Source organism: Cinclus cinclus, chromosome Z (assembly GCF_963662255.1).
Source record: "Cinclus cinclus chromosome Z, bCinCin1.1, whole genome shotgun sequence".
In the NCBI taxonomy this organism is placed as follows: domain Eukaryota; kingdom Metazoa; phylum Chordata; class Aves; order Passeriformes; family Cinclidae; genus Cinclus; species Cinclus cinclus.
Window position 1 is genome coordinate 37998462 of NC_085084.1, and position 55590 is coordinate 38054051.

Sequence of the window (55590 nt, forward strand, 5' to 3'; positions counted from 1 at the left end):
TTGTTGACAGCCTGAGAAAAGAATTGGAAAAGTCGGTTTGCTCCGTGCATCACATTTGAAGCAGGTAAGCCCCGGGAACGCTCTCTTGCATTTTTGGCCTCTTAAGGTGTGGCATTGGCCTAGCACCGGTCCCTTCTAGTACGGGGCCCGGGCCAGGCACAGGGCCAAGCTCCAGAGGCTGCCGGGGCCCGTCTTTAAGCAGGGGCCCCAGTGGTCAAGAGGAGGAGAGGCCCATTGCTGGGATCCTCGCCTTTTCCCGGTGCGGCCGTGGCTCGGCGGGGCCCTGCCCTGCCCCGGCTCGGGGCAGCCCTGGGGTGGCCGAGCCCGCCCGGCCGCCCTCACGGCCTGGGGGGAGGCAGCTGGGCCCCGTTTGGGAGAGCCCCCCACGGCTTTGTGTGCTGGGCAAGGCAGAGGGAGAACCCCCGGCCTGCAGCTGGAGCCGGGTGCAGTGAGAGCCGGAAGAAAGCCATGGAGCCAGAGCCTTGGCACCCATTTCTCCTCTGGCTGGGCTTTGCAGTTTTCGTCCTGCCCCTCCAGCGTGGCCTGGGCGGCCTGAGCTCCTGACACAGCTGCCGCATGGCCGGGCCCATCTCCTGCAACTTCTGTGGGAGATTTTAAGTTTTTTTCCAATGCTCAGATAAGACTTACCGCCTTTCATCTTCCCGTGGGTGAGAGGAAGAAGAACAGAAAAGATACACCAAAGTCAATGAAGTCAAAGCTAAGTTTCTAAATGGAAGGAGAATGAAGAGACTCCATGAAGGTGGGCTGAAATATCTTTTTTGTAAGTTATAGGGGTGGACTGTGCTTCACAAACATTTTCTTTAAACCATGGAAAAAAAGAGAGACCTGGGGTGGTGGGGGGGTGGAGCAAGGTGTAAAGGGTTTGAAGAATCCTTTGCCCTGAGGAAAAGAGGGGGATCTCTGTTCCTGGGAATAATATATAAACAGAGAGAGAAGTGAGCTAAAGAGAACTTTTGCCTTGGAGTAGCTCATCCTTACAAGTAATACCCCATGACTTTTTACCATGGCCCGCAACTCAGTTGTGAAAAGACTGTGAAGTGGGAGGAGTTTCCTGACAGCAGATCCCGGGCAGCTGTGAATCCTGAGCAAGTGGAGTCAAAAGAGAACTGGCAATTTCCTCTCTTAGTAAAAGATCCTTATAGCTAAAGAAAAAGAAACTCCTCTCCCTAAAGTGAACTGGAAAAGATAATTTACGGAAGAAATTGACGGAAGTGTCTCTGCATGTTGTTAAGCTGTAACAAAGGGGGAAAGAAGAGCTGGTCTGAAAATCTGCTCTGAATTTATTATTCTTATTCTTTGTGTAGTTAATAAAGTCTTTTTCTTTATTCCCTTTGTAAGCGTTTGGCCTGCTTTACTTTTACTCCTAATTCTAGTTCACCACAAAAGGTAACGATATTAAAATTGGCAAACCTTAAACTATTACATTATTGGTACATTGGCCCTGAAACAAACAAACAAACAAACGAAACCATTACACCTTGGGAAATGGGAAATGAGCTCTTTGCTCATTCGCTTGTGGGAAATGCAAAGCCCAGAGAGCTCTCCGGGCCTTGTGCATCCAGGCTCAGAGGTAGAGATGGATACAATGTTTATTTAACCTGAGACTTTAGGGAAGGCCTTTAGAATTACAAGCTAAAAAGTGAAGCAGACAGGAAAGAGGAATACAGGTTTGCACTTGAAATGGAAATATGTTTTAAGCAAAGAGAAAGATGTGTTATGTAAGCCAGGCAATACGTTAAGTAAGGTAGCAAAAGGTTTTCAAACGTAGCAATAGAACTTGTTCTAAAGTTAGTGAAAAGATGAAGATGCAGCAATGTGAATTTAGAAATGCTGTATGATTGGTTGAAAAATGATGCATTGTGGCAAGGCTGCAGAAAGTAAGGAATTAATGATTGCTATGAAAAGACACTCACAAGTTTTGCAGAAGTATGTGACTAGTGAAAAAACGAACATAAGGCATCGGAATGAAGAAGGGAAAGGCTTCTGATACTATGGCACTGGATGTAACACCTTTAATGCCTCACCTTTCTATGAGATTGATGCCATAAGGCAAGAAAGCACTTTTTATCCAGTCTCTCAGTTGCCCCATTTCTCCTAATATTATTTTTCCGATACGGTGGGAACACGAGTTCTGCTACGGGAACTGAGGCCAAGATGAGGGATGAAAAGTTCTGCAGTTTGGATCTGTGTGAGCCAAGGGCTGTGTCAGCTGGGCACCCCGCACTAGGGAAGGAGCTGCCCAGACAGAGCTCCCTGGGGTCATGCTGCACACGAGGCTGGCAGGAGACACAGCCAGGGCAGGGGACCCAAAGTGGCCAAAGAGATATTCCTGACCATCCCACATGCTGCTCAGTATTTCAAGCTGGGTACCAGCAGGAGGAAGGATGTTTGGAGTGATGGCATTTGTCTTCTCAAGTCACTGTGAGGCTTGAGGGGTCCCTGATGTCCTGGAGATGTGAAACACCTGCCTCCCCTTGGGAAATGGGGAATGAGTTCAAAGGGGTTTCTTGGCCTATGCATGAGGCTTCTGCATTCCCTATGCAGCTCAATTGTTTTCTGCACCTGGCAATTTTCCAGCTTCTACCCTTCCAATTCTCTGCACAGGCCAGCCTGCTGGTGACCGGGCATCGAGTGAGAATGGCTGTGTGTGGCACTTGCTTGCTGCCTGGGCTTAAACCACAACATGGCAAATAGAGCAAAAGAGGTTGGAATGCAAGAGGAGGAGGGAGAAGGAAGCATCCACGTTTTGGAATGGCGGTGGTTTTTCTGTTTTCCTCAGCCTGCCTTCCCGTAGCTGCTCCAGCACGTGATCTATTTGGTCTCTGCCTCAAAACTTCAGTTTCTCTGGGACCAGCCCACTTGGGCGCACTGCTTTACTCCTTCCAGCACTTTGGGACTCGGCCCACAGCGATGATGCTGGTACCTTCTATTCTCTTTCTTTCTTTCTTTCTTTTTCTTTCTTTCTCTCTTTCTTTCTTTCTCTCTTTCTTTCTTTTCTTTCTTTTCCTTCCTTCCTTCCTTCCTTTCTTTCTTTCTTTTCCTTCCTTTCTTCCTTCCTTCCCATCTGCAGCAGGCAGCTCCCTCTGAGGCACACGTTTGCCCAGGGAAGCTCCCTGAGGTGCACCTCAGATGGCCGAGTCTCCTTGGAAATGCCACAGCAGTGCAGCAGGAGGATGATGTGATTTTAGTGCATGTGTTGCTTAGCTTTCCATGTTTTCATCAATGTACCTTTTTAGGCCTGTGTCCCACCTTGTTCTGCAGCAAACAAGTGAGGAAGAAGGGCTCTGAAAGGCCTTCCTGAGGTTTTGTCCCACAGCTGGCACTGAAGGGGGGATTTCCATTGATGCTGCCTTTTAGAGCCCCACCTGCATCAAGCCTCATGATTTAACACAGGACAATGAGTGGCCAAAGGTGCTGTTCTCTTTTTTGGTTTCTCCTCACATCATCATGGTCCCTCCTCCATGTTCAGCTTCTCAGCGTGGGCTACAAGGGCTTCCTGTGTTCTTGGTGTTACTCCCAGATGCCTTGAGCAACAGCTTATGGACTAGGCGGGCTTTTTGTGTTGCTTTGTAGCAGAGGAGAACTTTGCAGGTGCCTTTTGGCCTTAGCTGAAGTGAGAAGGTGTGCTTCTCGGTGTGACTTCACAAGGCAGCCTAGAGCAGCTGCTATTGTGATGTCAGCGGCCGCATCCCAGCGCTGTCAAGGCAAAGTTGCTGTGCCCAGGCACGGGAGGCCTCAGTGGGCAGAGCAGCTCTTTGGCATGCTCCCTGCAGGTGCAACCTGCTGATCGACGAGGTCTCTGACAGCCAGCTGCACCCTGAGAGCTCTCGCAGGATTTTTGTTTGTCCCCACAAGTGCTGTCTGGTGCCGACTTGAGCAGCATAGCTCCCGCCATGGAGAGAGTGTGTGCTGCAGTTTGCACGGCTTTTACCGTGGCTTATTCTGGCTACTTTTTCACCCACCTGGCACGTAAGTAGGCGCTTCTATTCGGTGCAGCAGATGGAAGGCCAAAGGCCATGAAGAGGCCTTTTGTTGGGTAAAGCTGCTGTCAGCAGCTGCAGCTGACAAGGGGGTGTCTCTAGCCAGCGGGGCGTGGGCTGCATTTGTAATGTAGCCTGCTGGGCTTCTTCTCCCCACACGGCATGGCCTGTGGCAGTGGAGTCTGGAATCTCCTGCGTTTGCTGGCTCAAGAATGACAACTTCTAAGAGGGGAAGACAGGGAGAGCTTAGAAGGAGCGCTTGGAAAAACTGCGCTGCTCTCCAGGACTGAGGGGAAGCCTCTTCTTGTTTGCATTCCCCCATCCCAGCACATGTGTGTGGGACTTGACAGTTCCTGTGTGCTGAAAGAGCCCTTCCCTCTGTGAGGAAATCACAGAATCAGCTTGGGAAAGGCCCTTGAAATAGACATTTCAGACAAGTTCCTGTATGCTGCTGGGCACAGGAGGTGCTGCTGTGCTGCGTCACATTAGAACTGCCACCATGGCTAAAGGGCTTGGGCTGAAGTGTTACGGGGCAAAGGTTTTCAGCAAGCTCGTAGCAACTGACGCATGCATCTCTTCAGAAAACTGAAATACAGGAAGGAGACGAGCTGTAGCTCCTGCTGGGTGGGGCAGGGCAGAAACAATGACTGTTTCAGAACTTGGACTTCATGGGCCTCAGGTTTCTGGGGGTTGAGTGGCCAAAGAGGACAAAAGACAGACACGAGGCAATCCTTTGTGCTGTTGTCTTGCTTGCTGTGTGACACGAGGCTTGCTGCTGGAGGCATGGAGTGAAAGCAATATGCTCTGGTGTGGGTTGACTTTTTGGTGAGTTTTCCCAGAGCGGGCAGTTTTCTCACAGCATGGGGTTCTTTTTCCTTTGTGTGTTGCAGGTCACATCGCCCGTGCCTGGAGAGAATCCAGCCCTTGGGTGAGTGGGAAAGGAGCCTTTGGCGTTGGTAGCATTGGACAGCTGTGGAGCAAGCTGTGAGCTGGGCCTGCTGCAGTCCAGTGCCAGCCTGCTTGGATGAATGAAAGTACAGTGCGGGCTCTCTGCAGCAGCAGCAGCAGCAGCAGCAGCAGCAGCAATGTGTGGAGGATGTGTGTCTGTTTTGCCCAGTTCCATTTCAGAGCTTTTAAGCAGTGGAAAGTGGGGTTGCTCGTTGCTTGAATGCATGATGGAATTTCTCCTGTGCAAGAGAGCGCAGTCTGCTCTGATTGGTGCAATTAGCTGGAGGCTGAGCAACTTAGAATCCAGATGATTCCTCCTTAGTGCATCTGGGTTCTAGAGCTGAATATCAAGAAGGTTGCCTGTCCCTCCCATTGCTGTCTGTCTGCAGAGCCCAAAAGCAACCTCAGAGCCTCCTGCGGCTGCGCATCTTCCTGAAGAAGAGGCCAAAGGGGAGGAAGATGCCCACCAAGCTGCAGCTGCTGCTACTGTGGGGCCTGAGCATCCAGCATCAGTAAGTGGCAGCTGGGAGTGGCCCTGTGGCTGGAGCAAAGGAGAGCTGGAAGTTTTTGATCAGACAGCACCTCCCCTGTGTAGTTGAAGATGCTGAGGGCTGGAATCTTTCTGGCACTTGCAGAGTGTTTCACCCCTGGGAAAGGGGTGTGGAACTTGGACATTTAGGCATCCCTTCCCCACCACTCTGATAGGGGCTGTGAATTCCTCTTAGCAGGAGACAAGAGGTAGCATTAGGGTGTCTTGGGATGCTGCTGGGGTACAAGTGAGGCCCTTGGTGGCCAGTGGCTGTGCAGGCTCCCTATCTCTGGTGAGGAGAGCCGTGCAAAGATGCACTTGACAGCCTTGCAGGATATGGAGGAGCCACTGTCCCCTGGAGGGACCTGGCCCTGCTCATCAGCAGCTGTGGGGAGCTCAAGGAGCAGCTAAGCTGCAGCAGGGGCCTGTAGCTGAATATCTGTCAGGTTCTGAATGACAGGTTCTTTCCTGTCCCTCCCGCTGCTGTCTGTGCCCAGAGCCCAAGGGCAGCACCAGCCCCTGCTCTTGCTGAACGTGGAGTCAAGGAAGAGGCTGAAGAGGAGGAAGGTGCTAATGAACCTGTCCCTGCTGTCAGCCCACGGCCTGAGCAGCCAACATCAGTAAGCGCCTGCTTTGGTCAGCGGTGTCTTTGGGGTCATGTTGTGCATCGGGTAAAAGCAGCCTTTGGAATTTGCGCCTTGTGTGAGAGAAGGGGGCAGCAAAAGCCGAGAGGTGAAGAGCCCAGGATGTGGCCAGCAGCATCTTCCAAGGGGCTTGCATTTGAAATGGGATTGGAGGGGCATCTGTGGCAGGCGTGTTTCTGACCCAAATTTGTTTCTTGTCCCAGAGCTCCACTTCCTCTGGCCTGGCGCCGGCACGAGCTGCAGCTGCCGGCTCTGAAGAAGCCTCCTGTCCCCAAGCTGGAAAGTCAAGCGCGAGCAGCTCGTGCACCTGGAGCACAAGTAGTTCCTCGGGCAGCATGGAGCAGCTGCTTAGAGAGAGGACAGAGGACGAGTGCCTGGCCCTGCTGAGTATGTCCTTTGTGATGCCTGTGTGCTGGAGCAGTGCCCTGTGTGATCGTGTGTCAGCGTGAGCTGTCCCACCTGCAGTTCCTGCTGGGCTGAGTGTCGGCTGCTGCGGCCTCCACACAGGAGCTGTTGTTGTGCTTGGAGGTGCTGAAGGAACAGCGGGCTCTTGCTGCTGCCTCTGAGGGCAGCCTGGCGTGCTTTGGCTTTGCCTGAGCTTGCCTCAGTACAAAAGGCAAAAGAGAGATGGTTTGTGGCTGAGCAGGAGGCCGGGACCTTGTGAATGAGGCGACTTCAGGGAGCTCCTGTGGGGCCCAGCTCCTGTGGGGCACAGCCAAGGTCATCTTCAGATCATAGCCTCTCCTGAAGGCTGAGGAACCTCACTGTTAAGGCCCATGGCAATAGGTTGCAACATCAGCTGCTGCTGCTGCTCTTGCAAGCCAGAAAGGCATTGTTTAGGTAAAGTGCTGCTTCAAGGCGGAGATCATGCCTCTGCTGGAAGCACTGGGCACTATTCTTCCGCTTCTGGAGCGGGCAGCTGTTGATACAAATTGATTGCAGAAGCCAAGGTGCCTTTGCTGCTTGCAAGGATGCCAGCAATTGTTGAATGGCACAGAGTGTTCATGGCCAAGAACAGAAAGGTTTGGGTTTTATAGACCGCACTCACTTGTCTTGGTCGTGGCCTTCTGATCTCTGTGTCCTTGGACTGTTTCTCCACGTGCTTAGATTTTAGTTTAGGCTTCTAGTTTAGTGCAGACCGTATGTGCTGCAGAGCTGCTTGTCCTGCTGCTGTTGTTTTGGTGGTGCTGCTGGTGGTGCTGGTGCGGCAATGGTGTTGTTGTTTGTCCAGTGAGGGAGTTGAAAGGGCCCAGTGTGCCAGAGAGTGGGGCTGCCTTGGTGATCTGCTGCAGGCTGGCATCTCAGTTTTGAAGTGAGCATCTTTCCTTTGGGTTTTTACAGGGACGCTGGTGAGCGAAGGAGATCCGGAGGCTAAATATACAGAACTGGAAATTATTGGCAAAGGGTGAGTGCAGCCACAGGTGCTTCTTCAAAGGGAGGGGCTGTGTACTTTGCTGCTGTCACCTGTCGCCGGAGTGATGTCAGGCAAGCTGCAAAGCTGTGCAGACGCTGCGCTGAGACGCTGCTATGTCTCAGTTTTGGTCAGCATTGATAGCTGTGGTCTGAAGGCATGGCAAAGACACCTGGATGCTGGAATGGTCCTTTCTGCAGCAAGGAGCAGCACCTGGCACATCTCCTGTCCCTCAAGTGTCTTTCCCCCTCTTGCCGCTTTTCTTGGGACAAATCATTTCTCTGTGTCCCAAAAGGATACAGGATCCGTGGCAATGAAAGGAGGAAAAGCTTCATTGCCTCCAAGGTCAAGGTAGCAGCTGCGGGCTGTCAGGGAACAGCTCTCAGGAAGCTTTGTTCCAGCGTTTTGCTGAAAACAAGGTTCAGTGGTCAGGATGACCACCTAGCTAGTCTAGAAGCCAAAAGCAGACACAAAAGAAGCAGCTCTCTTTTGTAGCTGAGGTGGCAAAAGCCAAAGCTTCAGGCCCGTGTCCAATGCCAATGCACTCTAGAGGAAAAGGCATCGAGTGCCTGAGGGGAGAGCCCTCGTGGATCCCGTGGGGTTGCGGCCTTTCCTGCAAAGAAAGCACCAAGCTATTCCCTACTGAAAGCCAGCTCTGCGGACTGTCAGTGGGATTGATTTGCAACATTTCCTCTGGGAGGAGCCAAATGTAGAAGAAGTCCCCTGAAAAGTAGAGTGCTTCCTGTGTCTGCTGCACCCAAGAGAAGCAGCTGCCCATGGCTCTGGAGCCAGAAGGCAGCTGTCTGAGGATCTTCTGCTTTGAGCACTTCTCCATTTGTGTGTGCAGCAGTGGAGACCTGTGCCTGCTCTGCCTGTTGCTGCAGCTGTGGCTGGAGACTACTTTCCTTGTCAGCTGCAGAAAGGATGTGTGTTGAGAGGTTTTCTTCTGATGTCTGTGACATGGCTTCAGGCTTCTCAGAAGGCCTGTGTGGAGGTGCCTGAGTGTGGCACATCCACTGCAAGGAGAAGTGTGAGCAGGCCCAACGGCCATGTGTGTGTGTGTGTGTGTGTGTGTGTGTCTGGAAAAATCACAGACACGCACGGACACAGAAAGAGAAAGGGGGAAAGGAGCCAGAGCAGAATGTGTCGCGGTGCATTTGCTGTTTGTCCCTGGCCTCTTTTTCCTCCTTGGGCCACAGTGTCTGGCTTCTGCAGGGACTAAAGGACTTCTCCTTTCTCTGCTGCTGTTTTGTTTCTAGGGGTTTTGGCACTGTGTGCACGGCAGTGGAGACTGCCACAGGAGAAGAGGTAAGTGTCAAGCGGTGCTGCAGCTTGTGCAGCTCTCGAGTGCCCTCCCCTGTGCTGTGAGCTGTGCCTGAGCTTTGGGTCGCCACTAGAGCTTTGCTGCAAAGGCAACTGAAGTGCAGAGCAGGGTCTGCCTGCCAAGCCCAGTGGGGACAGACTGTGTCCTTCTGAGCTGCTGCAAGCAATGCAAGGAGGCCAAGGGCTGTCTTTCTGAGGAGGACACGCTAGCTGGTTCTTAGTGGCAAGGCGGTGTCTTAGAGAATGGCGGTGCCCTTTGGGGCTTTGGCTCGCGGTTCCCGAGTTCTCCTTTCGTGCTGTCAGCAAATCCATGGGAATTTTGATGGTAGTTCCTTAGGCACGTGCAGTACTGCCCTTGGGAACTGTGCTTAGAGAGAGAGGTCTGCAAGGAGTCTCTCGAGGGCCTAAGCCCTGCTCAGAGCCTGGTGTGTATCGCTAGAGGATCAAGGCATGAGCTATTTCTTTTTAGAATCAGTCAGGAATTGCAAATGTCACTGGTGTGCTAAAAAGCATTTTAGCAGAACAAATGGAAAATTGCTGAAGTGAGGATGTGCTAGCCTTGTTTTTTTTTGATGTGTCCTTAATGATGTTCTCATCATGACAACAATTTTTCCATAAAATCTGTCGGTTTTTATTTCTCTGGGGGGTGTGGGGTGGGCTGGGGGGGACGGTCAGGATGTTTGTAGGGCGGCATTTTATCTGTCATATCTGTAAGGGTTTGCCCTGTTGTTGTGCAGTGAAGAATGCCGGTGGCCACCGGAGTAATGATCAAGCCCCCTAGAAATGGCCAAGGTTTTCCAGGAGTTTTGCTCCATTTTTCCTAGGCCTAAGTTGTTTCCTGCTTGCAAGTGGTGCGTGAATTCAAAATGGGGATGATAAAGTGAGGCCCTGGGGGAAGAATGTGGGTGCAGCAAGGGCGGTTAGAGCTTTGAGCTGGAGAGTTGAGACTGTGTTTCTGCCAGGTTTGCAAGGCAAAGGGTTTCTGGCTGTGTGTCCTGGGAGTGGCGACCAAGGAAGCAGTGTAAAGGGCTCTTGCAAGCTCAGCTTCCGGTTCCTCTGATGTCCAGTCCCAAGGCATTTTGGCACAGCGCAGCTGTATCATCCCAAAATCACAGTGTCCCTGTTGGCCTTGTGTTCCTGTGCCATCGACTTCTTTGATCCATGGTTTGCATGTCGTTTTAGGTGGCCATAAAGAAAATCAGTCTGTTGCAAGTGAAGAGCAACGAACTGTGCGTGAATGAAATCCAGGTCATGCGGGACAATAAGAACGCCAATGTGGTGAACTATGTAGACAGGTGAGTGGTTCTGCTCTTCTGCCGTGAAGGGTCACTGACGTGCTGCAAGCCAGAGGTTCAAGCACTCCTTTGGTTGCTGGCAGAGGGTGGAGCTGTTAATTCCTTCCCCTTTCTGGGCTGATCCACAGCATCTTGGAGGAGTTTGCATGGGGGCTGCATTTATCTTTTGCGGCATATCTAGTTTGAAGTGCGCTTTCAAAGACCAGGTCTCGGCCCAATTTTACTGCGTCAGCAGCCTCCAAGTTCCTGCCCTCCGTGCCCATTGTCCTGTTGGGTTTGCTGTTTGATTTTTCCCCCAAGGTTCTTGAGTTCTGACAAAGCACTGGAGATGGTATTTCCCATGGCCTGTTGCACAGCTGTGCATACCAAGGAGTCTTTTCTACTGCACAGAGTTCAAGCCCTGTAGAGCCTTGTGAATGCCTATTCCCTTCGTCCTGTCTTCCTCGGAGAGAGACACGGACAAAAGGGTCCATCAGGTCACGCAAGCGCACGCGTTCACCTGCAGGTGGTTGTTTCCTCCTTTCAGCTACCTGCTGCACGAGGAACTCTGGCTCGTGATGGAATACATGGACGGAGGGTCTTTGCACGATGTCATTAGGGAGATCCAAATGGCAGAAGGAGAGATAGCAGCTGTCTCCCGCGAGGTATGGGATTGCGTTGGTGCTTGCCATGGCTTGGGTGGAATGGGTGGGAAGGGGAGGATTGATTTCATCTTCCGAGCTTCCTTTCTGCCTATCTCTTGTGACTGGCAGAGCGGGGGCAAGTGCATCTGGAGGGCCTGCCAAGGTGCGGGCCCTTCTTCTAGTGCGTTTGTTTGCGTTGGCCTCTGCAAACACTTGCCTGCTGGCTGTGTGTGCTGCATTCCTTCCCTGTAAGAGCAGCCGTGCTGCTGGCACAGTGTCAACCGAGTGGCAAAGACAAAGAGACACTCACAGGACTCTGCCAGAGCTCAGCCTCCAAGGAGAGCTTTGCACCCAAAGGGGCATTTGCAAAGGCATTTGCTGTCATCTGGCTGGAGAGAGCACAGGCACTGCAGCGGTGCTCCTTCAGTCTGTGTTTGCAGGGCACTGGCCAGAAAAAGCATTGCCCTTTCTCTTTCAAAGCGAATACACCCTCTCTTAGAAAGGCACTGCTGTCGTCATGTTGAAGCAGCAAGCTCTTGTCCTCCCCTCAGCCTTGCCTGCCATGGCTCGGCGTCCCCCAGCAAGTCAGTCTTGCAGATGTGCCACTGCACTGCATGAGGGACGAAGTCAGATCTCCTGTTTGTTTTTCCTCCCTCAGTGCCTGCAAGGCCTGGATTTCCTTCACTGCAAGCAAGTGGTCCACCGAGACATCAAAAGCCACAACATTCTCCTGGGCTTGGATGGATCTGTCAAGCTGGGTGGGTGTTGTTAAGGGCAGGCCCAGCCGTGGTGGGCTGTGGGCTGGGGGTGCATTTGAGTGACTTCCAGTTGCCCAAGAGTGGTGCCCGTGGCAGTGCAGGCTGCCCTGCTGCAAGCGCAGAGCACAGCCACAAGGTACAGGGCGGTGTGGCTGGGAAGAAGGTGTCAGGAGGGGCTTTGGGCTGTGTGTGCCCTCACGCAAGCAAGGCAGTTTCAGTCTGGAGCTTCAGGGAACTAAAAGCCACTGTGTGAAACGGGGGGCTTTTGCTAAGTGGCCCATCTGCTATTTCCTCAGCTGCAGCTGTTAGGAATGCCAGCATGCCATTCCCGTTTGCATTCCCTTTGGATTCCACACTGCCTTCTTGGGCACTGGGAGAGTGGGGACTTCTTCTCTTTGCTTTCCTACTTCACGCTGGCTTGATCCGAGTGTGTTTTTTCTCCTCAGCTGATTTTGGCCTCGCTGCTCAGCTCACGGCTGAGCAGAGCAAACGCAGATCGGCTGTCGGGACTACTTACTGGATGGCGCCTGAAATTTTCACCAGGAAGCCCTACGGCCCCAAAGTGGACATCTGGTCCTTTGGCATCGTGGGGATGGAGATGGTGGAAGGAGCTCCTCCTTACCTGATGGAAACCTCCCGCACGGTGCGCTGCAACTTCTCTCAGATGCTCCTGTCCCTCTAAGAAAATCTGCCCCCGTTCTTCTGCCTGCCAAGCTTGGTAACACCTGAAGACCATAGCTCCCGGCCTGCATAGTCTCTTGTGCTTCTTGCCCTGTATTATTCCCCTTGCCCTTGAATTAGGAACAGCCCAAAGTACGCTGATGCCATTTGCTTGCTGGCAGCTTTGCCTAAGGGAGCAGTGAGCAGCGCCAAGCTGCATGTTACGGAAGAATCCTTGGGAAGAGTAGAGTTAGACCAAAGTCCCTCTTCCAAAGCGGCGGTAGAGCTGGTGTCAGTCCTCGGAGAAGCCGAGTGTGCTTTTGCTGATGGATTTGCTCCTGATTCCCAATCAGCCCATGAAATCAGGGCTGAAGGCAGGAGCCTTTGCACATTGGACTGGCTGTGGTTGCCTCTGGCTTTGGGTTCAGTTGGTTGGGGTGGGAAAGGCATGTCGCAGCCTCTGGCGGGGAGGAAAGGGCCACTTGTGAGAGTGCAGCTTGGCCAGCGGGGTGTGGGTGAGCAGTTTTGGGTGCGAAGGAGACAGGTGGAGTGTGGCGTTGCCTTCTTCTCTAGGCTCGACAGCTGATCAGCACCGGGGGCACCCCGAAGCTGCAGAAGCCCAGGCAGCAGTCGGCTTGGTTGCGAGACTTTCTGCACTGCTGCCTGGAGACAGACGAGGACAGGCGCTGGTCTGCCCAGGAACTTCTGCAGGTAAAAGGCAGAGCAGCTACAGGCTGTGCCAGCTACCCACTGCCAGGGGCTCCTCCTCTGCTCAAGTCCAAGGCGTCAGGTGGGCCCCGCTCCTAAGAATCTCCATTCTGGGGGCTTTCCAAAGGAAAAACAAGGAGAATCCCAGCCTGCCATGGCTTGGAAGGAGCCTTGCAATGACAATTAGACTAAATCTCCTTAAGCTGCAGACCTCTGGCTTCATGCATTTGTGGAATTGGAAGCCATGTTTGCCTGTGGCAGGAAAGTCCTGGACAGGGAGACAGAGGTGCACAGACTGCCCTCGTTTCTCTGTGTCTCTGGTAGCCAGAGAAAGGCTGCTTCAGCCTGTGAGGAAAGCAGAAGTTCATTTGTTCTTTTTCTCTTTGGGCAGCATCCGTTTGTAACTTCAGCCAAGCCGACCTCCAGCCTGACGCCTCTGATCATGGCAGCGCAGCAGCTTATGGCTGACAGAAGATTCTAGCCGTGCAAGAGGCCGTTGTTGTTTGTTGTTCTTTTGAGTTTGTAGGTTGGAAGGAGTAGTTTGTAGTTTGTAGTTTGTAGACAGTTTAGGCTGATAGTCAAAATAAATACTGTAAAACCATCACTGTGTTGGAAGCTTCCCTTCCTTCTGTGAATAAGCTGTAAATTTGAGTCTGAATGGTCAGGTGTTTCTAAAGCATGGGAAGATAGAGGGATGGGGTTTGGGAGTCAGTTTGGAAGTGGGCGGAGGTCTTCCTCCAGAACAAACCTCCTTGTGGAGATACAGGCTTTTAGCTGTGAATAGAGGAGCAGAAGAGGGCAAAACAGAGCAGAGCAGGGGTGTCACTGCTGGGGACGCTGCTGTGGCTGTGGTTGTGTGGCAGCTGCTGGGAAAGTTTGGGAGTGTCTGTGCTGCCCTGGGCAGAAAGGAAGGCAGCCAGGCTTCTCCACAGGCTCAGGCGCAGGTGAGTGTCCAGCAGGAACGTGCGTTCTCCTACGGGAACTGAGGCCAAGATGAGGGATGAAAAGTTCTGCAGTTTGGATCTGTGTGAGCCAAGGGCTGTGTCAGCTGGGCACCCCGCACTAGGGAAGGAGCTGCCCAGACAGAGCTCCCTGGGGTCATGCTGCACACGAGGCTGGCAGGAGACACAGCCAGGGCAGGGGACCCAAAGTGGCCAAAGAGATATTCCTGACCATCCCACATGCTGCTCAGTATTTCAAGCTGGGTGCCTGCAGGAGGAAGGATGTTTGGAGTGATGGCATTTGTCTTCTCAAGTCACTGTGAGGCTTGAGGGGTCCCTGATGTCCTGGAGATGTGAAACACCTGCCTCCCCTTGGGAAATGGGGAATGAGTTCAAAGGGGTTTCTTGGCCTATGCATGAGGCTTCTGCATTCCCTATGCAGCTCAATTGTTTTCTGCACCTGGCAATTTTCCAGCTTCTACCCTTCCAATTCTCTGCACAGGCCAGCCTGCTGGTGACCGGGCATTGAGTGAGAATGGCTGTGTGTGGCACTTGCTTGCTGCCTGGGCTTAAACCACAACATGGCAAATAGAGCAAAAGAGGTTGGAATGCAAGAGGAGGAGGGAGAAGGAAGCACCCACGTTTTGGAATGGCGGTGGTTTTTCTGTTTTCCTCAGCCTGCCTTCCCGTAGCTGCTCCAGCACGTGATCTATTTGGTCTCTGCCTCAAAACTTCAGTTTTTCTGGGACCAGCCCACTTGGGCGCACTGCTTTACTCCTTCCAGCACTTTGGGACTCGGCCCACAGCGATGATGCTGGTACCTTCTATTCTCTTTCTTTCTTTCTTTCTTTTTCTTTCTTTCTTTCTTTCTTTCTTTCTCTCTTTCTTTCTTTCTTTCTTTCTTTCTTTCTTTCTTTCTTTCTTTCTTTCTTTCTTTCTTTCTTTCTTTCCTTCTTTCTTTCTTTCTTTCTTTCTTTCTTTCTTTCTTTCTTTCTTTCTTTCTTTCTTTCTTTCTTTCTTTCTTTCTTTCTTTCTTTCTTCCTTCCTCCCTTTCTTTCTTTCTTTCTTTCTTTTCCTTCCTTCCTTTCTTTCTTTCTTTTTTTCCTTCCTTTCTTCCTTCCTTCCCATCTGCAGCAGGCAGCTCCCTCTGAGGCACACGTTTGCCCAGGGAAGCTCCCTGAGGTGCACCTCAGATGGGCGAGCCTCCTTGGAAATGCCACAGCAGTGCAGCAGGAGGATGATGTGATTTTAGTGGATGTGTTGCTTAGCTTTCCATGTTTTCATCAATGTACCTTTTTAGGCCTTGTCCCACCTTGTTCTGCAGCAAACAAGTGAGGAAGAAGGGCTCTGAAAGGCCTTCCTGAGGTTTTGTCCCACAGCTGGCATTGAAGGGGGGATTTCCATTGATGCTGCCTTTTAGAGCCCCACCTGCATCAAGCCTCATGATTTAACACAGGACAATGAGTGGCCAAAGGTGCTGTTCTCTTTTTTGGTTTCTCCTCACATCATCATGGTCCCTCCTCCGTGTTCAGCTTCTCAGCGTGGGCTACAAGGGCTTCCTGTGTTCTTGGTGTTACTCCCAGATGCCTTGAGCAACAGCTTATGGACTAGGCGGGCTTTTTGTGTTGCTTTGTAGCAGAGGAGAACTTTGCAGGTGCCTTTTGGCCTTAGCTGAAGTGAGAAGGTGTGCTTCTCGGTGTGACTTCACAAGGCAGCCTAGAGCAGCTGCTATTGTGATGTCAGCGGCCGCATCCCAGCGCTGTCAAGGCAAAGTTGCTGTGCCCAGGCACGGGAGGCCTCAGTGGGCAGAGCAGCTCTTTGGCATGCTCCCTGCAGGTGCAACCTGCTGATCGACGAGGTCTCTGACAGCCAGCTGCACCCTGAGAGCTCTCGCAGGATTTTTGTTTGTCCCCACAAGTGCTGTCTGGTGCCGACTTGAGCAGCATAGCTCCCGCCATGGAGAGAGTGTGTGCTGCAGTTTGCACAGCTTTTACCGTGGCTTATTCTGGCTACTTTTTCACCCACCTGGCACGTAAGTAGGCGCTTCTATTCGGTGCAGCAGATGGAAGGCCAAAGGCCATGAAGAGGCCTTTTGTTGGGTAAAGCTGCTGTCAGCAGCTGCAGCTGACAAGGGGGTGTCTCTAGCCAGCGGGGCGTGGGCTGCATTTGTAATGTAGCCTGCTGGGCTTCTTCTCCCCACACGGCATGGCCTGTGGCAGTGGAGTCTGGAATCTCCTGCGTTTGCTGGCTCAAGAATGACAACTTCTAAGAGGGGAAGACAGGGAGAGCTTAGAAGGAGCGCTTGGAAAAACTGCGCTGCTCTCCAGGACTCAGGAGAAGCCTCTTCTTGTCTGCATTCCCCCATCCCAGCACAGGTGTGTGGGACTTGACAGTTCCTGTGTGCTGAAAGAGCCCTTCCCTCTGTGAGGAAATCACAGAATCAGCTTGGGAAAGGCCCTTGAAATAGACATTTCAGACAAGTTCCTGTATGCTGCTGGGCACAGGAGGTGTTGCTGTGCGGCGTCACATTAGAACTGCCACCATGGCTAAAGAGCTTGGACTGAAGCGTTTCGGGACAAAAGTTTTCAGCAAGCTCGTGGCAACTGACGCGTGCATCTCTTCAGAAAACTGAAATACAGGAAGGAGACGAGCTGTAGCTCCTGCTGGGTGGGGCAGGGCAGAAACAATGACTGTTTCAGAACTTGGACTTCATGGGCCTCAGGTTTCTGGGGCTTGAGTGGCCAAAGAGGACAAAAGACAGACACGAGGCAATCCTTTGTGCTGTTGTCTTGCTTGCTGTGTGACACGAGGCTTGCTGCTGGAGGCATGGAGTGAAAGCAATATGCTCTGTCTTTGGGTTGACTTTTTGGTGGGTTTTCCCAGAGCGGGCAGTTTTCTCACAGCATGGGGCTCTTTTTCCTTTGTGTGTTGCAGGTCACATCGCCCGTGCCTGGAGAGAATCCAGCCCTTGGGTGAGTGGGAAAGGAGCCTTTGGCGTTGGTAGCATTGGACAGCTGTGGAGCAAGCTGTGAGCTGGGCCTGCTGCAGTCCAGTGCCAGCCTGCTTGGATGAATGAAAGTACAGTGCGGGCTCTCTGCAGCAGCAGCAGCAGGAGCAGCAGCAGCAGCAGCAATGTGTGGAGGATGTGTGTCTGTTTTGCCCAGTTCCATTTCAGAGCTTTTAAGCAGTGGAAAGTGGGGTTGCTCGTTGCTTGAATCCATGATGGAATTTCTCCTGTGCAAGAGAGCGCAGTCTGCTCTGATTGGTCCAATTAGCTGGAGGCTGAGCAACTTAGAATCCAGATGATTCCTCCTTAGTGCATCTGGGTTCTAGAGCTGAATATCAAGAAGGTTGCCTGTCCCTCCCGTTGCTGTCTGTCTGCAGAGCCCAAAAGCAACCTCAGAGCCTCCTGCGGCTGCGCATCTTCCTGAAGAAGAGGCCAAAGGGGAGGAAGATGCCCACCAAGCTGCAGCTGCTGCTACTGTGGGGCCTGAGCATCCAGCATCAGTAAGTGGCAGCTGGGAGTGGCCCTGTGGCTGGAGCAAAGGAGAGCTGGAAGTTTTTGATCAGACAGCACCTCCCCTGCGTAGTTGAAGATGCTGAGTCAGGCTGGAATCTTTCTGGCACTTGCAGAGTGTTTCACCCCTGGGAAAGGGGTGTGGAACTTGGACATTTAGGCATCCGTTCCCCACCACTCTGATAGGGGCTGTGAATTCCTCTTAGCAAGAGACAAGAGGTAGCATTAGGGTGTCTTGGGATGCTGCTGGGGTACAAGTGAGGCCCTTGGTGGCCAGTGGCTGTGCAGGCTCCCTATCTCTGGTGAGGAGAGCCATGCAAAGATGCACTTGACAGCCTTGCAGGATATGGAGGAGCCACTGTCCCCTGGAGGGACCTGGCCCTGCTCATCAGCAGCTGTGGGGAGCTCAAGGAGCAGCTAAGCTGCAGCAGGGGCCTGTAGCTGAATATCTGTCAGGTTCTGAATGACAGGTTCTTTCCTGTCCCTCCCGCTGCTGTCTGTGCCCAGAGCCCAAGGGCAGCACCAGCCCCTGCTCTTGCTGAAATTGGAGTCAAGGAAGAGGCTGAAGAGGAGGAAGGTGCTAATGAACCTGTCCCTGCTGTCAGCCCACGGCCTGAGCAGCCAACATCAGTAAGCGCCTGCTTTGGTCAGCGGTGTCTTTGGGGTCATGTTGTGCATCGGGTAAAAGCAGCCTTTGGAATTTGCGCCTTGTGTGAGAGAAGGGGGCAGCAAAAGCCGAGAGGTGAAGAGCCCAGGATGTGGCCAGCAGCATCTTCCAAGGAACTTGCATTTGAAATGGGATTGGAGGGGCATCTGTGGCAGGCGTGTTTGTGACCCAAATTTGTTTCTTGTCCCAGAGCTCCACTTCCTCTGGCCTGGCGCCGGCACGAGCTGCAGCTGCCGGCTCTGAAGAAGCCTCCTGTCCCCAAGCTGGAAAGTCAAGCGCGAGCAGCTCGTGCACCTGGAGCACAAGTAGTTCCTCGGGCAGCATGGAGCAGCTGCTTAGAGAGAGGACAGAGGACGAGTGCCTGGCCCTGCTGAGTATGTCCTTTGTGATGCCTGTGTGCTGGAGCAGTGCCCTGTGTGATCGTGTGTCAGCGTGAGCTGTCCCACCTGCAGTTCCTGCTGGGCTGAGTGTCGGCTGCTGCGGCCTCCACACAGGAGCTGTTGTTGTGCTTGGAGGTGCTGAAGGAACAGCGGGCTCTTGCTGCTGCCTCTGAGGGCAGCCTGGCGTGCTTTGGCTTTGCCTGAGCTTGCCTCAGTACAAAAGGCAAAAGAGAGATGGTTTGTGGCTGAGCAGGAGGCCGGGACCTTGTGAATGAGGCGACTTCAGGGAGCTCCTGTGGGGCCCAGCTCCTGTGGGGCGCAGCCAAGGTCATCTTCAGATCATAGCCTCTCCTGAAGGCTGAGGAACCTCATTGTTAAGGCCCATGGCAATAGGTTGCAACATCAGCTGCTGCTGCTGCTCTTGCAAGCCAGAAAGGCATTGTTTAGGTAAAGTGCTGCTTCAAGGCAGAGATCATGCCTCTGCTGGAAGCACTGGGCACTATTCTTCCGCTTCTGGAGCGGGCAGCTGTTGATACAAATTGATTGCAGAAGCCAAGGTGCCTTTGCTGCTTGCAAGGATGCCAGCTTTTGTTGAATGGCACAGAGTGTTCATGGCCAAGAACAGAAAGGTTTGGGTTTTATAGACCACACTCACTTGTCTTGGTCGTGGCCTTCTGATCTCTGTGTCCTTGGACTGTTTCTCCACGTGCTTAGATTTTAGTTTAGGCTTCTAGTTTAGTGCAGACCGTATGTGCTGCAGAGCTGCTTGTCCTGCTGCTGTTGTTTTGGTGGTGCTGCTGGTGGTGCTGGTGCGGCAATGGTGTTGTTGTTTGTCCAGTGAGGGAGTTGAAAGGGCCCAGTGTGCCAGAGAGTGGGGCTGCCTTGGTGATCTGCTGCAGGCTGGCATCTCAGTTTTGAAGTGAGCATCTTTCCTTTGGGTTTTTACAGGGATGCTGGTGAGCGAAGGAGATCCGGAGGCTAAATATACAGAACTGGAAATTATTGGCAAAGGGTGAGTGCAGCCACAGGTGCTTCTTCAAAGGGAGGGGCTGTGTACTTTGCTGCTGTCACCTGTCGCCGGAGTGATGTCAGGCAAGCTGCAAAGCTGTGCAGACGCTGCGCTGAGACGCTGCTATGTCTCAGTTTTGGTCAGCATTGATAGCTGTGGTCTGAAGGCATGGCAAAGACACCTGGATGCTGGAATGGTCCTTTCTGCAGCAAGGAGCAGCACCTGGCACATCTCCTGTCCCTCAAGTGTCTTTCCCCCTCTTGCCGCTTTTCTTGGGACAAATCATTTCTCTGTGTCCCAAAAGGATACAGGATCCGTGGCAATGAAAGGAGGAAAAACTTCATTGCCTCCAAGGTCAAGGTAGCAGCTGCGGGCTGTCAGGGAACAGCTCTCAGGAAGCTTTGTTCCAGCGTTTTGCTGAAAACAAGGTTCAGTGGTCAGGATGACCACCTAGCTAGTCTAGAGCCCAAAAGCAGACACAAAAGAAGCAGCTCTCTTTTGTAGCTGAGGTGGCAAAAGCCAAAGCTTCAGGCCAGTGTCCAATGCCAATGCACTCTAGAGGAAAAGGCATCGAGTGCCTGAGGGGAGAGCCCTCGTGGATCCCGTGGGGTTGCGGCCTTTCCTGCAAAGAAAGCACCAAGCTATTCCCTACTGAAAGCCAGCTCTGCTGACTGTCAGTGGGATTGATTTGCAACATTTCCTCTGGGAGGAGCCAAATGTAGAAGAAGTCCCCTGAAAAGTAGAGTGCTTCCTGTGTCTGCTGCACCCAAGAGAAGCAGCTGCCCATGGCTCTGGAGCCAGAAGGCAGCTGTCTGAGGATCTTCTGCTTTGAGCACTTCTCCATTTGTGTGTGCAGCAGTGGAGACCTGTGCCTGCTCTGCCTGTGGCTGCAGCTGTGGCTGGAGACTACTTTCCTTGTCAGCTGCAGAAAGGATGTGTGTTGAGAGGTTTTCTTCTGATGTCTGTGACATGGCTTCAGGCTTCTCAGAAGGCCTGTGTGGAGGTGCCTGAGTGTGGCACATCCACTGCAAGGAGAAGTGTGAGCAGGCCCAACGGCCGTGTGTGTGTGTGTGTGTGTGTGTGTGTGTGTGTCTGGAAAAATCACAGACACGCACGGACACAGAAAGAGAAAGGGGGAAAGGAGCCAGAGCAGAATGTGTCGCGGTGCATTTGCTGTTTGTCCCTGGCCTCTTTTTCCTCCTTGGGCCACAGTGTCTGGCTTCTGCAGGGACTAAAGGACTTCTCCTTTCTCTGCTGCTGTTTTGTTTCTAGGGGTTTCGGCACTGTGTGCACAGCAGTGGAGACTGCCACAGGAGAAGAGGTAAGTGTCAAGCGGTGCTGCAGCTTGTGCAGCTCTCGAGTGCCCTCCCCTGTGCTGTGAGCTGTGCCTGAGCTTTGGGTCGCCAGTAGAGCTTTGCTGCAAAGGCAACTGAAGTGCAGAGCAGGGTCTGCCTGCCAAGCCCAGTGGGGACAGACTGTGTCCTTCTGAGCTGCCGCAAGCAATGCAAGGAGGCCAAGGGCTGTCTTTCTGAGGAGGACACGCTAGCTGGTTCTTAGTGGCAAGGCGGTGTCTTAGAGAATGGCGGTGCCCTTTGGGGCTTTGGCTTGCGGTTCCCGAGTTCTCCTTTCGCGCTGTCAGCAAATCCATGGGAATTTTGATGGTAGTTCCTTAGGCACGTGCAGTGCTGCCCTTGGGAACTGTGCTTAGAGAGAGAGGTCTGCAAGGAGTCTCTCGAGGGCCTAAGCCCTGCTCAGAGCCTGGTGTGTATCGCTAGAGGATCAAGGCATGAGCTATTTCTTTTTAGAATCAGTCAGGAATTGCAAATGTCACTGGTGTGCTAAAAAGCATTTTAGCAGAACAAATGGAAAATTGCTGAAGTGAGGATGTGCTAGCCTTGTTTTTTTTTGATGTGTCCTTAATGATGTTCTCATCATGACAACAATTTTTCCATAAAATCTGTCGGTTTTTATTTCTCTGGGGGGTGTGGGGTGGGCTGGGGGGGACGGTCAGGATGTTTGTAGGGCGGCATTTTATCTGTCATATCTGTAAGGGTTTGCCCTGTTGTTGTGCAGTGAAGAATGCCGGTGGCCACCGGAGTAATGATCAAGCCCCCTAGAAATGGCCAAGCTTTCCCAGGAGTTTTGCTCCATTTTTCCTAGGCCTAAGTTGTTTCCTGCTTGCAAGTGGTGCGTGAATTCAAAATGGGGATGATAAAGTGAGGCCCTGGGGGAAGAATGTGGGTGCAGCGAGGGCGGTTAGAGCTTTGAGCTGGAGAGTTGAGACTGTGTTTCTGCCAGGTTTGCAAGGCAAAGGGTTTCTGGCTGTGTGTCCTGGGAGTGGCGACCAAGGAAGCAGTGTAAAGGGCTCTTGCAAGCTCAGCTTCCGGTTCCTCTGATGTCCAGTCCCAAGGCATTTTGGCACAGCGCAGCTGTATCATCCCAAAATCACAGTGTCCCTGTTGGCCTTGTGTTCCTGTGCCATCGACTTCTTTGATCCATGGTTTGCATGTCGTTTTAGGTGGCCATAAAGAAAATCAGTCTGTTGCAAGTGAAGAGCAACGAACTGTGCGTGAATGAAATCCAGGTCATGCGGGACAATAAGAACGCCAATGTGGTGAACTATGTAGACAGGTGAGTGGTTCTGCTCTTCTGCCGTGAAGGGTCACTGACGTGCTGCAAGCCAGAGGTTCAAGCACTCCTTTGGTTGCTGGCAGAGGGTGGAGCTGTTAATTCCTTCCCCTTTCTGGGCTGATCCACAGCATCTTGGAGGAGTTTGCATGGGGGCTGCATTTATCTTTTGCGGCATATCTAGTTTGAAGTGCGCTTTCAAAGACCAGGTCTCGGCCCAATTTTACTGAGTCAGCAGCCTCCAAGTTCCTGCCCTCCGTGCCCATTGTCCTGTTGGGTTTGGTGTTTGATTTTTCCCCCAAGGTTCTTGAGTTCTGACAAAGCACTGGAGATGGTATTTCCCATGGCCTGTTGCACAGCTGTGCATACCGAGCAGCCTTTTCTACTGCACAGAGTTCAAGCCCTGTAGAGCCTTGTGAATGCCTATTCCCTTCGTCCTGTCTTCCTCGGAGAGAGACACGGACAAAAGGGTCCATCAGGTCACGCAAGCGCACGCATTCACCTGCAGGTGGTTGTTTCCTCCTTTCAGCTACCTGCTGCACGAGGAACTCTGGCTCGTGATGGAATACTTGGACGGAGGGTCTTTGCACGATGTCATTAGGGAGATCCAAATGGCAGAAGGAGAGATAGCAGCTGTCTCCCGCGAGGTAAGGGATTGCGTTGGTGCTTGCAATGGCTTGGGTGGAATGGGTGGGAAGGGGAGGATTGATTTCATCTTCCGAGCTTCCTTTCTGCCTATCTCTTGTGACTGGCAGAGCAGGGGCAAGTGCATCTGGAGGGCCTGCCAAGGTGCGGGCCCTTCTTCTAGTGCGTTTGTTTGCGTTGGCCTCTGCAAACACTTGCCTGCTGGCTGTGTGTGCTGCATTCCTTCCCTGTAAGAGCAGCCGTGCTGGTGGCACAGTGTCAACCGAGTGGCAAAGACAAAGAGACACTCACAGGACTCTGCCAGAGCTCAGCCTCCAAGGAGAGCTTTGCACCCAAAGGGGCATTTGCAAAGGCATTTGCTGTCATCTGGCTGGAGAGAGCACAGGCACTGCAGCGGTGCTCCTTCAGTCTGTGTTTGCAGGGCACTGGCCAGAAAAAGCATTGCCCTTTCTCTTTCAAAGCGAATACACCCTCTCTTAGAAAGGCACTGCTGTCGTCATGTTGCAGCAGCAAGCTCTTGCCCTCCCCTCAGCCTTGCCTGCCATGGCTCGGCGTCCCCCAGCAAGTCAGTCTTGCAGATGTGCCACTGCACTGCATGAGGGACGAAGTCAGATCTCCTGTTTGTTTTTCCTCCCTCAGTGCCTGCAAGGCCTGGATTTCCTTCACTGCAAGCAAGTGATCCACCGAGACATCAAAAGCCACAACATTCTCCTGGGCTTGGATGGATCTGTCAAGCTGGGTGGGTGTTGTTAAGGGCAGGCCCAGCCGTGGTGGGCTGTGGGCTGGGGGTGCATTTGAGTGACTTCCAGTTGCCCAAGAGTGGTGCCCGTGGCAGTGCAGGCTGCCCTGCTGCAAGCGCAGAGCACAGCCACAAGGTGCAGGGCGGTGTGGCTGGGAAGAAGGTGTCAGGAGGGGCTTTGGGCTGTGTGTGCCCTCACGCAAGCAAGGCAGTTTCAGTCTGGAGCTTCAGGGAACTAAAAGCCACTGTGTGAAACGGGGGGCTTTTGCTAAGTGGCCCATCTGCTATTTCCTCAGCTGCAGCTGTTAGGAATGCCAGCATGCCATTCCCGTTTGCATTCCCTTTGGATTCCACACTGCCTTCTTGGGCACTGGGAGAGTGGGGACTTCTTCTCTTTGCTTTCCTACTTCACGCTGGCTTGATCCGAGTGTGTTTTTTCTCCCCAGCTGATTTTGGCCTCGCTGCTCAGCTCACGGCTGAGCAGAGCAAACGCAGATCGGCTGTCGGGACAACTTACTGGATGGCGCCTGAAATTTTCACCAGGAAGCCCTACGGCCCCAAAGTGGACATCTGGTCCTTTGGCATCGTGGGGATGGAGATGGTGGAAGGAGCTCCTCCTTACCTGATGGAAACCTCCCGCACGGTGCGCTGCAACTTCTCTCAGATGCTCCTGTCCCTCTAAGAAAATCTGCCCCCGTTCTTCTGCCTGCCAAGCTTGGTAACACCTGAAGACCATAGCTCCCGGCCTGCATAGTCTCTTGTGCTCCTTGCCCTGTATTATTCCCCTTGCCCTTGAATTCGGAACGGCCCAAAGTACGCTGATGCCATTTGCTTGCTGGCAGCTTTGCCTAAGGGAGCAGTGAGCAGCGCCAAGCTGCATGTTACGGAAGAATCCTTGGGAAGAGTAGAGTTAGACCAAAGTCCCTCTTCCAAAGCGGCGGTAGAGCTGGTGTCAGTCCTCGGAGAAGCCGAGTGTGCTTTTGCTGATGGATTTGCTCCTGATTCCCAATCAGCCCATGAAATCAGGGCTGAAGGCAGGAGCCTTTGCACATTGGACTGGCTGTGGTTGCCTCTGGCTTTGGGTTCAGTTGGTTGGGGTGGGAAAGGCATGTCGCAGCCTCTGGCGGGGAAGAAAGGGCCACTTGTGAGAGTGCAGCTTGGCCAGCGGGGTGTGGGTGAGCAGTTTTGGGTGCGAAGGAGACAGGTGGAGTGTGGCGTTGCCTTCTTCTCTAGGCTCGACAGCTGATCAGCACCGGGGGCACCCCGAAGCTGCAGAAGCCCAGGCAGCAGTCGGCTTGGTTGCGAGACTTTCTGCACTGCTGCCTGGAGACAGACGAGGACAGGCGCTGGTCTGCCCAGGAACTTCTGCAGGTAAAAGGCAGAGCAGCTACAGGCTGTGCCAGCTACCCACTGCCAGGGGCTCCTCCTCTGCTCAAGTCCAAGGCGTCAGGTGGGCCCCGCTCCTAAGAATCTCCATTCTGGGGGCTTTCCAAAGGAAAAACAAGGAGAATCCCGGCCTGCCATGGCTTGGAAGGAGCCTTGCAATGACAATTAGACTAAATCTCCTTAAGCTGCAGACCTCTGGCTTCATGCATTTGTGGAACTGGAAGCCATGTTTGCCTGTGGCAGGAAAGTCCTGGACAGGGAGACAGAGGTGCACAGACTGCCCTCGTTTCTCTGTGTCTCTGGTAGCCAGAGAAAGGCTGCTTCAGCCTGTGAGGAAAGCAGAAGTCCATTTGTTCTTTTTCTCTTTGGGCAGCATCCGTTTATAACTTCAGCCAAGCCGACCTCCAGCCTGACGCCTCTGATCATGGCAGCGCAGCAGTTTATGGCTGACAGAAGATTCTAGCCGTGCAAGAGGCCGTTGTTGTTTGTTGTTCTTTTGAGTTTGTAGGTTGGAAGGAGTAGTTTGTAGTTTGTAGTTTGTAGATAGTTTAGGCTGATAGTCAAAATAAATACTGTAAAACCATCACTGTGTTGGAAGCTTCCCTTTCTTCTGTGAATAAGCTGTAAATTTGGGTCTGAATGGTCAGGTGTTTCTAAAGCATGGGAAGATAGAGGGATGGGGTTTGGGAGTCAGTTTGGAAGTGGGCGGAGGTCTTCCTCCAGAACAAACCTCCTTGTGGAGATACAGGCTTTTAGCTGTGAATAGAGGAGCAGAAGAGGGCAAAACAGAGCAGAGCAGGGGTGTCACTGCTGGGGACGCCGCTGTGGCCGTGGTTGTGTGGCAGCTGCGGGGAAAGTTTGGGAGTGTCTGTGCTGCCCTGGGCAGAGAGGAAGGCAGCCAGGCTTCTCCACAGGCTCAGGCGCAGGTGAGTGTCCAGCAGGAACACTCAGCTCTCCTACGGGAACTGAGGCCAAGATGAGCGATGAAAAGTTCTGCAGTTTGGATCTGTGTGAGCCAAGGGCTGTGTCAGCTGGGCACCCCGCACTAGGGAAGGAGCTGCCCAGACAGAGCTCCCTGGGGTCATGCTGCACACGAGGCTGGCAGGAGACACAGCCAGGGCAGGGGACCCAAAGTGGCCAAAGAGATATTCCTTATCATCCCACATGCTGCTCAGTATTTCAAGCTGGATGCCTGCAGGAGGAAGGATGTTTGGATTGATGGCATTTGTCTTCTCAAGTCACTGTGAGGCTTGAGGGGTCCCTGATGTCCTGGAGATGTGAAACACCTGCCTCCCCTTGTGTGCTGGTTTTACCCTGGCGGGCGGGCCCACTAGCAAGTTTTTCCCCATGAGAACTTCCTCTGTGGATTGATGGGACCAATTGGAGGCTGGTTTAGTTGTTGACAGCCTGAGAAAAGAATTGGAAAAGTCGGTTTGCTCCGTGCATCACATTTGAAGCAGGTAAGCCCCGGGAACGCTCTCTTGCATTTTTGGCCTCTTAAGGTGTGGCATTGGCCTAGCACCGGTCCCTTCTAGTATGGGGCCCGGGCCAGGCACAGGGCCAAGCTCCAGAGGCTGCCGGGGCCCGTCTTTAAGCAGGGGCCCCAGTGGTCAAGAGGAGGAGAGGCCCATTGCTGGGATCCTCGCCTTTTCCCGGTGCGGCCGTGGCTCGGCGGGGCCCTGCCCTGCCCCGGCTCGGGGCAGCCCTGGGGTGGCCGAGCCCGCCCGGCCGCCCTCACGGCCTGGGGGGAGGCAGCTGGGCCCCGTTTGGGAGAGCCCCCCACGGCTTTGTGTGCTGGGCAAGGCAGAGGGAGAACCCCCGGCCTGCAGCTGGAGCCGGGTGCAGTGAGAGCCGGAAGAAAGCCATGGAGCCAGAGCCTTGGCACCCATTTCTCCTCTGGCTGGACTTTGCAGTTTTCGTCCTGCCCCTCCAGCGTGGCCTGGGCGGCCTGAGCTCCTGACACAGCTGCCGCATGGCCGGGCCCATCTCCTGCAACTTCTGTGGGAGATTTTAAGTTTTTTTCCAATGCTCAGATAAGACTTACCGCCTTTCATCTTCCCGTGGGTGAGAGGAAGAAGAACAGAAAAGATACACCAAAGTCAATGAAGTCAAAGCTAAGTTTCTAAATGGAAGGAGAATGAAGAGACTCCATGAAGGTGGGCTGAAATATCTTTTTTGTAAGTTATAGGGGTGGACTGTGCTTCACAAACATTTTCTTTAAACCATGGAAAAAAAGAGAGACCTGGGGTGGTGGGGGGGTGGAGCAAGGTGTAAAGGGTTTGAAGAATCCTTTGCCCTGAGGAAAAGAGGGGGATCTCTCTTCCTGGGAATAATATATAAACAGAGAGAGAAGTGAGCTAAAGAGAACTTTTGCCTTGGAGTAGCTCATCCTTACAAGTAATACCCCATGACTTTTTACCATGGCCCGCAACTCAGTTGTGAAAAGACTGTGAAGTGGGAGGAGTTTCCTGACAGCAGATCCCGGGCAGCTGTGAATCCTGAGCAAGTGGAGTCAAAAGAGAACTGGCAATTTCCTCTCTTAGTAAAAGATCCTTATAGCTAAAGAAAAAGAAACTCCTCTCCCTAAAGTGAACTGGAAAAGATAATTTACGGAAGAAATTGACGGAAGTGTCTCTGCATGTTGTTAAGCTGTAACAAAGGGGGAAAGAAGAGCTGGTCTGAAAATCTGCTCTGAATTTATTATTCTTATTCTTTGTGTAGTTAATAAAGTCTTTTTCTTTATTCCCTTTGTAAGCGTTTGGCCTGCTTTACTTTTACTCCTAATTCTAGTTCACCACAAAAGGTAACGATATTAAAATTGGCAAACCTTAAACTATTACATTATTGGTACATTGGCCCTGAAACAAACAAACAAACAAACGAAACCATTACACCTTGGGAAATGGGAAATGAGCTCTTTGCTCATTCGCTTGTGGGAAATGCAAAGGCCAGAGAGCTCTCCGGGCCTTGTGCATCCAGGCTCAGAGGTAGAGATGGATACAATGTTTATTTAACCTGAGACTTTAGGGAAGGCCTTTAGAATTACAAGCTAAAAAGTGAAGCAGACAGGAAAGAGGAATACAGGTTTGCACTTGAAATGGAAATATGTTTTAAGCAAAGAGAAAGATGTGTTATGTAAGCCAGGCAATACGTTAAGTAAGGTAGCAAAAGGTTTTCAAACGTAGCAATAGAACTTGTTCTAAAGTTAGTGAAAAGATGAAGATGCAGCAATGTGAATTTAGAAATGCTGTATGATTGGTTGAAAAATGATGCATTGTGGCAAGGCTGCAGAAAGTAAGGAATTAATGATTGCTATGAAAAGACACTCACAAGTTTTGCAGAAGTATGTGACTAGTGAAAAAACGAACATAAGGCATCGGAATGAAGAAGGGAAAGGCTTCTGATACTATGGCACTGGATGTAACACCTTTAATGCCTCACCTTTCTATGAGATTGATGCCATAAGGCAAGAAAGCACTTTTTATCCAGTCTCTCAGTTGCCCCATTTCTCCTAATATTATTTTTCCGATACGGTGGGAACACGAGTTCTGCTACGGGAACTGAGGCCAAGATGAGGGATGAAAAGTTCTGCAGTTTGGATCTGTGTGAGCCAAGGGCTGTGTCAGCTGGGCACCCCGCACTAGGGAAGGAGCTGCCCAGACAGAGCTCCCTGGGGTCATGCTGCACACGAGGCTGGCAGGAGACACAGCCAGGGCAGGGGACCCAAAGTGGCCAAAGAGATATTCCTGACCATCCCACATGCTGCTCAGTATTTCAAGCTGGGTACCAGCAGGAGGAAGGATGTTTGGAGTGATGGCATTTGTCTTCTCAAGTCACTGTGAGGCTTGAGGGGTCCCTGATGTCCTGGAGATGTGAAACACCTGCCTCCCCTTGGGAAATGGGGAATGAGTTCAAAGGGGTTTCTTGGCCTATGCATGAGGCTTCTGCATTCCCTATGCAGCTCAATTGTTTTCTGCACCTGGCAATTTTCCAGCTTCTACCCTTCCAATTCTCTGCACAGGCCAGCCTGCTGGTGACCGGGCATCGAGTGAGAATGGCTGTGTGTGGCACTTGCTTGCTGCCTGGGCTTAAACCACAACATGGCAAAGAGAGCAAAAGAGGTTGGAATGCAAGAGGAGGAGGGAGAAGGAAGCATCCACGTTTTGGAATGGCGGTGGTTTTTCTGTTTTCCTCAGCCTGCCTTCCCGTAGCTGCTCCAGCACGTGATCTATTTGGTCTCTGCCTCAAAACTTCAGTTTCTCTGGGACCAGCCCACTTGGGCGCACTGCTTTACTCCTTCCAGCACTTTGGGACTCGGCCCACAGCGATGATGCTGGTACCTTCTATTCTCTTTCTTTCTTTCTTTTTTTTTCTTTCTTTCTCTCTTTCTTTCTTTCTCTCTTTCTTTCTTTTCTTTCTTTTCCTTCCTTCCTTCCTTCCTTTCTTTCTTTCTTTTCCTTCCTTTCTTCCTTCCTTCCCATCTGCAGCAGGCAGCTCCCTCTGAGGCACACGTTTGCCCAGGGAAGCTCCCTGAGGTGCACCTCAGATGGCCGAGTCTCCTTGGAAATGCCACAGCAGTGCAGCAGGAGGATGATGTGATTTTAGTGCATGTGTTGCTTAGCTTTCCATGTTTTCATCAATGTACCTTTTTAGGCCTTGTCCCACCTTGTTCTGCAGCAAACAAGTGAGGAAGAAGGGCTCTGAAAGGCCTTCCTGAGGTTTTGTCCCACAGCTGGCATTGAAGGGGGGATTTCCATTGATGCTGCCTTTTAGAGCCCCACCTGCATCAAGCCTCATGATTTAACACAGGACAATGAGTGGCCAAAGGTGCTGTTCTCTTTTTTGGTTTCTCCTCACATCATCATGGTCCCTCCTCCGTGTTCAGCTTCTCAGCGTGGGCTACAAGGGCTTCCTGTGTTCTTGGTGTTACTCCCAGATGCCTTGAGCAACAGCTTATGGACTAGGCAGCCTTTTTGTGTTGCTTTGTAGCAGAGGAGAACTTTGCAGGTGCCTTTTGGCCTTAGCTGAAGTGAGAAGGTGTGCTTCTCGGCGTGACTTCACAAGGCAGCCTAGAGCAGCTGCTATTGTGATGTCAGCGGCCGCATCCCAGCGCTGTCAAGGCAAAGTTGCTGTGCCCAGGCACGGGAGGCCTCAGTGGGCAGAGCAGCTCTTTGGCATGCTCCCTGCAGGTGCAACCTGCTGATCGACGAGGTCTCTGACAGCCAGCTGCACCCTGAGAGCTCTCGCAGGATTTTTGTTTGTCCCCACAAGTGCTGTCTGGTGCCGACTTGAGCAGCATAGCTCCCGCCATGGAGAGAGTGTGTGCTGCAGTTTGCACAGCTTTTACCGTGGCTTATTCTGGCTACTTTTTCACCCACCTGGCACGTAAGTAGGCGCTTCTATTCGGTGCAGCAGATGGAAGGCCAAAGGCCATGAAGAGGCCTTTTGTTGGGTAAAGCTGCTGTCAGCAGCTGCAGCTGACAAGGGGGTGTCTCTAGCCAGCGGGGCGTGGGCTGCATTTGTAATGTAGCCTGCTGGGCTTCTTCTCCCCACACGGCATGGCCTGTGGCAGTGGAGTCTGGAATCTCCTGCGTTTGCTGGCTCAAGAATGACAACTTCTAAGAGGGGAAGACAGGGAGAGCTTAGAAGGAGCGCTTGGAAAAACTGCGCTGCTCTCCAGGACTCAGGAGAAGCCTCTTCTTGTCTGCATTCCCCCATCCCAGCACAGGTGTGTGGGACTTGACAGTTCCTGTGTGCTGAAAGAGCCCTTCCCTCTGTGAGGAAATCACAGAATCAGCTTGGGAAAGGCCCTTGAAATAGACATTTCAGACAAGTTCCTGTATGCTGCTGGGCACAGGAGGTGTTGCTGTGCGGCGTCACATTAGAACTGCCACCATGGCTAAAGAGCTTGGACTGAAGCGTTTCGGGACAAAAGTTTTCAGCAAGCTCGTGGCAACTGACGCGTGCATCTCTTCAGAAAACTGAAATACAGGAAGGAGACGAGCTGTAGCTCCTGCTGGGTGGGGCAGGGCAGAAACAATGACTGTTTCAGAACTTGGACTTCATGGGCCTCAGGTTTCTGGGGGTTGAGTGGCCAAAGAGGACAAAAGACAGACACGAGGCAATCCTTTGTGCTGTTGTCTTGCTTGCTGTGTGACACGAGGCTTGCTGCTGGAGGCATGGAGTGAAAGCAATATGCTCTGTCTTTGGGTTGACTTTTTGGTGGGTTTTCCCAGAGCGGGCAGTTTTCTCACAGCATGGGGCTCTTTTTCCTTTGTGTGTTGCAGGTCACATCGCCCGTGCCTGGAGAGAATCCAGCCCTTGGGTGAGTGGGAAAGGAGCCTTTGGCGTTGGTAGCATTGGACAGCTGTGGAGCAAGCTGTGAGCTGGGCCTGCTGCAGTCCAGTGCCAGCCTGCTTGGATGAATGAAAGTACAGTGCGGGCTCTCTGCAGCAGCAGCAGCAGCAGCAGCAGCAGCAATGTGTGGAGGATGTGTGTCTGTTTTGCCCAGTTCCATTTCAGAGCTTTTAAGCAGTGGAAAGTGGGGTTGCTCGTTGCTTGAATCCATGATGGAATTTCTCCTGTGCAAGAGAGCGCAGTCTGCTCTGATTGGTCCAATTAGCTGGAGGCTGAGCAACTTAGAATCCAGATGATTCCTCCTTAGTGCATCTGGGTTCTAGAGCTGAATATCAAGAAGGTTGCCTGTCCCTCCCATTGCTGTCTGTCTGCAGAGCCCAAAAGCAACCTCAGAGCCTCCTGAGGCTGCGCATCTTCCTGAAGAAGAGGCCAAAGGGGAGGAAGATGCCCACCAAGCTGCAGCTGCTGCTACTGTGGGGCCTGAGCATCCAGCATCAGTAAGTGGCAGCTGGGAGTGGCCCTGTGGCTGGAGCAAAGGAGAGCTGGAAGTTTTTGATCAGACAGCACCTCCCCTGCGTAGTTGAAGATGCTGAGTCAGGCTGGAATCTTTCTGGCACTTGCAGAGTGTTTCACCCCTGGGAAAGGGGTGTGGAACTTGGACATTTAGGCATCCGTTCCCCACCACTCTGATAGGGGCTGTGAATTCCTCTTAGCAAGAGACAAGAGGTAGCATTAGGGTGTCTTGGGATGCTGCTGGGGTACAAGTGAGGCCCTTGGTGGCCAGTGGCTGTGCAGGCTCCCTATCTCTGGTGAGGAGAGCCGTGCAAAGATGCACTTGACAGCCTTGCAGGATATGGAGGAGCCACTGTCCCCTGGAGGGACCTGGCCCTGCTCATCAGCAGCTGTGGGGAGCTCAAGGAGCAGCTAAGCTGCAGCAGGGGCCTGTAGCTGAATATCTGTCAGGTTCTGAATGACAGGTTCTTTCCTGTCCCTCCCGCTGCTGTCTGTGCCCAGAGCCCAAGGGCAGCACCAGCCCCTGCTCTTGCTGAAATTGGAGTCAAGGAAGAGGCTGAAGAGGAGGAAGGTGCTAATGAACCTGTCCCTGCTGTCAGCCCACGGCCTGAGCAGCCAACATCAGTAAGCGCCTGCTTTGGTCAGCGGTGTCTTTGGGGTCATGTTGTGCATCGGGTAAAAGCAGCCTTTGGAATTTGCGCCTTGTGTGAGAGAAGGGGGCAGCAAAAGCCGAGAGGTGAAGAGCCCAGGATGTGGCCAGCAGCATCTTCCAAGGAACTTGCATTTGAAATGGGATTGGAGGGGCATCTGTGGCAGGCGTGTTTCTGACCCAAATTTGTTTCTTGTCCCAGAGCTCCACTTCCTCTGGCCTGGCGCCGGCACGAGCTGCAGCTGCCGGCTCTGAAGAAGCCTCCTGTCCCCAAGCTGGAAAGTCAAGCGCGAGCAGCTCGTGCACCTGGAGCACAAGTAGTTCCTCGGGCAGCATGGAGCAGCTGCTTAGAGAGAGGACAGAGGACGAGTGCCTGGCCCTGCTGAGTATGTCCTTTGTGATGCCTGTGTGCTGGAGCAGTGCCCTGTGTGATCGTGTGTCAGCGTGAGCTGTCCCACCTGCAGTTCCTGCTGGGCTGAGTGTCGGCTGCTGCGGCCTCCACACAGGAGCTGTTGTTGTGCTTGGAGGTGCTGAAGGAACAGCGGGCTCTTGCTGCTGCCTCTGAGGGCAGCCTGGCGTGCTTTGGCTTTGCCTGAGCTTGCCTCAGTACAAAAGGCAAAAGAGAGATGGTTTGTGGCTGAGCAGGAGGCCGGGACCTTGTGAATGAGGCGGCTTCAGGGAGCTCCTGTGGGGCCCAGCTCCTGTGGGGCGCAGCCAAGGTCATCTTCAGATCATAGCCTCTCCTGAAGGCTGAGGAACCTCATTGTTAAGGCCCATGGCAATAGGTTGCAACATCAGCTGCTGCTGCTGCTCTTGCAAGCCAGAAAGGCATTGTTTAGGTAAAGTGCTGCTTCAAGGCGGAGATCATGCCTCTGCTGGAAGCACTGGGCACTATTCTTCCGCTTCTGGAGCGGGCAGCTGTTGATACAAATTGATTGCAGAAGCCAAGGTGCCTTTGCTGCTTGCAAGGATGCCAGCTTTTGTTGAATGGCACAGAGTGTTCATGGCCAAGAACAGAAAGGTTTGGGTTTTATAGACCACACTCACTTGTCTTGGTCGTGGCCTTCTGATCTCTGTGTCCTTGGACTGTTTCTCCACGTGCTTAGATTTTAGTTTAGGCTTCTAGTTTAGTGCAGACCGTATGTGCTGCAGAGCTGCTTGTCCTGCTGCTGTTGTTTTGGTGGTGCTGCTGGTGGTGCTGGTGCGGCAATGGTGTTGTTGTTTGTCCAGTGAGGGAGTTGAAAGGGCCCAGTGTGCCAGAGTGTGGGGCTGCCTTGGTGATCTGCTGCAGGCTGGCATCTCAGTTTTGAAGTGAGCATCTTTCCTTTGGGTTTTTACAGGGATGCTGGTGAGCGAAGGAGATCCGGAGGCTAAATATACAGAACTGGAAATTATTGGCAAAGGGTGAGTGCAGCCACAGGTGCTTCTTCAAAGGGAGGGGCTGTGTACTTTGCTGCTGTCACCTGTCGCCGGAGTGATGTCAGGCAAGCTGCAAAGCTGTGCAGACGCTGCGCTGAGACGCTGCTATGTCTCAGTTTTGGTCAGCATTGATAGCTGTGGTCTGAAGGCATGGCAAAGACACCTGGATGCTGGAATGGTCCTTTCTGCAGCAAGGAGCAGCACCTGGCACATCTCCTGTCCCTCAAGTGTCTTTCCCCCTCTTGCCGCTTTTCTTGGGACAAATCATTTCTCTGTGTCCCAAAAGGATACAGGATCCGTGGCAATGAAAGGAGGAAAAACTTCATTGCCTCCAAGGTCAAGGTAGCAGCTGCGGGCTGTCAGGGAACAGCTCTCAGGAAGCTTTGTTCCAGCGTTTTGCTGAAAACAAGGTTCAGTGGTCAGGATGACCACCTAGCTAGTCTAGAGCCCAAAAGCAGACACAAAAGAAGCAGCTCTCTTTTGTAGCTGAGGTGGCAAAAGCCAAAGCTTCAGGCCAGTGTCCAATGCCAATGCACTCTAGAGGAAAAGGCATCGAGTGCCTGAGGGGAGAGCCCTCGTGGATCCCGTGGGGTTGCGGCCTTTCCTGCAAAGAAAGCACCAAGCTATTCCCTACTGAAAGCCAGCTCTGCTGACTGTCAGTGGGATTGATTTGCAACATTTCCTCTGGGAGGAGCCAAATGTAGAAGAAGTCCCCTGAAAAGTAGAGTGCTTCCTGTGTCTGCTGCACCCAAGAGAAGCAGCTGCCCATGGCTCTGGAGCCAGAAGGCAGCTGTCTGAGGATCTTCTGCTTTGAGCACTTCTCCATTTGTGTGTGCAGCAGTGGAGACCTGTGCCTGCTCTGCCTGTGGCTGCAGCTGTGGCTGGAGACTACTTTCCTTGTCAGCTGCAGAAAGGATGTGTGTTGAGAGGTTTTCTTCTGATGTCTGTGACATGGCTTCAGGCTTCTCAGAAGGCCTGTGTGGAGGTGCCTGAGTGTGGCACATCCACTGCAAGGAGAAGTGTGAGCAGGCCCAACGGCCGTGTGTGTGTGTGTGTGTGTGTGTGTGTGTGTGTGTCTGGAAAAATCACAGACACGCACGGACACAGAAAGAGAAAGGGGGAAAGGAGCCAGAGCAGAATGTGTCGCGGTGCATTTGCTGTTTGTCCCTGGCCTCTTTTTCCTCCTTGGGCCACAGTGTCTGGCTTCTGCAGGGACTAAAGGACTTCTCCTTTCTCTGCTGCTGTTTTGTTTCTAGGGGTTTCGGCACTGTGTGCACGGCAGTGGAGACTGCCACAGGAGAAGAGGTAAGTGTCAAGCGGTGCTGCAGCTTGTGCAGCTCTCGAGTGCCCTCCCCTGTGCTGTGAGCTGTGCCTGAGCTTTGGGTCGCCACTAGAGCTTTGCTGCAAAGGCAACTGAAGTGCAGAGCAGGGTCTGCCTGCCAAGCCCAGTGGGGACAGACTGTGTCCTTCTGAGCTGCCGCAAGCAATGCAAGGAGGCCAAGGGCTGTCTTTCTGAGGAGGACACGCTAGCTGGTTCTTAGTGGCAAGGCGGTGTCTTAGAGAATGGCGGTGCCCTTTGGGGCTTTGGCTTGCGGTTCCCGAGTTCTCCTTTCGCGCTGTCAGCAAATCCATGGGAATTTTGATGGTAGTTCCTTAGGCACGTGCAGTGCTGCCCTTGGGAACTGTGCTTAGAGAGAGAGGTCTGCAAGGAGTCTCTCGAGGGCCTAAGCCCTGCTCAGAGCCTGGTGTGTATCGCTAGAGGATCAAGGCATGAGCTATTTCTTTTTAGAATCAGTCAGGAATTGCAAATGTCACTGGTGTGCTAAAAAGCATTTTAGCAGAACAAATGGAAAATTGCTGAAGTGAGGATGTGCTAGCCTTGTTTTTTTTTGATGTGTCCTTAATGATGTTCTCATCATGACAACAATTTTTCCATAAAATCTGTCGGTTTTTATTTCTCTGGGGGGTGTGGGGTGGGCTGGGGGGGACGGTCAGGATGTTTGTAGGGCGGCATTTTATCTGTCATATCTGTAAGGGTTTGCCCTGTTGTTGTGCAGTGAAGAATGCCGGTGGCCACCGGAGTAATGATCAAGCCCCCTAGAAATGGCCAAGCTTTCCCAGGAGTTTTGCTCCATTTTTCCTAGGCCTAAGTTGTTTCCTGCTTGCAAGTGGTGCGTGAATTCAAAATGGGGATGATAAAGTGAGGCCCTGGGGGAAGAATGTGGGTGCAGCGAGGGCGGTTAGAGCTTTGAGCTGGAGAGTTGAGACTGTGTTTCTGCCAGGTTTGCAAGGCAAAGGGTTTCTGGCTGTGTGTCCTGGGAGTGGCGACCAAGGAAGCAGTGTAAAGGGCTCTTGCAAGCTCAGCTTCCGGTTCCTCTGATGTCCAGTCCCAAGGCATTTTGGCACAGCGCAGCTGTATCATCCCAAAATCACAGTGTCCCTGTTGGCCTTGTGTTCCTGTGCCATCGACTTCTTTGATCCATGGTTTGCATGTCGTTTTAGGTGGCCATAAAGAAAATCAGTCTGTTGCAAGTGAAGAGCAACGAACTGTGCGTGAATGAAATCCAGGTCATGCGGGACAATAAGAACGCCAATGTGGTGAACTATGTAGACAGGTGAGTGGTTCTGCTCTTCTGCCGTGAAGGGTCACTGACGTGCTGCAAGCCAGAGGTTCAAGCACTCCTTTGGTTGCTGGCAGAGGGTGGAGCTGTTAATTCCTTCCCCTTTCTGGGCTGATCCACAGCATCTTGGAGGAGTTTGCATGGGGGCTGCATTTATCTTTTGCGGCATATCTAGTTTGAAGTGCGCTTTCAAAGACCAGGTCTCGGCCCAATTTTACTGAGTCAGCAGCCTCCAAGTTCCTGCCCTCCGTGCCCATTGTCCTGTTGGGTTTGGTGTTTGATTTTTCCCCCAAGGTTCTTGAGTTCTGACAAAGCACTGGAGATGGTATTTCCCATGGCCTGTTGCACAGCTGTGCATACCGAGCAGCCTTTTCTACTGCACAGAGTTCAAGCCCTGTAGAGCCTTGTGAATGCCTATTCCCTTCGTCCTGTCTTCCTCGGAGAGAGACACGGACAAAAGGGTCCATCAGGTCACGCAAGCGCACGCATTCACCTGCAGGTGGTTGTTTCCTCCTTTCAGCTACCTGCTGCACGAGGAACTCTGGCTCGTGATGGAATACTTGGACGGAGGGTCTTTGCACGATGTCATTAGGGAGATCCAAATGGCAGAAGGAGAGATAGCAGCTGTCTCCCGCGAGGTAAGGGATTGCGTTGGTGCTTGCAATGGCTTGGGTGGAATGGGTGGGAAGGGGAGGATTGATTTCATCTTCCGAGCTTCCTTTCTGCCTATCTCTTGTGACTGGCAGAGCGGGGGCAAGTGCATCTGGAGGGCCTGCCAAGGTGCGGGCCCTTCTTCTAGTGCGTTTGTTTGCGTTGGCCTCTGCAAACACTTGCCTGCTGCCTGTGTGTGCTGCATTCCTTCCCTGTAAGAGCAGCCGTGCTGCTGGCACAGTGTCAACCGAGTGGCAAAGACAAAGAGACACTCACAGGACTCTGCCAGAGCTCAGCCTCCAAGGAGAGCTTTGCACCCAAAGGGGCATTTGCAAAGGCATTTGCTGTCATCTGGCTGGAGAGAGCACAGGCACTGCAGCGGTGCTCCTTCAGTCTGTGTTTGCAGGGCACTGGCCAGAAAAAGCATTGCCCTTTCTCTTTCAAAGCGAATACACCCTCTCTTAGAAAGGCACTGCTGTCGTCATGTTGCAGCAGCAAGCTCTTGCCCTCCCCTCAGCCTTGCCTGCCATGGCTCGGCGTCCCCCAGCAAGTCAGTCTTGCAGATGTGCCACTGCACTGCATGAGGGACGAAGTCAGATCTCCTGTTTGTTTTTCCTCCCTCAGTGCCTGCAAGGCCTGGATTTCCTTCACTGCAAGCAAGTGATCCACCGAGACATCAAAAGCCACAACATTCTCCTGGGCTTGGATGGATCTGTCAAGCTGGGTGGGTGTTGTTAAGGGCAGGCCCAGCCGTGGTGGGCTGTGGGCTGGGGGTGCATTTGAGTGACTTCCAGTTGCCCAAGAGTGGTGCCCGTGGCAGTGCAGGCTGCCCTGCTGCAAGCGCAGAGCACAGCCACAAGGTGCAGGGCGGTGTGGCTGGGAAGAAGGTGTCAGGAGGGGCTTTGGGCTGTGTGTGCCCTCACGCAATCAAGGCAGTTTCAGTCTGGAGCTTCAGGGAACTAAAAGCCACTGTGTGAAACGGGGGGCTTTTGCTAAGTGGCCCATCTGCTATTTCCTCAGCTGCAGCTGTTAGGAATGCCAGCATGCCATTCCCGTTTGCATTCCCTTTGGATTCCACACTGCCTTCTTGGGCACTGGGAGAGTGGGGACTTCTTCTCTTTGCTTTCCTACTTCACGCTGGCTTGATCCGAGTGTGTTTTTTCTCCCCAGCTGATTTTGGCCTCGCTGCTCAGCTCACGGCTGAGCAGAGCAAACGCAGATCGGCTGTCGGGACAACTTACTGGATGGCGCCTGAAATTTTCACCAGGAAGCCCTACGGCCCCAAAGTGGACATCTGGTCCTTTGGCATCGTGGGGATGGAGATGGTGGAAGGAGCTCCTCCTTACCTGATGGAAACCTCCCGCACGGTGCGCTGCAACTTCTCTCAGATGCTCCTGTCCCTCTAAGAAAATCTGCCCCCGTTCTTCTGCCTGCCAAGCTTGGTAACACCTGAAGACCATAGCTCCCGGCCTGCATAGTCTCTTGTGCTCCTTGCCCTGTATTATTCCCCTTGCCCTTGAATTCGGAACGGCCCAAAGTACGCTGATGCCATTTGCTTGGTGGCAGCTTTGCCTAAGGGAGCAGTGAGCAGCGCCAAGCTGCATGTTACGGAAGAATCCTTGGGAAGAGTAGAGTTAGACCAAAGTCCCTCTTCCAAAGCGGCGGTAGAGCTGGTGTCAGTCCTCGGAGAAGCCGAGTGTGCTTTTGCTGATGGATTTGCTCCTGATTCCCAATCAGCCCATGAAATCAGGGCTGAAGGCAGGAGCCTTTGCACATTGGACTGGCTGTGGTTGCCTCTGGCTTTGGGTTCAGTTGGTTGGGGTGGGAAAGGCATGTCGCAGCCTCTGGCGGGGAAGAAAGGGCCACTTGTGAGAGTGCAGCTTGGCCAGCGGGGTGTGGGTGAGCAGTTTTGGGTGCGAAGGAGACAGGTGGAGTGTGGCGTTGCCTTCTTCTCTAGGCTCGACAGCTGATCAGCACCGGGGGCACCCCGAAGCTGCAGAAGCCCAGGCAGCAGTCGGCTTGGTTGCGAGACTTTCTGCACTGCTGCCTGGAGACAGACGAGGACAGGCGCTGGTCTGCCCAGGAACTTCTGCAGGTAAAAGGCAGAGCAGCTACAGGCTGTGCCAGCTACCCACTGCCAGGGGCTCCTCCTCTGCTCAAGTCCAAGGCGTCAGGTGGGCCCCGCTCCTAAGAATCTCCATTCTGGGGGCTTTCCAAAGGAAAAACAAGGAGAATCCCGGCCTGCCATGGCTTGGAAGGAGCCTTGCAATGACAATTAGACTAAATCTCCTTAAGCTGCAGACCTCTGGCTTCATGCATTTGTGGAACTGGAAGCCATGTTTGCCTGTGGCAGGAAAGACCTGGACAGGGAGACAGAGGTGCACAGACTGCCCTCGTTTCTCTGTGTCTCTGGTAGCCAGAGAAAGGCTGCTTCAGCCTGTGAGGAAAGCAGAAGTCCATTTGTTCTTTTTCTCTTTGGGCAGCATCCGTTTGTAACTTCAGCCAAGCCGACCTCCAGCCTGACGCCTCTGATCATGGCAGCGCAGCAGTTTATGGCTGACAGAAGATTCTAGCCGTGCAAGAGGCCGTTGTTGTTTGTTGTTCTTTTGAGTTTGTAGGTTGGAAGGAGTAGTTTGTAGTTTGTAGTTTGTAGATAGTTTAGGCTGATAGTCAAAATAAATACTGTAAAACCATCACTGTGTTGGAAGCTTCCCTTTCTTCTGTGAATAAGCTGTAAATTTGGGTCTGAATGGTCAGGTGTTTCTAAAGCATGGGAAGATAGAGGGATGGGGTTTGGGAGTCAGTTTGGAAGTGGGCGGAGGTCTTCCTCCAGAACAAACCTCCTTGTGGAGATACAGGCTTTTAGCTGTGAATAGAGGAGCAGAAGAGGGCAAAACAGAGCAGAGCAGGGGTGTCACTGCTGGGGACGCCGCTGTGGCCGTGGTTGTGTGGCAGCTGCTGGGAAAGTTTGGGAGTGTCTGTGCTGCCCTGGGCAGAGAGGAAGGCAGCCAGGCTTCTCCACAGGCTCAGGCGCAGGTGAGTGTCCAGCAGGAACACTCAGCTCTCCTACGGGAACTGAGGCCAAGATGAGCGATGAAAAGTTCTGCAGTTTGGATCTGTGTGAGCCAAGGGCTGTGTCAGCTGGGCACCCCGCACTAGGGAAGGAGCTGCCCAGACAGAGCTCCCTGGGGTCATGCTGCACACGAGGCTGGCAGGAGACACAGCCAGGGCAGGGGACCCAAAGTGGCCAAAGAGATATTCCTGATCATCCCACATGCTGCTCAGTATTTCAAGCTGGATGCCTGCAGGAGGAAGGATGTTTGGATTGATGGCATTTGTCTTCTCAAGTCACTGTGAGGCTTGAGGGGTCCCTGATGTCCTGGAGATGTGAAACACCTGCCTCCCCTTGTGTGCTGGTTTTACCCTGGTGGGCGGGCCCACTAGCTAGTTTTTCCCCATGAGAACTTCCTCTGTGGATTGATGGGACCAATTGGAGGCTGGTTTAGTTGTTGACAGCCTGAGAAAAGAATTGGAAAAGTCGGTTTGCTCCGTGCATCACATTTGAAGCAGGTAAGCCCCGGGAACGCTCTCTTGCATTTTTGGCCTCTTAAGGTGTGGCATTGGCCTAGCACCGGTCCCTTCTACTACGGGGCCCGGGCCAGGCACAGGGCCAAGCTCCAGAGGCTGCCGGGGCCCGTCTTTAAGCAGGGGCCCCAGTGGTCAAGAGGAGGAGAGGCCCATTGCTGGGATCCTCGCCTTTTCCCGGTGTGGCCGTGGCTCGGCGGGGCCCTGCCCTGCCCCGGCTGGGAGCAGCCCTGGGGTGGCCGAGCCCGCCCGGCCGCCCTCACGGCCTGGGGGGAGGCAGCTGGGCCCCGTTTGGGAGAGCCCCCCACGGCTTTGTGTGCTGGGCAAGGCAGAGGGAGAACCCCCGGCCTGCAGCTGGAGCCGGGTGCAGTGAGAGCCGGAAGAAAGCCATGGAGCCAGAGCCTTGGCACCCATTTCTCCTCTGGCTGGACTTTGCAGTTTTCGTCCTGCCCCTCCAGCGTGGCCTGGGCGGCCTGAGCTCCTGACACAGCTGCCGCATGGCCGGGCCCATCTCCTGCAACTTCTGTGGGAGATTTTAAGTTTTTTTCCAATGCTCAGATAAGACTTACCGCCTTTCATCTTCCCGTGGGTGAGAGGAAGAAGAACAGAAAAGATACACCAAAGTCAATGAAGTCAAAGCTAAGTTTCTAAATGGAAGGAGAATGAAGAGACTCCATGAAGGTGGGCTGAAATATCTTTTTTGTAAGTTATAGGGGTGGACTGTGCTTCACAAACATTTTCTTTAAACCATGGAAAAAAAGAGAGACCTGGGGTGGTGGGGGGGTGGAGCAAGGTGTAAAGGGTTTGAAGAATCCTTTGCCCTGAGGAAAAGAGGGGGATCTCTGTTCCTGGGAATAATATATAAACAGAGAGAGAAGTGAGCTAAAGAGAACTTTTGCCTTGGAGTAGCTCATCCTTACAAGTAATACCCCATGACTTTTTACCATGGCCCGCAACTCAGTTGTGAACAGACTGTGAAGTGGGAGGAGTTTCCTGACAGCAGATCCCGGGCAGCTGTGAATCCTGAGCAAGTGGAGTCAAAAAAGAACTGGCAATTTCCTCTCTTAGTAAAAGATCCTTATAGCTAAAGAAAAAGAAACTCCTCTCCCTAAAGTGAACTGGAAAAGATAATTTACGGAAGAAATTGACGGAAGTGTCTCTGCATGTTGTTAAGCTGTAACAAAGGGGGAAAGAAGAGCTGGTCTGAAAATCTGCTCTGAATTTATTATTCTTATTCTTTGTGTAGTTAATAAAGTCTTTTTCTTTATTCCCTTTGTAAGTGTTTGGCCTGCTTTACTTTTACTCCTAATTCTAGTTCACAACAAAAGGTAACGATATTAAAATTGGCAAACCTTAAACTATTACATTATTGGTACATTGGCCCTGAAACAAACAAACAAACAAACGAAACCATTACACCTTGGGAAATGGGAAATGAGCTCTTTGCTCATTCGCTTGTGGGAAATGCAAAGGCCAGAGAGCTCTCCGGGCCTTGTGCATCCAGGCTCAGAGGTAGAGATGGATACAATGTTTATTTAACCTGAGACTTTAGGGAAGGCCTTTAGAATTACAAGCTAAAAAGTGAAGCAGACAGGAAAGAGGAATACAGGTTTGCACTTGAAATGGAAATATGTTTTAAGCAAAGAGAAAGATGTCTTATGTAAGCCAGGCAATACGTTAAGTAAGGTAGCAAAAGGTTTTCAAACGTAGCAATAGAACTTGTTCTAAAGTTAGTGAAAAGATGAAGATGCAGCAATGTGAATTTAGAAATGCTGTATGATTGGTTGAAAAATGATGCATTGTGGCAAGGCTGCAGAAAGTAAGGAATTAATGATTGCTATGAAAAGACACTCACAAGTTTTGCAGAAGTATGTGACTAGTGAAAAAACGAACATAAGGCATCGGAATGAAGAAGGGAAAGGCTTCTGATACTATGGCACTGGATGTAACACCTTTAATGCCTCACCTTTCTATGAGATTGATGCCATAAGGCTAGAAAGCACTTTTTATCCAGTCTCTCAGTTGCCCCATTTCTCCTAACATTATTTTTCCGATACGGTGGGAACACGAGTTCTGCTACGGGAACTGAGGCCAAGATGAGGGATGAAAAGTTTTGCAGTTTGGATCTGTGTGAGCCAAGGGCTGTGTCAGCTGGGCACCCCGCACTAGGGAAGGAGCTGCCCAGACAGAGCTCCCTGGGGTCATGCTGCACACGAGGCTGGCAGGAGACACAGCCAGGGCAGGGGACCCAAAGTGGCCAAAGAGATATTCCTGACCATCCCACATGCTGCTCAGTATTTCAAGCTGGGTACCAGCAGGAGGAAGGATGTTTGGAGTGATGGAATTTGTCTTCTCAAGTCACTGTGCGGCTTGAGGGGTCCCTGATGTCCTGGAGATGTGAAACACCTGCCTCCCCTTGGGAAATGGGGAATGAGTTCAAAGGGGTTTCTTGGCCTATGCATGAGGCTTCTGCATTCCCTATGCAGCTCAATTGTTTTCTGCACCTGGCAATTTTCCAGCTTCTACCCTTCCAATTCTCTGCACAGGCCAGCCTGCTGGTGACCGGGCATCGAGTGAGAATGGCTGTGCGTGGCACTTGCTTGCTGCCTGGGCTTATACCACAACATGGCAAATAGAGCAAAAGAGGTTGGAATGCAAGAGGAGGAGGGAGAAGGAAGCATCCACGTTTTGGAATGGCGGTGGTTTTTCTGTTTTCCTCAGCCTGCCTTCCCGTAGCTGCTCCAGCACGTGATCTATTTGGTCTCTGCCTCAAAACTTCAGTTTCTCTGGGACCAGCCCACTTGGGCGCACTGCTTTACTCCTTCCAGCACTTTGGGACTCGGCCCACAGCGATGATGCTGGTACCTTCTATTCACTTTCTTTCTTTCTTTCTTTCTTTCTTTCTTTCTTTCTTTCTTTCTTTCTTTCTTTCTTTCTTTCTTTCTTTCTTTCTTTCTTTCTTTTTCTTTATTTCTCTCTTTCTTTCTTTCTTTCTTTCTTTCTTTCTTTCTTTCTTTCTTTCTTTCTTTCTTTCTTTCTTTCTTTCTTTCTTTCTTTCTTTCTTTCTTTCTTTCTTTCTTTCTTTCTTTTCGTTCCTTCCTTTCTTTCTTTCTTTCTTTTCCTTCCTTTCTTCCTTCCTTCCCATCTGCAGCAGGCAGCTCCCTCTGAGGCACACGTTTGCCCAGGGAAGCTCCCTGAGGTGCAGCTCAGATGGGCGAGTCTCCTTGGAAATGCCACAGCAGTGCAGCAGGAGGATGATGTGATTTTAGTGGATGTGTTGCTTAGCTTTCCATGTTTTCATCAATGTACCTTTTTAGGCCTGTGTCCCACCTTGTTCTGCAGCAAACAAGTGAGGAAGAAGGGCTCTGAAAGGCCTTCCTGAGGTTTTGTCCCACAGCTGGCACTGAAGGGGGGATTTCCATTGATGCTGCCTTTTAGAGCCCCACCTGCATCAAGCCTCATGATTTAACACAGGACAATGAGTGGCCAAAGGTGCTGTTCTCTTTTTTGGTTTCTCCTCACATCATCATGGTCCCTCCTCCGTGTTCAGCTTCTCAGCGTGGGCTACAAGGGCTTCCTGTGTTCTTGGTGTTACTCCCAGATGCCTTGAGCAACAGCTTAGGAACTAGGCCGCCTTTTTGTGTTGCTTTGTAGCAGAGGAGAACTTTGCAGGTGCCTTTTGGCCTTAGCTGAAGTGAGAAGGTGTGCTTCTCTGCATGACTTCACAAGGCAGCCTAGAGCAGCTGCTATTGTGATGTCAGCGGCCGCATCCCAGCGCTGTCAAGGCAAAGTTGCTGTGCCCAGGCACGGGAGGCCTCAGTGGGCAGAGCAGCTCTTTGGCATGCTCCCTGCAGGTGCAACCTGCTGATCGACGAGGTCTCTGACAGCCAGCTGCACCCTGAGAGCTCTCGCAGGATTTTTGTTTGTCCCCACAAGTGCTGTCTGGTGCCGACTTGAGCAGCATAGCTCCCGCCATGGAGAGAGTGTGTGCTGCAGTTTGCACGGCTTTTACCGTGGCTTATTCTGGCTACTTTTTCACCCACCTGGCACGTAAGTAGGCGCTTCTATTCGGTGCAGCAGATGGAAGGCCAAAGGCCATGAAGAGGCCTTTTGTTGGGTAAAGCTGCTGTCAGCAGCTGCAGCTGACAAGGGGGTGTCTCTAGCCAGCGGGGCGTGGGCTGCATTTGTAATGTAGCCTGCTGGGCTTCTTCTCCCCACACGGCATGGCCTGTGGCAGTGGAGTCTGGAATCTCCTGCGTTTGCTGGCTCAAGAATGACAACTTCTAAGAGGGGAAGACAGGGAGAGCTTAGAAGGAGCGCTTGGAAAAACTGCGCTGCTCTCCAGGACTCAGGGGAAGCCTCTTCTTGTCTGCATTCCCCCATCCCAGCACATGTGTGTGGGACTTGACAGTTCCTGTGTGCTGAAAGAGCCCTTCCCTCTGTGAGGAAATCACAGAATCAGCTTGGGAAAGGCCCTTGAAATAGACATTTCAGATAAGTTCCGGTATGCTGCTGGGCACAGGAGGTGTTGCTGTGCGGCGTCACATTAGAACTGCCACCATGGCTAAAGGGCTTGGGCTGAAGCGTTTCCTGGGCAAAAGTTTTCAGCAAGCTCGTGGCAACTGACGCTTGCATCTCTTCAGAAAACTGAAATACAGGAAGGAGACGAGCTGTAGCTCCTGCTGGGTGGGGCAGGGCAGAAACAATGACTGTTTCAGAACTTGGACTTCATGGGCCTCAGGTTTCTGGGGCTTGAGTGGCCAAAGAGGACAAAAGACAGACACGAGGCAATCCTTTGTGCTGTTGTCTTGCTTGCTGTGTGACATGAGGCTTGCTGCTGGAGGCATGGAGTGAAAGCAATATGCTCTGGCTTTGGGTTGACTTTTTGGTGGGTTTTCCCAGAGCGGGCAGTTTTCTCACAGCATGGGGTTCTTTTTCCTTTGTGTGTTGCAGGTCACATCGCCCGTGCCTGGAGAGAATCCAGCCCTTGGGTGAGTGGGAAAGGAGCCTTTGGCGTTGGTAGCATTGGACAGCTGTGGAGCAAGCTGTGAGCTGGGCCTGCTGCAGTCCAGTGCCAGCCTGCTTGGATGAATGAAAGTACAGTGCGGGCTCTCTGCAGCAGCAGCAGCAGGAGCAGCAGCAGCAGCAGCAATGTGTGGAGGATGTGTGTCTGTTTTGCCCAGTTCCATTTCAGAGCTTTTAAGCAGTGGAAAGTGGGGTTGCTCGTTGCTTGAATGCATGATGGAATTTCTCCTGTGCAAGAGAGCGCAGTCTGCTCTGATTGGTGCAATTAGCTGGGGGCTGAGCAACTTAGAATCCAGATGATTCCTCCTTAGTGCATCTGGGTTCTAGAGCTGAATATCAAGAAGGTTGCCTGTCCCTCCCGTTGCTGTCTGTCTGCAGAGCCCAAAAGCAACCTCAGAGCCTCCTGCGGCTGCGCATCTTCCTGAAGAAGAGGCCAAAGGGGAGGAAGATGCCCACCAAGCTGCAGCTGCTGCTACTGTGGGGCCTGAGCATCCAGCATCAGTAAGTGGCAGCTGGGAGTGGCCCTGTGGCTGGAGCAAAGGAGAGCTGGAAGTTTTTGATCAGACAGCACCTCCCCTGCGTAGTTGAAGATGCTGAGGGCTGGAATCATTCTGGCACTTGCAGAGTGTTTCACCCCAGGGAAAGGGGTGTGGAACTTGGACATTTAGGCATACGTTCCCCACCACTCTGATAGGGGCTGTGAATTCCTCTTAGCAAGAGACAAGAGGTAGCATTAGAGTATCTTGGGATGCTGCTGGGGTGCAAGTGAGGCCCTTGGTGGCCAGTGGCTGTGCAGGCTCCCTATCTCTGGTGAGGAGAGCCGTGCAAAGATGCACTTGACAGCCTTGCAGGATATGGAGGAGCCACTGTCCCCTGGAGGGACCTGGCCCTGCTCATCAGCAGCTGTGGGGAGCTCAAGGAGCAGCTAAGCTGCAGCAGGGGCCTGTAGCTGAATATCTGTCAGGTTCTGAATGACAGGTTCTTTCCTGTCCCTCCCGCTGCTGTCTGTGCCCAGAGCCCAAGGGCAGCACCAGCCCCTGCTCTTGCTGAACGTGGAGTCAAGGAAGAGGCTGAAGAGGAGGAAGGTGCTAATGAACCTGTCCCTGCTGTCAGCCCACGGCCTGAGCAGCCAACATCAGTAAGCACCTGCTTTGGTCAGCGGTGTCTTTGGGGTCATGTTGTGCATCGGGTAAAAGCAGCCTTTGGAATTTGCGCCTTGTGTGAGAGAAGGGGGCAGCAAAAGCCGAGAGGTGAAGAGCCCAGGATGTGGCCAGCAGTATCTTCCAAGGGGCTTGCATTTGAAATGGGATTGGAGGGGCATCTGTGGCAGGCGTGTTTCTGACCCAAATTTGTTTCTTGTCCCAGAGCTCCACTTCCTCTGGCCTGGCGCCGGCACGAGCTGCAGCTGCCGGCTCTGAAGAAGCCTCCTGTCCCCAAGCTGGAAAGTCAAGCGCGAGCAGCTCGTGCACCTGGAGCACAAGTAGTTCCTCGGGCAGCATGGAGCAGCTGCTTAGAGAGAGGACAGAGGACGAGTGCCTGGCCCTGCTGAGTATGTCCTTTGTGATGCCTGTGTGCTGGAGCAGTGCCCTGTGTGATCGTGTGTCAGCGTGAGCTGTCCCACCTGCAGTTCCTGCTGGGCTGAGTGTCGGCTGCTGCGGCCTCCACACAGGAGCTGTTGTTGTGCTTGGAGGTGCTGAAGGAACAGCGGGCTCTTGCTGCTGCCTCTGAGGGCAGCCTGGCGTGCTTTGGCTTTGCCTGAGCTTGCCTCAGTACAAAAGGCAAAAGAGAGATGGTTTGTGGCTGAGCAGGAGGCCGGGACCTTGTGAATGAGGCGGCTTCAGGGAGCTCCTGTGGGGCCCAGCTCCTGTGGGGCACAGCCAAGGTCATCTTCAGATCATAGCCTCTCCTGAAGGCTGAGGAACCTCACTGTTAAGGCCCATGGCAATAGGTTGCAACATCAGCTGCTGCTGCTGCTCTTGCAAGCCAGAAAGGCATTGTTTAGGTAAAGTGCTGCTTCAAGGCGGAGATCATGCCTCTGCTGGAAGCACTGGGCACTATTCTTCCGCTTCTGGAACAGGCAGCTGTTGATACAAATTGATTGCAGAAGCCAAGGTGCCTTTGCTGCTTGCAAGGATGCCAGCTTTTGTTGAATGGCGCAGAGTGTTCATGGCCAAGAACAGAAAGGTTTGGGTTTTATAGACCACACTCACTTGTCTTGGTCGTGGCCTTCTGATCTCTGTGTCCTTGGACTGTTTCTCCACGTGCTTAGATTTTAGTTTAGGCTTCTAGTTTAGTGCAGACCGTATGTGCTGCAGAGCTGCTTGTCCTGCTGCTGTTGTTTTGGTGGTGCTGCTGGTGGTGCTGGTGCGGCAATGGTGTTGTTGTTTGTCCAGTGAGGGAGTTGAAAGGGCCCAGTGTGCCAGAGAGTGGGGCTGCCTTGGTGATCTGCTGCAGGCTGGCATCTCAGTTTTGAAGTGAGCATCTTTCCTTTGGGTTTTTACAGGGATGCTGGTGAGCGAAGGAGATCCGGAGGCTAAATATTCAGAACTGGAAATTATTGGCAAAGGGTGAGTGCAGCCACAGGTGCTTCTTCAAAGGGAGGGGCTGTGTACTTTGCTGCTGTCACCTGTCGCCGGAGTGATGTCAGGCAAGCTGCAAAGCTGTGCAGACGCTGCGCTGAGACGCTGCTATGTCTCAGTTTTGGTCAGCATTGATAGCTGTGGTCTGAAGGCATGGCAAAGACACCTGGATGCTGGAATGGTCCTTTCTGCAGCAAGGAGCAGCACCTGGCACATCTCCTGTCCCTCAAGTGTCTTTCCCCCTCTTGCCGCTTTTCTTGGGACAAATCATTTCTCTGTGTCCCAAAAGGATACAGGATCCGTGGCAATGAAAGGAGGAAAAACTTCATTGCCTCCAAGGTCAAGGTAGCAGCTGCGGGCTGTCAGGGAACAGCTCTCAGGAAGCTTTGTTCCAGCGTTTTGCTGAAAACAAGGTTCAGTGGTCAGGATGACCACCTAGCTAGTCTAGAGCCCAAAAGCAGACACAAAAGAAGCAGCTCTCTTTTGTAGCTGAGGTGGCAAAAGCCAAAGCTTCAGGCCAGTGTCCAATGCCAATGCACTCTAGAGGAAAAGGCATCGAGTGCCTGAGGGGAGAGCCCTCGTGGATCCCGTGGGGTTGCGGCCTTTCCTGCAAAGAAAGCACCAAGCTATTCCCTACTGAAAGCCAGCTCTGCTGACTGTCAGTGGGATTGATTTGCAACATTTCCTCTGGGAGGAGCCAAATGTAGAAGAAGTCCCCTGAAAAGTAGAGTGCTTCCTGTGTCTGCTGCACCCAAGAGAAGCAGCTGCCCATGGCTCTGGAGCCAGAAGGCAGCTGTCTGAGGATCTTCTGCTTTGAGCACTTCTCCATTTGTGTGTGCAGCAGTGGAGACCTGTGCCTGCTCTGCCTGTGGCTGCAGCTGTGGCTGGAGACTACTTTCCTTGTCAGCTGCAGAAAGGATGTGTGTTGAGAGGTTTTCTTCTGATGTCTGTGACATGGCTTCAGGCGTCTCAGAAGGCCTGTGTGGAGGTGCCTGAGTGTGGCACATCCACTGCAAGGAGAAGTGTGAGCTGGCCCAACGGCCGTGTGTGTGTGTGTGTGTGTGTGTGTGTGTGTGTGTGTGTGTGTGTCTGGAAAAATCACAGACACGCATGGACACAGAAAGAGAAAGGGGGAAAGGAGCCAGAGCAGAATGTGTCGCGGTGCATTTGCTGTTTGTCCCTGGCCTCTTTTTCCTCCTTGGGCCACAGTGTCTGGCTTCTGCAGGGACTAAAGGACTTCTCCTTTCTCTGCTGCTGTTTTGTTTCTAGGGGTTTCGGCACTGTGTGCACGGCAGTGGAGACTGCCACAGGAGAAGAGGTAAGTGTCAAGCGGTGCTGCAGCTTGTGCAGCTCTCGAGTGCCCTCCCCTGTGCTGTGAGCTGTGCCTGAGCTTTGGGTCGCCAGTAGAGCTTTGCTGCAAAGGCAACTGAAGTGCAGAGCAGGGTCTGCCTGCCAAGCCCAGTGGGGACAGACTGTGTCCTTCTGAGCTGCCGCAAGCAATGCAAGGAGGCCAAGGGCTGTCTTTCTGAGGAGGACACGCTAGCTGGTTCTTAGTGGCAAGGCGGTGTCTTAGAGAATGGCGGTGCCCTTTGGGGCTTTGGCTCGCGGTTCCCGAGTTCTCCTTTCGCGCTGTCAGCAAATCCATGGGAATTTTGATGGTAGTTCCTTAGGCACGTGCAGTGCTGCCCTTGGGAACTGTGCTTAGAGAGAGAGGTCTGCAAGGAGTCTCTCGAGGGCCTAAGCCCTGCTCAGAGCCTGGTGTGTATCGCTAGAGGATCAAGGCATGAGCTATTTCTTTTTAGAATCAGTCAGGAATTGCAAATGTCACTGGTGTGCTAAAAAGCATTTTAGCAGAACAAATGGAAAATTGCTGAAGTGAGGATGTGCTAGCCTTGTTTTTATTTGATGTGTCCCTAATGATGTTCTCATCATGACAACAATTTTTCCATAAAATCTGTCGGTTTTTATTTCTCTGGGGGGTGTGGGGTGGGCTGGGGGGGACGGTCAGGATGTTTGTAGGGCGGCATTTTATCTGTCATATCTGTAAGGGTTTGCCCTGTTGTTGTGCAGTGAAGAATGCCGGTGGCCACCGGAGTAATGATCAAGCCCCCTAGAAATGGCCAAGCTTTCCCAGGAGTTTTGCTCCATTTTTCCTAGGCCTAAGTTGTTTCCTGCTTGCAAGTGGTGCGTGAATTCAAAATGGGGATGATAAAGTGAGGCCCTGGGGGAAGAATGTGGGTGCAGCGAGGGTGGTTAGAGCTTTGAGCTGGAGAGTTGAGACTGTGTTTCTGCCAGGTTTGCAAGGCAAAGGGTTTCTGGCTGTGTGTCCTGGGAGTGGCGACCAAGGAAGCAGTGTAAAGGGCTCTTGCAAGCTCAGCTTCCGGTTCCTCTGATGTCCAGTCCCAAGGCATTTTGGCACAGCGCAGCTGTATCATCCCAAAATCACAGTGTCCCTGTTGGCCTTGTGTTCCTGTGCCATCGACTTCTTTGATCCATGGTTTGCATGTCGTTTTAGGTGGCCATAAAGAAAATCAGTCTGTTGCAAGTGAAGAGCAACGAACTGTGCGTGAATGAAATCCAGGTCATGCGGGACAATAAGAACGCCAATGTGGTGAACTATGTAGACAGGTGAGTGGTTCTGCTCTTCTGCCGTGAAGGGTCACTGACGTGCTGCAAGCCAGAGGTTCAAGCACTCCTTTGGTTGCTGGCAGAGGGTGGAGCTGTTAATTCCTTCCCCTTTCTGGGCTGATCCACAGCATCTTGGAGGAGTTTGCATGGGGGCTGCATTTATCTTTTGCGGCATATCTAGTTTGAAGTGCGCTTTCAAAGACCAGGTCTCGGCCCAATTTTACTGCGTCAGCAGCCTCCAAGTTCCTGCCCTCCGTGCCCATTGTCCTGTTGGGTTTGCTGTTTGATTTTTCCCCCAGGGTTCTTGAGTTCTGACAAAGCACTGGAGATGGTATTTCCCATGGCCTGTTGCACAGCTGTGCATACCAAGCAGTCTTTTCTACTGCACAGAGTTCAAGCCCTGTAGAGCCTTGTGAATGCCTATTCCCTTCGTCCTGTCTTCCTCGGAGAGAGACACGGACAAAAGGGTCCATCAAGTCACGCAAGCGCACGCGTTCACCTGCAGGTGGTTGTTTCCTCCTTTCAGCTACCTGGTGCACGAGGAACTCTGGCTCGTGATGGAATACATGGACGGAGGGTCTTTGCACGATGTCATTAGGGAGATCCAAATGGCAGAAGGAGAGATAGCAGCTGTCTCCCGCGAGGTAAGGGATTGCGTTGGTGCTTGCCATGGCTTGGGTGGAATGGGTGGGAAGGGGAGGATTGATTTCATCTTCCGAGCTTCCTTTCTGCCTATCTCTTGTGACTGGCAGAGCGGGGGCAAGTGCATCTGGAGGGCCTGCCAAGGTGCGGGCCCTTCTTCTAGTGCGTTTGTTTGCGTTGGCCTCTGCAAACACTTGCCTGCTGGCTGTGTGTGCTGCATTCCTTCCCTGTAAGAGCAGCCGTGCTGGTGGCACAGTGTCAACCGAGTGGCAAAGACAAAGAGACACTCACAGGACTCTGCCAGAGCTCAGCCTCCAAGGAGAGCTTTGCACCCAAAGGGGCATTTGCAAAGGCATTTGCTGTCATCTGGCTGGAGAGAGCACAGGCACTGCAGCGGTGCTCCTTCAGTCTGTGTTTGCAGGGCACTGGCCAGAAAAAGCATTGCCCTTTCTCTTTCAAAGCGAATACACCCTCTCTTAGAAAGGCCCTGCTGTCGTCATGTTGCAGCAGCAAGCTCTTGCCCTCCCCTCAGCCTTGCCTGCCATGGCTCGGCGTCCCCCAGCAAGTCAGTCTTGCAGATGTGCCACTGCACTGCATGAGGGACGAAGTCAGATCTCCTGTTTGTTTTTCCTCCCTCAGTGCCTGCAAGGCCTGGATTTCCTTCACTGCAAGCAAGTGATCCACCGAGACATCAAAAGCCACAACATTCTCCTGGGCTTGGATGGATCTGTCAAGCTGGGTGGGTGTTGTTAAGGGCAGGCCCAGCCGTGGTGGGCTGTGGGCTGGGGGTGCATTTGAGTGACTTCCAGTTGCCCAAGAGTGGTGCCCGTGGCAGTGCAGGCTGCCCTGCTGCAAGCGCAGAGCACAGCCACAAGGTACAGGGCGGTGTGGCTGGGAAGAAGGTGTCAGGAGGGGCTTTGGGCTGTGTGTGCCCTCACGCAAGCAAGGCAGTTTCAGTCTGGAGCTTCAGGGTACTAAAAGCCACTGTGTGAAACGGGGGGCTTTTGCTAAGTGGCCCATCTGCTATTTCCTCAGCTGCAGCTGTTAGGAATGCCAGCATGCCATTCCCGTTTGCATTCCCTTTGGATTCCACACTGCCTTCTTGGGCACTGGGAGAGTGGGGACTTCTTCTCTTTGCTTTCCTACTTCACGCTGGCTTGATCCGAGTGTGTTTTTTCTCCTCAGCTGATTTTGGCCTCGCTGCTCAGCTCACGGCTGAGCAGAGCAAACGCAGATCGGCTGTCGGGACTACTTACTGGATGGCGCCTGAAATTTTCACCAGGAAGCCCTACGGCCCCAAAGTGGACATCTGGTCCTTTGGCATCGTGGGGATGGAGATGGTGGAAGGAGCTCCTCCTTACCTGATGGAAACCTCCCGCACGGTGCGCTGCAACTTCTCTCAGATGCTCCCGTCCCTCTAAGAAAATCTGCCCCCGTTCTTCTGCCTGCCAAGCTTGGTAACACCTGAAGACCATAGCTCCCGGCCTGCATAGTCTCTTGTGCTTCTTGCCCTGTATTATTCCCCTTGCCCTTGAACTAGGAACGGCCCAAAGTACGCTGATGCCATTTGCTTGCTGGCAGCTTTGCCTAAGGGAGCAGTGAGCAGCGCCAAGCTGCATGTTACGGAAGAATCCTTGGGAAGAGTAGAGTTAGACCAAAGTCCCTCTTCCAAAGCGGCGGTAGAGCTGGTGTCAGTCCTCGGAGAAGCCGAGTGTGCTTTTGCTGATGGATTTGCTCCTGATTCCCAATCAGCCCACGAAATCAGGGCTGAAGGCGGGAGCCTTTGCACATTGGACTGGCTGTGGTTGCCTCTGGCTTTGGGTTCAGTTGGTTGGGGTGGGAAAGGCATGTCGCAGCCTCTGGCGGGGAAGAAAGGGCCACTTGTGAGAGTGCAGCTTGGCCAGCGGGGTGTGGGTGAGCAGTTTTGGGTGCGAAGGAGACAGGTGGAGTGTGGCGTTGCCTTCTTCTCTAGGCTCGACAGCTGATCAGCACCGGGGGCACCCCGAAGCTGCAGAAGCCCAGGCAGCAGTCGGCTTGGTTGCGAGACTTTCTGCACTGCTGCCTGGAGACAGACGAGGACAGGCGCTGGTCTGCCCAGGAACTTCTGCAGGTAAAAGGCAGCGCAGCTACAGGCTGTGCCAGCTACCCACTGCCAGGGGCTCCTCCTCTGCTCAAGTCCAAGGCGTCAGGTGGGCCCCGCTCCTAAGAATCTCCATTCTGGGGGCTTTCCAAAGGAAAAACAAGGAGAATCCAGGCCTGCCATGGCTTGGAAGGAGCCTTGCAATGACAATTAGACTAAATCTCCTTAAGATGCAGACCTCTGGCTTCATGCATTTGTGGAATTGGAAGCCATGTTTGCCTGTGGCAGGAAAGTCCTGGACAGGGAGACAGAGGTGCACAGACTGCCCTCGTTTCTCTGTGTCTCTGGTAGCCAGAGAAAGGCTGCTTCAGCCTGTGAGGAAAGCTGAAGTTCATTTGTTCTTTTTCTCTTTGGGCAGCATCCGTTTGTAACTTCAGCCAAGCCGACCTCCAGCCTGACGCCTCTGATCATGGCAGCGCAGCAGTTTATGGCTGACAGAAGATTCTAGCCGTGCAAGAGGCCGTTGTTGTTTGTTGTTCTTTTGAGTTTGTAGGTTGGAAGGAGTAGTTTGTAGTTTGTAGATAGTTTAGGCTGATAGTCAAAATAAATACTGTAAAACCATCACTGTGTTGGAAGCTTCCCTTCCTTCTGTGAATAAGCTGTAAATTTGAGTCTGAATGGTCAGGTGTTTCTAAAGCATGGGAAGATAGAGGGATGGGGTTTGGGAGTCAGTTTGGAAGTGGGCGGAGGTCTTCCTCCGGAACAAACCTCCTTGTGGAGATACAGGCTTTTAGCTGTGAATAGAGGAGCAGAAGAGGGCAAAACAGAGCAGAGCAGGGGTGTCACTGCTGGGCACGCCGCTGTGGCCGTGGTTGTGTGGCAGCTGCTGGGAAAGTTTGGGAGTGTCTGTGCTGCCCTGGGCAGAGAGGAAGGCAGCCAGGCTTCTCCACAGGCTCAGGCGCAGGTGAGTGTCCAGCAGGAACATGCGTTCTCCTACGGGAACTGAGGCCAAGATGAGGGATGGAAAGTTCTGCAGTTTGGATCTGTGTGAGCCAAGGGCTGTGTCAGCTGGGCACCCCGCACTAGGGAAGGAGCTGCCCAGACAGAGCTCCCTGGGGTCATGCTGCACACGAGGCTGGCAGGAGACACAGCCAGGGCAGGGGACCCAAAGTGGCCAAAGAGATATTCCTGACCATCCCACATGCTGCTCAGTATTTCAAGCTGGGTACCAGCAGGAGGAAGGATGTTTGGAGTGATGGCATTTGTCTTCTCAATTCACTGTGAGGCTTGAGGGGTCCCTGATGTCCTGGAGATGTGAAACACCTGCCTCCCCTTGGGAAATGGGGAATGAGTTCAAAGGGGTTTCTTGGCCTATGCATGAGGCTTCTGCATTCCCTATGCAGCTCAATTGTTTTCTGCACCTGGCAATTTTCCAGCTTCTACCCTTCCAATTCTCTGCACAGGCCAGCCTGCTGGTGACCGGGCATTGAGTGAGAATGGCTGTGTGTGGCACTTGCTTGCTGCCTGGGCTTAAACCACAACATGGCAAATAGAGCAAAAGAGGTTGGAATGCAAGAGGAGGAGGGAGAAGGAAGCATCCACGTTTTGGAATGGCGGTGGTTTTTCTGTTTTCCTCAGCCTGCCTTCCCGTAGCTGCTCCAGCACGTGATCTATTTGGTCTCTGCCTCAAAACTTCAGTTTTTCTGGGACCAGCCCACTTGGGCGCACTGCTTTACTCCTTCCAGCACTTTGGGACTCGGCCCACAGCGATGATGCTGGTACCTTCTATTCTCTTTCTTTCTTTCTTTCTTTTTCTTTCTTTCTTTCTTTCTTTCTTTCTTTCTTTCTCTCTTTCTTCCTTTCTTTCTTTCTTTCTTTCTTTCTTTCTTTCTTTCTTTCTTTCTTTCTTTCTTTCTTTCTTCCTTTCTTCCTTTCTTCCTTCCTTCCTTTCTTTTCCTTCCTTCCTTTCTTTCTTCCTTTCTTTCTTTTCATTCCTTTCTTCCTTCCTTCCCATCTGCAGCAGGCAGCT

General features: G+C 52.6%; 4 protein-coding genes across 4 annotated transcripts; all 4 read left to right on the forward strand.

Annotated features, from left to right (window-relative positions):
• Positions 1 to 3914: 3914 nt before the first annotated feature.
• Positions 3915 to 13381, forward strand: LOC134056938 (serine/threonine-protein kinase PAK 3-like). The gene is made up of 11 exons (XM_062513897.1): positions 3915 to 3990; positions 4892 to 4985; positions 6326 to 6405; positions 7464 to 7527; positions 8793 to 8841; positions 10039 to 10151; positions 10678 to 10795; positions 11433 to 11532; positions 11979 to 12175; positions 12766 to 12903; positions 13292 to 13381. Exons 1-11 carry the CDS (start codon positions 3915 to 3917, stop codon positions 13379 to 13381), a joined length of 1119 nt encoding a protein of 372 aa, XP_062369881.1.
• Positions 13382 to 15797: 2416 nt separating this feature from the next.
• LOC134056939 (serine/threonine-protein kinase PAK 3-like) lies at positions 15798 to 25275 on the forward strand. Its single transcript, XM_062513900.1, has 11 exons — positions 15798 to 15873; positions 16776 to 16869; positions 18216 to 18295; positions 19354 to 19417; positions 20687 to 20735; positions 21933 to 22045; positions 22572 to 22689; positions 23327 to 23426; positions 23873 to 24069; positions 24660 to 24797; positions 25186 to 25275. The coding sequence occupies exons 1-11, from the start codon at positions 15798 to 15800 to the stop codon at positions 25273 to 25275; spliced, it is 1119 nt and encodes a 372-aa protein (XP_062369884.1).
• A 4846-nt stretch (positions 25276 to 30121) lies between these two features.
• On the forward strand, positions 30122 to 39595 carry LOC134056940 (serine/threonine-protein kinase PAK 3-like). The gene is made up of 11 exons (XM_062513901.1): positions 30122 to 30197; positions 31100 to 31193; positions 32534 to 32613; positions 33672 to 33735; positions 35007 to 35055; positions 36253 to 36365; positions 36892 to 37009; positions 37647 to 37746; positions 38193 to 38389; positions 38980 to 39117; positions 39506 to 39595. The coding sequence occupies exons 1-11, from the start codon at positions 30122 to 30124 to the stop codon at positions 39593 to 39595; spliced, it is 1119 nt and encodes a 372-aa protein (XP_062369885.1).
• A 4986-nt stretch (positions 39596 to 44581) lies between these two features.
• Positions 44582 to 54069, forward strand: LOC134056941 (serine/threonine-protein kinase PAK 3-like). The gene is made up of 11 exons (XM_062513902.1): positions 44582 to 44657; positions 45561 to 45654; positions 46998 to 47077; positions 48136 to 48199; positions 49481 to 49529; positions 50727 to 50839; positions 51366 to 51483; positions 52121 to 52220; positions 52667 to 52863; positions 53454 to 53591; positions 53980 to 54069. The coding sequence occupies exons 1-11, from the start codon at positions 44582 to 44584 to the stop codon at positions 54067 to 54069; spliced, it is 1119 nt and encodes a 372-aa protein (XP_062369886.1).
• Positions 54070 to 55590: the final 1521 nt, after the last annotated feature.

Coding starts and splice junctions, on each gene's coding strand:
- LOC134056938 (XM_062513897.1), top strand. CDS start 3,915: ATGGAGAGAGTGTGTGCTGCAGTTTGCACGGCTTTTACCGTGGCTTAT. Junction 8,842..10,038: donor AGACTGCCACAGGAGAAGAG/GTAAGTGTCAAG, acceptor ATGTCGTTTTAG/GTGGCCATAAAGAAAATCAG. Junction 12,176..12,765: donor TGATGGAAACCTCCCGCACG/GTGCGCTGCAAC, acceptor CTTCTTCTCTAG/GCTCGACAGCTGATCAGCAC.
- LOC134056939 (XM_062513900.1), top strand. CDS start 15,798: ATGGAGAGAGTGTGTGCTGCAGTTTGCACAGCTTTTACCGTGGCTTAT. Junction 19,418..20,686: donor CTGGAAATTATTGGCAAAGG/GTGAGTGCAGCC, acceptor TTTTGTTTCTAG/GGGTTTCGGCACTGTGTGCA. Junction 22,690..23,326: donor TAGCAGCTGTCTCCCGCGAG/GTAAGGGATTGC, acceptor TTCCTCCCTCAG/TGCCTGCAAGGCCTGGATTT.
- LOC134056940 (XM_062513901.1), top strand. CDS start 30,122: ATGGAGAGAGTGTGTGCTGCAGTTTGCACAGCTTTTACCGTGGCTTAT. Junction 35,056..36,252: donor AGACTGCCACAGGAGAAGAG/GTAAGTGTCAAG, acceptor ATGTCGTTTTAG/GTGGCCATAAAGAAAATCAG. Junction 36,366..36,891: donor GTGGTGAACTATGTAGACAG/GTGAGTGGTTCT, acceptor TCCTCCTTTCAG/CTACCTGCTGCACGAGGAAC.
- LOC134056941 (XM_062513902.1), top strand. CDS start 44,582: ATGGAGAGAGTGTGTGCTGCAGTTTGCACGGCTTTTACCGTGGCTTAT. Junction 48,200..49,480: donor CTGGAAATTATTGGCAAAGG/GTGAGTGCAGCC, acceptor TTTTGTTTCTAG/GGGTTTCGGCACTGTGTGCA. Junction 53,592..53,979: donor CTGCCCAGGAACTTCTGCAG/GTAAAAGGCAGC, acceptor CTCTTTGGGCAG/CATCCGTTTGTAACTTCAGC.